This window comes from Solanum lycopersicum, chromosome 7 (assembly GCF_036512215.1).
Source record: "Solanum lycopersicum chromosome 7, SLM_r2.1".
Lineage (NCBI taxonomy): Eukaryota > Viridiplantae > Streptophyta > Magnoliopsida > Solanales > Solanaceae > Solanum > Solanum lycopersicum.
In genome coordinates this window covers 65,455,623-65,516,315 of record NC_090806.1, presented here as the reverse complement: position 1 = coordinate 65,516,315, position 60,693 = coordinate 65,455,623, and the positions used below count along the sequence as shown (strand labels likewise).

At 30.1% G+C, this 60,693-nt stretch overlaps 10 protein-coding genes across 13 annotated transcripts in view; 7 read left to right on the top strand and 3 right to left on the bottom strand.

Moving 5' to 3' along the window:
• The window catches only part of LOC101252410 (uncharacterized GPI-anchored protein At4g28100), a 1,633-nt gene extending 827 nt beyond the window's left edge, over positions 1-806 (bottom strand). The window contains exon 1 of the mRNA XM_004243255.5: positions 1-806. This exon is cut by the window's left edge and continues 185 nt beyond it. Within this exon, the coding sequence (XP_004243303.1) occupies positions 1-430 (430 nt within the window). The 5' untranslated portion in view covers positions 431-806.
• Positions 807-12,406: 11,600 nt separating this feature from the next.
• LOC101252700 (transcription factor MYB41-like) lies at positions 12,407-13,967 on the bottom strand. Its single transcript, XM_004243256.5, has 3 exons — positions 13,723-13,967; positions 13,486-13,615; positions 12,407-13,373 (listed from the first exon to the last, which is right to left on the bottom strand). Exons 1-3 carry the CDS (start codon positions 13,853-13,855, stop codon positions 12,635-12,637), a joined length of 1,002 nt encoding a protein of 333 aa, XP_004243304.1. The 5' UTR covers positions 13,856-13,967; the 3' UTR covers positions 12,407-12,634.
• An 8,115-nt stretch (positions 13,968-22,082) lies between these two features.
• Positions 22,083-32,954, top strand: DGK1 (diacylglycerol kinase). 3 transcript variants are annotated; one of them, NM_001247547.2, is made up of 14 exons: positions 22,114-22,488; positions 22,932-23,153; positions 23,318-23,440; positions 23,554-23,682; positions 23,986-24,071; positions 25,178-25,301; positions 26,362-26,410; positions 26,786-26,868; positions 28,119-28,186; positions 29,029-29,103; positions 29,323-29,410; positions 29,503-29,619; positions 29,960-30,256; positions 32,427-32,954. In NM_001247547.2, the coding sequence occupies exons 2-14, from the start codon at positions 22,947-22,949 to the stop codon at positions 32,514-32,516; spliced, it is 1,536 nt and encodes a 511-aa protein (NP_001234476.2). In that variant the 5' UTR covers positions 22,114-22,488; positions 22,932-22,946; the 3' UTR covers positions 32,517-32,954. The 3 variants fall into 3 exon arrangements, with proteins under 3 accessions (XP_025887602.1, NP_001234476.2, NP_001304033.1); XM_026031817.2 differs by lacking the exon at positions 32,427-32,954 and having other exon boundaries at positions 22,083-22,488; positions 22,938-23,153; positions 29,960-30,619; NM_001317104.1 differs by lacking the exon at positions 32,427-32,954 and having other exon boundaries at positions 29,960-30,600.
• Positions 31,054-37,926, bottom strand: LOC101253003 (protein THYLAKOID FORMATION1, chloroplastic). Its single transcript, XM_004243257.5, has 5 exons — positions 37,553-37,926; positions 36,433-36,700; positions 34,494-34,710; positions 31,857-31,972; positions 31,054-31,512 (listed from the first exon to the last, which is right to left on the bottom strand). Exons 1-5 carry the CDS (start codon positions 37,740-37,742, stop codon positions 31,422-31,424), a joined length of 882 nt encoding a protein of 293 aa, XP_004243305.1. The 5' UTR covers positions 37,743-37,926; the 3' UTR covers positions 31,054-31,421.
• Positions 37,927-44,834: 6,908 nt separating this feature from the next.
• Positions 44,835-45,322, top strand: LOC101253915 (uncharacterized). Its single transcript, XM_004243259.5, has one exon. The coding sequence runs from the start codon at positions 44,909-44,911 to the stop codon at positions 45,158-45,160; it is 252 nt and encodes an 83-aa protein (XP_004243307.1). The 5' UTR covers positions 44,835-44,908; the 3' UTR covers positions 45,161-45,322.
• Positions 45,323-46,284: 962 nt separating this feature from the next.
• On the top strand, positions 46,285-48,602 carry LOC101253603 (uncharacterized). The gene has a single exon (XM_069287093.1). The coding sequence runs from the start codon at positions 46,437-46,439 to the stop codon at positions 46,707-46,709; it is 273 nt and encodes a 90-aa protein (XP_069143194.1). The 5' UTR covers positions 46,285-46,436; the 3' UTR covers positions 46,710-48,602.
• LOC544070 (uncharacterized) lies at positions 48,270-48,602 on the top strand. The gene has a single exon (XM_004243260.4). It carries the CDS (start codon positions 48,270-48,272, stop codon positions 48,519-48,521), a length of 252 nt encoding a protein of 83 aa, XP_004243308.1. The 3' UTR covers positions 48,522-48,602.
• A 545-nt stretch (positions 48,603-49,147) lies between these two features.
• On the top strand, positions 49,148-50,246 carry LOC101254505 (uncharacterized). Its single transcript, XM_010325407.4, has one exon. It carries the CDS (start codon positions 49,733-49,735, stop codon positions 50,096-50,098), a length of 366 nt encoding a protein of 121 aa, XP_010323709.2. The 5' UTR covers positions 49,148-49,732; the 3' UTR covers positions 50,099-50,246.
• A 2,393-nt stretch (positions 50,247-52,639) lies between these two features.
• On the top strand, positions 52,640-53,157 carry LOC101254813 (uncharacterized). The gene has a single exon (XM_004243262.5). The coding sequence runs from the start codon at positions 52,756-52,758 to the stop codon at positions 53,005-53,007; it is 252 nt and encodes an 83-aa protein (XP_004243310.1). The 5' UTR covers positions 52,640-52,755; the 3' UTR covers positions 53,008-53,157.
• A 1,276-nt stretch (positions 53,158-54,433) lies between these two features.
• Positions 54,434-59,031, top strand: LOC104648383 (uncharacterized). Of its 2 annotated transcripts, none has more exons than XM_069287092.1 (2): positions 54,434-56,894; positions 58,658-59,031. In XM_069287092.1, exon 1 carries the CDS (start codon positions 54,568-54,570, stop codon positions 54,826-54,828), a length of 261 nt encoding a protein of 86 aa, XP_069143193.1. In that variant the 5' UTR covers positions 54,434-54,567; the 3' UTR covers positions 54,829-56,894; positions 58,658-59,031. The 2 variants fall into 2 exon arrangements, 1 of the variants encoding a protein (XP_069143193.1); XR_002028276.3 differs by having other exon boundaries at positions 55,400-56,894; positions 58,649-59,031.
• The last annotated feature ends 1,662 nt before the right edge of the window (positions 59,032-60,693 follow it).

The following is a 60,693-nucleotide window of genomic DNA, read 5'->3' as shown; positions in this document are numbered from 1 at the left end:
ATGTACCATTAGGTTGGGGGAGATGGATATTACGGCTCTGAAGAGAATTCTGAAGCGTATTAACGCATTTCTGCGAGTCATCCGGCATCATCGGCAAATCGGAACTTGCAGGTGCAGCCGACCCTGAAACTTGCAAAGCTGAACGCGCGTGAGCCGCGAATAACCAAGCCGCCAGTACAGGACAGCAACGGCTTCGGTCCAGGTTCTGACCGCACGCCGCGCTAACTCCACCAAATAACTCGTCGGACAAATCCAACCGGCATATCTGTGACTCAGTCTGAACCGGAAAAGCTGGAACAGTGTTAGAACCGTAATCACCCGGCTTCAATGGCTGCGCCGGTTCTGCAAGTAACCCAGCAAACGAACTTTTACACATACAAAGCAGCGTCAAAAGTAACGTAAAAAGTCTGATTTTCAACTCGACTCTCATTTTCTCTGTAGAAAAAAGAAAAACGAAGGCAAAATGATTTGGAAGTTGAAGCGAACTTTTGTTTACTTTTTTCCCCCCTTTTTCTCAGTGTTTTGCTTTTTAAACCAAAAAAGGGAGAGTTTCAGGAGATGCGAATAAAGAAGTAGTAGAGTGGGTTCTTACATGAAAGAGATGAACAAAAAGAGTGTCACTGTGCAAATAGGGAGTGGGAGTGAAAGAGAAATAGAAGTGGGTGGTAACAACTCACAACATTGTTTTTTTTATATAAATGGATCACATAATTTAAACATGGGTTAGTATCAAATATGTGATCTAATTCGGCTCGAATTTGAATCTGATTAAGGATGAAATAGTATTATATTTGATGTTGTTGATTGATTATCTCCCCTAGCGGATTGGAATTATTCATTTTTTTTTAGGAATAATATTATTATTTTAATATTAAAATTTATTATTTGATATAAACTTTTAATTAAATTGGGACTTCAATTTAAGTTGGAGAAAAAATTGATTGTTTAATGGTATTATATTTCTAAATTTCAAATAATGTACTATTTTACGAGAAATATAATTAAACCTACTTATTAAATAACTCTAACATCGTCCATTTTGAATAAAAGTTAAAAACATATTTGAAATCTAAATAATCTAATAGCAAATACAAAAAGGTCGATCGAGTTAAACTCAATATTTATTCGATTATTATGATATTAGAGTAGATCATATCTCAATTAGTACATTACTTGATATTGCCAGTAACAAAGGTAGCGATCGCGAATTTCTCTTATCGTCAAAAGAAAAAAGATATTGACCACTAATAAATCTACATATTCGTAATTTATGTCAAAATTAAGAAGGTTTTCACTTAATAATATGGTGTAATGAATGAGATTGTTTCTTTTTAAATTTAAATTTTGAATAGAGAACATAAAAAGACTTGTAGTGTTTTTTCTCTCAGTGAAATTTTATGTTACGTGAATTCAAAATAATTAAATATCAATAAAAAATATCATATACTTCCTCTGTACGGAATTGTTTGTCATGTTCTGCTTATCGAAAGTCAATTTAATTAATTTTCAAAGGTAAATTAGATCACATTAATTTTTAAATAAAAAAATTAGATATTCTAAAACTACATGAAAAATAAAAATTATAATTCCTTACATATTATGAAAAAATACATCTTAAAATATTAATCAAAATTTAAATAGTTTCACTCTAAAAATAAAAATCATGACAAATAATTTCGAACGAAACGACTATATCTGCGTATTAACCCAAAAAATGAAAGAAGGTGAAAGGGGGTGGTGGGGTCCTTAGTCACACAGATTCGTTGGGTTTTTGGAGAAAAAAGGGAGAGTGGAAAGGCTGTCTAGGGATTTGGCTTCTTCTGCTGTCCTTTTCCTTTTCATTCTTCTTTTTCTTTTATTATTATTATTATCACTATCTCTATGTTTGTCTCCCTCTTGTATTGTGAAATTTGATTCTTTTCTGCCTTTTCAGTATTATCTTTTTTTATAAATATAAAAATAATGTAAATATATCCATTATTGATGAATATTGGTTGGTTTTTGTATCAAAAGATATAACAACATTTATAATCCCTTACATAAAAAATTTACCTATTTTGAATTTGATGACTTTTGAAATAATACTTAAAACTCGAAAGTCATATTTTAAAAATCTTACATCCAATCAAATAGTAAGGGGTAAGGGGAGGAGTACTATGTACTTTGACTCAATTTCTTTATTCAAATATTATTTTTTAAAAAATAAATTGTTATAAATTCATTGAATGAGTGGATAGTCCATAAGGTTGGTACATAAACAACCATTCATATTTACATGAACCTTTTTGGATAAGAATGTATCTATTTATTATGATACTTAATATGGTGACCTTTGGAGTGATTTCTCACTCTATAAATAGGGTTGTTCATTCACTATTGTAATATATACATATGAGATTTATATACACTTGAATAAGAAGAAAGTCTTCTCTTCCATCTTACTTCTCTTGTTTTCATCTCTTTATATTTATATTGCCATGAGCTTGACTTTATAACATAAATGAATAAAAAATGTTTTTCGGATCATATATGATATTGAGTAAATGGGCTGTGACTGATTGGCATTGCCACAAATTGAATTGTTTATTTTGAAGACATGGAGTGGTTAGATCAGAAATGTGATCTTTGGAGATTTATAAATATTTTGAGGGAATGTTTAATTGGTTATGTTCCATCCATAAGTTTTTTATTATAATCAAATATATGTCCAAACATCTAGATAAAATTTGGTAGAACGAATTAATTTTCAAGAAAAAAATTTAGGGTCAAGACAACAAGATATCAATTGAGATGTTAATCCTAGGTAAACACTAATCAATCATATATAAAACCCGAAGAAACAAAAATATTTTATTGGTAAACTAATATGAGTATATTCTATATATGTCTTTTGATTTTTTTCTTATAAGATTTGAGAATCGTGCCATATTTTTTAATTAGAATAATTTGAACTTGATTTTCATAATCTGAGAGCCGTTAAAATAATTTGAATTCATGAATTTGAGAAATATTTTGAGTTTTTAATTTCTTTATAAATATTTTATAAATTTATGGTAAAATTTTCATCATAATTTCAAATTACTTAAAAAGAATATATGTAAAATATTCGTACAATCAAATTGTAGGGATCATAAATAAAATTTCTAATTTTGCAATAAGAATTATTGATACATAAAATTTCTAATCTAAAAGTTCGACTCCTATCCTAAGACACATCAAATTGTATTTGAAGCATAGAAATCCAAACAAATCTTACTCTCTAATTCTTTTATTTTTGATTATACTCATTCAATCTCTAATTATTTATCTACTTTGAAATTAACATATTTATTAAAAAAGATAATTATTGATATAATGTGTTTATCATTTTATCCTTTTAATTATAAAATAAATGCATTAAAAATTTAAATTTCTCAAAAAGTTTTACCTTTTTTTAAAATAAATAATTGATGGTGTGACATGTAAAAAATTGTCCTTTCTTAATTTGTCAGAATAAACAAATAATAAGGGACAAAAAAAAGTGAACAAATAATTAAAAATAAAAATTATTTCTTTTAAAATATCTGGACCAAAATAGAAGAACGTATTCGTGGATTAATAAGAAATAAAATGAAACTAAGAAAGAATGAAGTTTAGTTGCAGAATTTTGAACTAATGTTCAAACCTGAGTTCGCCAACAAACTCGAGATGGAACTTGGAAGTACATTTTACTTTTAGGGAAGGTGAGTTTTTTTTTTCTTCAAAAAAATAAAAATAAACGCTCTAACTTTAATTTATATTGAAATTTAACTAAATATATGTGTTATTAAAAATCTTATATTGAAAAATATAATATTTTTAACAAAGATAATTCCATTTTATATTAATGCAAAAAAATAAAAATAAATTAACTCAAATTTAAAATATCGAATTAAAGATTTTAAAAATATTTAACGAGTCTTTAATTTTTGATGTAATGCTGTTAGCAGCATCTAAGTGCGTGAATAGGTATCCTTACGTTGGGACAAAAGTCCTGCACTCTTGCTCCACGGCCAGTTAGCACATGCCCTGGCCTTTTTCCCTTTGTACATAAACTTAAAAGATTGTTATTTAATTACTTTAATTATACCTTAATTATAGATCTTAATTTTCAAATCGAACTCATAGTTTCATCTTTTACTAGTGGTGCAAACCATATTTGCCCATAAGAAATGTATGTATCATATAATACTTCAATTTGAGTTAACGTTTCTTAGTTTTACCATAAAGAGTGAAAATAGAGTATTAGATACGGATATGGATGAACTCAATTATTTTTACTTAAACTCTCTTTTATATCAAAAAAAAATATTATTTTTATATATTTATATTCAATTGCAAATGCAATGACTAAAGTTTGATACGCCTAGTTTGAACTTATAAACACTAAAACTTAATTCCTCATTTGTTTTGTTGAACCTACAACTTTAATGATAATTTCACGTATTTATCATAAATTCTTAATTTGGCTCCGTCTTTGATCCATCATTAGGATATTGTTGATGTTGAGTACTAGATGAGCCTATGTATTATATTAACTAATCATTACAAATTAATCTGTAATTAGCTCAATTAATAATTATAAATTGTTCTTACGAGTCAAATAAACCTTTTTTTTTTAATCATCTCGTGTGGTAATTTCCACACCAGGAAGGAGCACATATCAAGTATTTTCAACATTTAACAAAATTGAAACAATAAAGTTTAGTGTAAAAACAACTTATTCTTCTGACTTTTGATTAGAGAGAAAAAAAAAAGAGTAGGTAAAAGTGCTGAAAAGGCATACAATTAGCTTGAGATTTGTGTACTTTTTTAGTGTCAAGGCAGCTACTACACAGAATTATTTCAATAAAAAGGCTCTTTACATAAAGCTAAGTAGCCCCAACTCTTGTTCCCCAGTTTCCACTCTGAAGAAAACAAAGAGAAAAGAAACAAAAAGACAATTCCACTTTTATTTTTCTACTTTCTATGTCATCACCCTTCTCTTTTGGGTATTTGTATTTTGGTTACCGTTTTCTTAACGTTAGTGTATTGACTTGAGCTTTTGCGTTTTCTTCACTCACAGACAATATATCAACGTGAATAATAGGTCTCAAGTCTCAATATTCATGCCATCATCGTTACGAATAAGGTCTATTTTCTATTCGTAATTGAAATTTTGTTGGGCTCTACAACATGTATTCAATTTGAATTGAAATTTTAAAAGGTGTGTTCAGTTTTAATAAGAATATCTGGACTTTGGAGGTAGCTCAATCCTAGACTCTATTTCATGTCTATATAAAGATTACTAAATTCCATTAGAAGACATTTCGAAAATTTCATAAAGAGATTGAAGTCTCGATATATTCCACACAAGTCATGGAATATTCATATAGAGGTTAATTCTTAATCATCCTAATTCTAGAAATAAGTCACTAATAGCTCTCGAATCGTAGATAAATTTTATGAGAGAGACAATCAAGGGAGAATATTATTTGTACGCGCTATCTTGATGAATAAAATTATATTTCTTCAAATTTTATTTGAGTAATTAACTTATTTTCCACGTATTTAATTGCAATCAGTGTCATTATTTCACGAATAGATTTGACAATTATGCAAAATTATTTTTCCAAAATCAAATGGGGCAAATTTAATTAATTTGAAATTAAACCTGGCTCATTAACACTATATCCCAAATTCCCAATCCATCCTAACCCATATTTCATTTGTTTTTTCTTTTAGGAGAGATGTTGACATCATAGATAAAAGATTAAAAGGACAAATTTCAAATATTTTATCTAGTTACTTAGGACGTTTTCTTAATGATGAAACTTTAGAAATCGACTAAAAAATAAAAGAAAAGATGAAATGACTTAAAGAAGCAGCATTGGTAATTGAGCACGAAAAGAATAGTGGCAACTATAGTATATAACAAAAATAAGTAATGATGGTGTCGTAAATCCCTCTTTCTGTCTCTTCTATTTTTTTTAAAAAAAAAAATTATAATATTGGAAACTCATATTAAAACTTAATTAACTTTAAAATTAAAAAAATCTCATATTTGAATTAAACCACTCCTTATATGTTACATAAGTTTGATATAAGGTTTTGTGATCTTAATAAATTTGGGTATATATTTGATAGACTATAGTTGTCAATGTCAACAGAAACATACCATTGTATAGTTGTACACCCAAATACTTAGAAGGGAAAAAATGTTAGGTAAAGGCGGATGTAATATTTGAATCTTAAGAGTTTATTTTTGAAAACTTACTAATCATCATATTAAATGCTACGATATCGTATATGAAGTGCAAAAAAAATATTATTTTAATATGATAATTTGAAATTTAACAACGTATACTCACTGTTATGTTGAATAAAAGTGAATTTTAACAAAATAAAAGTGTGAACTAATTTAGTGAAAGAGCAATTTACCAAATTCACTTAGACACAACATTTCAACTACTCGAATTTAATCTCAAGTCATTGAAATCATCAAATGTAACGCTAATGATGATTTTCAAGAACAAATAAAAAAATGGAACTCAAAGCAAAACAACATTATATTGGAAGAGTTAGGTTTATTAAAATATGGACCACATAATAGTCAAGGCAAAAAATTATTTGAAAATGATCCAAAAGGAAGAGTGGGTAAGAAAGTTGAACATGATTGATCAATGTCCCTTTAATATTCTAAAGTTTTTTTGCTATATAACAAGTTCCAAAACAGAAAAAGGCAAATATACTTCTGTAGATATTGATATATCAAAGTCATCTTCCACTTTACATTACATGTGATAAAACATGAAGAAGATTCCACCTTGGAATATCATATATATGTATACTTAGAATGGAGAATGCATTGATTGCTTCAATCATAGGAGTAACTTTGTCCTTTACCATAATTGTTTATTCCAAATTCCAATATACAACATTTTTTCCTTGTATAATTGATATAAAAAATGTAATTAAAAAAAAAAGATACATGTTAGGAGTCTGTTCATTTAAGTGATTTTTTTTCGTGAACAGTTTGATGGTGAAGAGATTACAGTTTGAATTATAATGCTACAAATTCAAATTTTAGATTTGAATTTTTTTTATTTAATCATCTGATTTTCAAAATTTACGGCCATGGGTTCAATTTAGTCTTGGTGATTAAAATACTGGAGTAAGTTTATGTTATTCTCTGCGGACTAATGATTTTTTGTATTGTTCTTTGTTATCAAAGTTAGTTGACAAAATGAATCAATCATATTGTTGAGTTATATAATGGGATGAGCACTACTAAGGTTTTAGTTTCGTGCAAGATATAATTACCTCTTTTAAGAATTTCTTTCTTATTAAACTCCATGTACTTTAGTGTCTCAATCATAATAATAATAATAATAATAAAATATTTAAAGAAACTGTACAAGTAGAATATTAAAAGAGTTGTGTGTACATAGCTATATCGCTATTTTATTAAGATAGAAAGACTGTTTTCAAAATAAAATAATACCTGACATAGGAGTTATGAAATGACAGAATTAAAACTTTAAATTATAAAACGTTGAAGTGGCCTTGGATATGTAGACAACACTTTAGGTTGTACAAAGAATGTTTTTCAAACTAATGAATTCAGTTGGGTCATGGATGGAATGTATTTCACAATATGAGTTGGGCTGATCCATGGATGGAATGTTCTTCAAAATAATGAGTTGGGTTGGGCTGTCTCTTGGAAAATACTATTTTATTTTGGAAAATTGTATATAATAGCAAATTAATAACCTGAAATAAATAGAGTAGTTAGGATTTAATTTAATTGTGCTCCATAGCAAACGTTTGCAAAAAAATTGCCGGACGCCACTCTCCTCCAATCTATCGCTCGCTTCCTCACTTTTTATACAAACACAAGTGTATAAAAATTGTTTCTAATTGTATAAAGAAGAGAAAATTGTACAAATACATATATTTTTGTTCCCCTCTCCAGATCTCACCTCCACTCTCTTTCTCGTTTTATACAATTTTCAAATTGTATTTAATTTCTCTCTTTCTCGTTATACAATTTGATTCAATTGTACATTCCTTGTCAAGTCTCTTTTGTTTTTCTCTCTTTCTCATTTTATACAAATTCAAATTGTATATAATCGTTCTATACACTTATAATAATACAATTCATTTTATACACTTCATTTTTATACAGTTCTCTGCCCAAGTGTCTTTCTCTTTCTTGTTTTATACACTTCGTTTTATACAATTTGCTTCAACTATATATGTATAACGAATTATGCAGTTTCTATATTTGTTACGGAGCGCAATTATGTAAACTTTGCTATAGCATACAAATATAAATTTTTTATTTGCTATATATGAAAGTTTCCCTTTAATTTATGAGCTAAAATTCGAAGTTGAGTTAGAACCAAAATTTATCTCGCCCTCATCCTTATCGACATTGTCTTTACAAAATAATGAGTTGGGTTGGGTTATGGATGAGCTAGACAATACATTGTCAAGATTGCTTAACACGAGGCCCAACTAAAGCAATTACAATATAGTTTTTAGAATAACAGGGAAAATAAGCAAATACCTTATAAAAGTAAAATAATTGCAAATATATATATTCCTTTATATTTATATTCATAAAAAAATAATTACACTATATATTCCTAAACAATTTCCTTAATTACTAAGTCAATATATATATTTAAATGAGGGTATGAGTTGTATTTCAAAAACTACTTTAAATTTAAATATAAACTTATAATTATTTTAAATTTTATGATTTATGTAATTTTTCTAGCAATAATTGGAGTGAATATGTCAATACAAATTTGATTAGTTAGCAAATTGTATTATTGTAACTTGAGTAAGATGTAGGAAAGTTATTTGTCAAATTGGACCAAAATTTCTGAATATCCAAGAATATAATGACAGTTATATAAATCATAATAGAAGAAGTATTCTTTCTAATTCTTCTTTTTTTTTTTGTCCGAAAATTATTCATGAATATTTATTATTATTACATATATAATAATAAAAATTAGTGGTGCAAGATTCCTACTGTAGAAGGAGCAGGTGGAGGCGGATCGATGTTATATAAGAAAATCCGGGCCAAATAATTATTAGCCGCACTGGTCCCGCATATAATTACAAAAATAATACTTTGTCTCTCGTATAATTTATTCTATTATTTAATTTAATACCGGAGATAAAAATTTTACTAAAAAAAATTTAAAAGTTGCACAATAGAAATTTTTTACAGAGGTGAACTTTTTCGTGGACAATGCTTTTATTACGTTAAGAATGTTTAAAATATGTTAGTTAAACATTTTAAATATTATTTTGCTTGTGTATGCATTAATTTTCTCCCCAACGAAGGGTGTATCACGTAGCTCCGCCCGATATAATTTGTATGTGTGTCTGTTGCCTGTTCCCGCATATAATAATAAAAACAATATTCTCTCTATCACAATTTATGTGATACTTCTAAAATTTCAAGATTCTAAAGGAATTTTTTAAATCGTAATTTGTTTATATATTTTTAAAAATATTTTTAATTGCTATGTTATTATAAATTATTTGTACTTTTTAACTAACTTTTAAATATGTGAATATTATTTTTAAAAGTTTAGAAAATTATTTATTCGTGTTTAAAGACAATTAATTTTAACTCTCAAAATCTAAATCGAATATTGTGACGAAACATAACAGTAATATGAATGCAAGCTATTGAAAAATAAACATAAGCATGACGACTATATAAGGTAAGGCACACTGCGGGAGCTACGAAGTAGATTAATAATGATACATAAAACAATACATTTTTGGATTATATTTTCTTTAACTATGATGCCACTTTTCCCACCACCAAATCCATAGACTAGGATATGCTCTTTTATAAGTAAACCAATAAAAATAATCCCTCATTTTTTATTACTATTGAGATATAAAATAATTTTTCATAGACGACGTATTTTACTTAGTATTTTGATCAATACTATTTTAACCGTGATTTAAATACGTAAACTTTATTTCATAAAAATCAATACTAAATTTATTATTTTATTTGTTCTTATTTAGTCGTCTATTTTAGACGTGACACATATATTAATGCATCAATTATATCATAGGTTAGTTATAATTTTATTCTTAACTTTAAAGATTATGTAACGCTCCAAATATAATAAATGTATTTTCTGGTTCCAAAAATATGCATTGCAACTTAATAGTATCAGAAATTTTCTAAAATTAAATAAGGATATATTAGAAAAAGAATTATTATCCTTTCAAGATTTGTTAAAATAGATAAATATATAAAAATAAATATAAAAAAAATATAGACAAATAAATAGAGACAGAAGAAGTAACTTTCGTACTTTTGATGGAGATTGCTCATTAATATTACGTGATTAATGAAATGTGCAATTTAGAGTTAAAGCAAATCCCAAGTTCCAACAATGCAATGTTATGTTATGAATTTTGATTGTGATTTGCGAGGGCGGCTGGAAGATAAGATTATATCAAATGCGCAAATTAGAGTTCAATTTGATATGTTAAAATAGATTAAGTCAATAAATAATGGATTAAAAGTATTTGGTGAAATAAATTATGTTGAAATTAGCTAAAATTTGATTAATTAATAAATTTTTTTCTCATTATATATAACAAAATTAAACCAAAAAAAAATTCTTTTAAAAATCTTTAAAATAGAATCTCTTGTGTAACACTTTACGCCATGTACATAATTATTAGTATTTAAATTTAAATAATTTAGATAAATCATAATTTTACGAACGAATTTTTTTTAATTCCATTAAAACTTTAAAACATGCAAAATATGACTATAATTACCCACCTATATATCCTAGAGAGTTCCCTCTACCACTACGCGTTTAAAAGCAAAATTTATCAGTTTGTAAAAACATTCCACGTTTTTGTAAAAGTTTTTGTTGTTAGTCAAGAAAACACATGTAACTTGTAATATTAATTAATTAATGGATCATCTGAATTATTTGGAAACATTCAAAAGTGATATTTGACCATTTTCTTGTATAATAAAAATAATTATAATATTCGAGCATTCAATTATGCAAAAGAGAATCTCAATAATTCTCAATATACCACCTAATTACCAATCATTGAATAGAAAACATTATGAACCGCAGAAACTATATTGAATGTGTGTGGACACTAATTATCAAAGATGAAAAATGATTCACAGTACTACATATTAATTTCTTTGTAACAAATTGAGTCAATATTAGCGTCTTTTTGCACAAAAATGGTGTAAGAATTTGAGCCATATAAAGCGCAATTTTTACTCGTTTTCTTCTTATCACATGCTTCTTGAAGAATTTTTTTTTTTAAAAGTGTATGTTGAGACAAAAATGCACTTTTAAGGTATGTTCAAACTATAGAAGAATATTATTATTATTTTTGAATTTTAGTCCTAACTTATGAGGAGTGAAGTGGTCCTTTACGTAAGTTAAACGGGAGCTATGCGACAAGCATAGGCGTAGAGATGTAGCTAATTAATATAACAAATTTTAAACGTGTCACATGGCTTGTCCAATAAAATTAAATCTACATATGATGATATGAAATTGTTTACGACAAATATTAGAAGTGATAAAGAAAATATAAAATTAGAATGTGATGTAACAAAGATTTTAGTATGAATATTTGTTAGTGTAACGTCTTGATTCTTTTTTATCACTCAATTTTCTTCATGATTCGAAGATTGCTAGTGACATATTTCTTGAACGTAGAATGAAGTGATATATGATTGTTATGAACGTCGGATAGTGGCTTTAAGCCATTGACAAAAATAATATTTGATACCTTAATTTCTTTACAAATATTCTAAAAGTTAGTGGACTTTTGAGACGTAATGAATATTCCTTATTTATCCTTATGAGTATTATCTATAGTCATTTTTAATAGATTTTTCAAAGCATTAGATTATATTTAAAAATTAATATAATAAAATTATCATTTTATTTATAATTTTTTAAAATATGATCAATTTATTATCGAACAAGTAAAGATGAACTAAATGGGTATTAGTCTTTCAATATTAGAGTACCACAGGATTTATTCAAAACTAAGTTTCCTCAAATTGTATTTATCTTTTTTTTTAAAAAAAATAAAAAAAGGGTAGAAAACACTCATTAACATATCGTACTTCCATGTAACACAGCAAATCATAAAATAATAATCAAGTCATTATAGTTGGTTATCTAGATACATAATTTTGATTTCAAATCTTTTAAGATACAATACACAAGAAAATGAATGAATAAAGAAACTTACTTAAGCAATATTAGAAGGGAAAAAAAATCCTCAAACTTATTTTATATGCATATAATCCACCGGCTACATTGAAAATAAATGAATGAAACTATATAATAAGACAACAAACAAATTATTATACACAACTGGTATGTATAGATAAAAAAGATAAAATTCTAAAACAAAAGCCACCTAACATTACAAACTTATAGAATTTGGATGCACCAAATACTAAAAAAAAAACAAAAAAAACGTAACAACGGTTCCATCCAAATGTCCCTAGTAAACAAATAAAACAATAACAACAAAAAACACGAAAAAAAAAAAAGAAACACACATTTTGGACAATGTGGTTCGATATTTACATAAAATCATCAAAATTTAAGCTCTCTGGGATTTCGAACTTCATCAAATTACTGCAATAGCTCTCTTTTTCGTCTTCCGTGGGTGTCGATAACACTGAATCTAAGCTTATATTCTGATTGCTGCTGTTGTTGTTGAGTGACTGGAAATTTGAATTATCAGAAGCATCAGAATTACAATAACCATAGTTTTGTGGAGGTAGCATTTGGCCATTCATCAAATAAGATTCCTCCACGTGTCCCAATTGCATTGGCCGTGACAATGAAGATGAACAAGGAACATTTTGTGTGGTGAAATTTGGTGTTTCTTGAATTTGATTTTGGAATTGGAAAAATTGAGTCTGATTTTGCAATTGGGAATTCAATATTTGATTTTGTTGAAGTTTTTGTAACAACAATTCAGACCCTTCTTGGTTTTGTAGTTGAGAGTTGAACATTTGATTATTTTCTTGATATTTTTGTAGTAACACTTCTGGGGTAATTTCATTTTGTGATGCCAAAAGAGTAGCTGCAAGACTAAAGACTTCAGGGTTTATAAGTGCTTGTAGCCCAAGTAAGCTCGATAGGTTGAATTGGGTCGAATTTAGAAGGGACGATAAGTCTAATAAATCAAGACGAGGACTATGAGTCACTGGATCAATACCATTTCTTAGAAGCCTTTTTCTAATGTGAGTGTTCCAATAATTCTTGATTTCGTTGTCTGTTCTCCCTGGTAGACGAGCCGCTATAGCTGACCACCTAAGACAAACATAAGACACACATATAAGTTTTGAGAAGTCAATACTCAAGAAAACTAAAAATACGTGTTCTGTCTAACAACTTAAACTATATATATATATATATTGCTTACTTGTTGCCAAGAACACTATGAAGTTGGATAATAGTTTCTTCTTCATCAAATGAGAATCTTCCTCTTTTAATATCAGGTCTCAAGTAATTAGTCCAACGAAGACGACAACTCTTTCCACACCTTTGAAGTCCTACAAATGAACATTTCATTAGTACTATATATACACAATATACACTCATAATATACACTTAGAACAATAGAAAAACTATCGATAATCTCGATGGATAAAATAATTACCAGCATTCTTAGGAAGTGTTCGCCAATTTCCAGGACCATGAAGTTGAATATACTGGATGAGTTTATTATCTTCTTCTGGAGTCCATGGACCTTTTTTGAGTCCATTTTTATCACAACATGGTGATCTTCCCATTGCTTCTTTGTTTTGTTTTTTTGTTCCTTGTAGATGTTATTAAAAAGTTGCTAAGTGTTTTAAAGAACTTTTAAGAGAACAAAAGTGAACTTGTAGGACCTTGAGAGGATGAAGACCAATATTTATAGATGGGAAAAATAGATTGAAGTCAATAGTATTTGGCGCCGGCCTCGTTGTATGTCAATGCCTCAAATCACTTTCTACGCTGTCTCTTGAGAGTGAAATGTACAAAAGTTACTTAAGGTGATCGAATATTGAAAATAATGTATCATTTTTACTTATTTAATATTTTCTTAGCATATTTCTCAAAGTACAATAAATAGATTGATAATTTAACTATATCACTCTTTAAATATAAAAAATTCTACTCCCCTGTTCCTAATTAGTTGTTCACTTTTGCATTAACATAGCTATTAAGAAAACAATGATTAACATAGTGAGTTTATCATTTTACTCATAATAATTATGAAGTGGATTAATTAAAATTTTAAGATTCTCAAAAAGGTCTATCTTTTTTTAAGTAATTAATTGAGGATATAATAGGTAAAAAAAAATATCCTTTCATAATTTGTCAAAATGGACAAATAATTAGGAACAATTTAAAAAGAAATATCCTTCATTAATTTGTCATTTATTTTTAGGAATAATTAAAAAAGAAAAAGTAAACAAGTTAATAGAGACAGAAGAATTATTATTTTTATATAGTCGGTGATCCAAGTGGACGAAAAAATAATAATATATTTTTTTAAAAATAATTATGAATCTGAATTATTTGATCAACCAATTTACTTTATAAGATATGTACAGTTTATAATGTACGTACATATATACAAATTCATTATGTAAGTAATATATGCTTCTATTGTATTGATAAATTAGTTGATCAAAGGATATTACTCCTAACTATTCCTTCTTTTTTTTTTTCAACTGTAAAAGTGTTTAGACTTTATCTGAACAGTAATAAAAATGTGGAAATTTTGGATGAATGAGATGAGACAGGTGGCAAGTAACTAATGGTTTTGACCTTTACATCAAAGTCTACAAACCAAGAATTATTAGTCGGTACGGTAGTTAGATTTCCCCTACCAATTAAAATGTCAAGGTTTTAACTTGTTTCAGTGTTTTTCTTCACAATATTATCAGAATTTTATAAATAAATAAATAATAACATAATTCAAACTCTAGATACGTATAGTCCACAAAATATTTCAAAAATTACGTTGGCTATCGTCAGCGTATCTGTTTCAGTCCAGTTAGTCCTCTTCGTGTCACTTTTTAGAAGCTTAATTAGGACCTAATCTTAGAGACAAAATTTTGATAATTAATAAAATGAAATAAAATATATTACAGTCATTTGTAATCTTTGACATGCATGCATCCTTGGAGGAAGCCAGTGTGTAAGTTCTGATATAATATTAATAGTATAGAAATAGAAATAATTAATGTGAATTGAAGGATGTACGGATAAGAAAACATATAGATAATCCAACAAAAGATGTAAATTAGATAAATATAGAATATATGACGCAATTTAATTAATTAGAATAGAAAGTTAATAGATAGCTAGCCGAATGTTTTTGTATTTTAAGCTAAGGAAATAGGGGATTAGTCGTTAGCCTCCTCTCCTTATTAGTAATATTATTTAGTGTTCGGATATATAGTCTCTTGATGTATTTTGTCATGTGTTGCCGATGTATTTGCTTTGTACCTTCCTAATTTGTCATCGTATTATTTATGCAATTTTTTTTTTTAAAAAATCATTTTAAATTAGAGTTTATTAAAGTAACTTTTCTAATCCATAAAACTAAGAACGAAGTCTAGGTATATCCTATCTTTTCTCGATTCTTTATTGAAATCATCATATAATCTGTTAATAAAGCATGTAATATTCAATATTGCTATTCGAGTTAATGATTTTCTAAATTTCTTCTTAATCGTCAGTGGGAAAGCATTTCTTTTTTGTATCCTCTATAGTTTATATATTTCATTTTGAAATTTAGAATGTCCAAAATGTGGAGATCTCATGGTTGTAAAATATAAAATAGAAGGATTGAAAAAAATATTTTGAGAGCAAAAAGGTCAACTATGATATTGAGGAATAAAATCACTAACAGAGAAAAGGGTATATAACAGACCCCAGAAAAATGGAAAAGAAAGCTATATACATATGTTAGTAGAAAAAGTTATACAGTATTACATAAAAATATAAAATAATGACAAAACCCCCTTTTTGCTCTTTTAATTTTCAAATAAGTTTATATAAAATAATGATACACTTTTTAAAGCTGAAAATAATTAGTTTATACTTTTATTCCGTCTAACTAATGAGAAAGTTTTATAATCTTATAAAGGTATTGTAATATGCTATAGATTATTTTTAATTCCACACTAATTCAAAACTAGCTAGGAAGCACAATTTTCAGAAGGAACATATTTCCATTAGTCGGTTTTAAACAACAAAAACAGTGAACTTTATGAGTAATTTTAATTTACAGGAAATATGAAATTGGAGTGTTTACGTAAAAGACGCTAACTTAATTTAATTTGTATTTTGAGGACGTGTCCTGAGGTCAGGCCAATCCAAACCGTACATGTATCCTAGGGACAAGTGTCCCCATATAAATATAAAAAAATCACTATTTTCTCGTACAAAAATATTTTATATTAAATTAATAACAATTAAAATTTATATTAGATGTTGATATATTTTTTAATGAATCGATTCAATAAGGAAAACAAACTGAAAAAAATCATATTTTTATAATATAAATTTCGACCAAAAACTGATCTGCTCTTTTTATGTGGTCCCAGTACTGTACCGATGCTGATTAATCAGATTATTTTTTTTTTAAAAAAAAACAGCTGCTTATACAAATCATAACCACAGATTACAGGTGGCCCCCATCGTGGACATTTTTAGTTATTGAAAAATATTGAGGATATGCCATATACACCAATATCAATTTTGAAATCTCACTTGCTTCACAACACACGTTTTCCTTTTCAAGTCATATTGATTATTGCATAAGTAAGATTCATCAAGACTCTAATACCGTAACATGGTAAGCTTAATTTAATCTCAAAAATTTGTTAAAGAGAAAGAAATCGTCTAAGATCATAAATAAGTATATAAATTATTATTTCACTCAGCAATGCGGTATACTTCATTGCTCTTACTGATTTTATTTGTCTAGTTTTACTTTTTTTTTAAAAAAAAAAACACTTTCAAATTTGATGAATTAAATTTGAAATATGTAGCATGAGTTGATATGTCATTTAATGTTATTATTATAAACATATTAACTAAATCGTTGAAACTAAAATATGATCAAAAGAAGAAAAAAAGACATTTTTCTTCGAAAGATACAAGCAAATTTAAATCCGGCAGCACAATTTTTATAGTGAGAAAAGAAGAATAAGAAAACAAGAAAAAGTTAAAATGCAATAATTGCTCAATTTAAAGCTATATGGTCAAACAAAAAATAAATGGAAAAAGCCGAAAAGTGCTAGCTTGTATTGTATAGGCTCTTGTATTGTATAGGCTAATGTGATAGAGTGATATAGTTGTTCGATCTTAGAGCTTGTTTGGCTCAGCTTAAAAGGTGGTCAAACTGACTTAAAAGCTTGTTTTTGACTTATTTAGCTGTTTGACAATATTCAAAACAGCTTATTTTTAAGTTAAAAAAAAATTATTTTAAGCCAAAAGTTAAAAGCTGGGGTAGGAGTGTTTTTTTTTTAGCTTATAAGCTATTTTAAGTTGACCACATTTTTATCTTTTTGTGCTTAATATTTTTATACAATCTCCAAATTACCCATATAACCCTAACATTTCTTTCTTCCTAAGCCCATCCAAACGAGCCCTTAATTAGAGATTTTGACTTTTAATTTGAATACGAAAAAAGTATATCTAAAGGATATAATCCTTATAATTAAGCCTATAAAATTCAAATGTGAATATCGAATGAGAAAATATAAACTAAAATAGAACATAACTTCGTAAAAAAAAAGTGAATTTTTTCCACTGTAGCAGTCCAAAAGGTAATGTTTTGGGCTCACTCCTAAATTAAAGCAACCTATAATTCAAAGCCGCTGAGTTTCTGGTATTTCTTTCATCAAACTTTTAGCTAACGAAACATTTTCGTCAAATATTACTTCCTTCTCATACTCATACAAGCATTTCAGCAAATGAAAAAAAAAATAATAATCAAAACCTTCCACCCACCACACACACATCTGGAGGCTTTGCTTGCTTAATTGCCTTGTCTACCTCTTCACTTCATTCATTAAGTATAAAGTAATAATAATAATCATTTGTTCTAGAAGAAAACATAAAAGTGATAAAGAACATTGATATTGACATTAACTCAATCTCAATAATAAAATTTATCGTCAGGATTATCGAAGATTATATCAAGATATCAAATGACATTTTTTAATGAAAAACTCGTTAAGACTGGATATCAAAAGCATGAATACATGATACTCTTAAAAAAGGAAATAAGTAGGAGATTTTATCAATTTACCCTTTGAGAAACTTTACAAACTTGTCTATTTTTTTAAAAAAAATTATAGAAAGGGTAAATGATAAATATTAATTAAGTCTATCTTAATTTCGTAACTTAATAAGTAATTTGAAACTGCTATTTGTAATAAGGTCGACAACTAACAAGATGATTCTAATATCATTACTAGATTTGGACTTTGAGCCTAATTAACAATCTCAAAAGCTAATTTATAAAGCAGAATTATTTAAAGTTATATAAAGAAGTGAGCCTCAACAAAAACTGCTTAATTTTATCTCCATTTTCCTACTATACTATTTAGTTGTATATTTCGAAATCTTATTAATGCATAAAAGAAAATATACGTAAGTAGTACATGCAAATTATTTATTTATATTGAGATGATAGTAATCTTCATCTTGTGTTCCCTATTTGGTGTCTACGAGACAACTCAATCTCATAAACTGCTAATTAAAAATTACTAATGAAATCTTAGAGAAAATCACATTACTAACAAGATGATGTCGATTGTCTTGATCAAATTCTCTTGCCACCTGTCTCTATTAACTTTGACTAATCAATTTTTTTAAATTGCAATTTCAAAGCAAAATCGTAATTTTAGTCTGCTAAGCGGCCGTCGTATGTTCGCTAATCTTTGTTTAAGAAGAAAATTAAGATTATTAATGCGTCAACATAGAGAAAAAAAAGATTTTACTTCGTCATCATATGGCAAACAATCTAAAGATTTAATTACTTTTTTTTAAAAAAAATTAAATAGTTAATTAATTACTTGTCGAAAATTTAGGGTTTGCTTGTGGAGGAACTTGCCCTAAATAGCTACCACGTCATGAGAGTTGACCTTTTTACCCCACCCCCCTCCCTTCCACAAATAGAAACTAACAATTTATTTATAATTTGTTAAGTGAATGTCGTTATATTATTGTTGAGAGGTGTTCAATGTCTCTCAACAAACTTTGAATTATAATGTTTATTTTTTTCTTCTTCATTATCTCCAACACCAATTATTTTTTTAATTAGAGGAGTGTTCATATTGTTTTAATATGTATAGTGTGAAACATATACGAAATTAAGTGTATGTGGACGCTAATTAAGTTTATGTTATCATGCATATATTTATTTAAGTGCCATGTATATTATCCATGCAACTCGTTATGACGCACAAAAATTAATTAGTAAATTACATTTCATGTTTAATTATTAGGATGATCAATATTTTAATTTTAAAAAAAAGTGGGCTGATGATGTCTTAATTTTAAGATTAAAAAATGGGAGGAAATTAATTAGTGAAAATTTTAGATACGTGGTTAAGTCTAATACAAACTCGTGTATAGTTGCAGTGTGATATCATAGGCATTGTCATTCAGTCAATATAATCCAGATGTTTCTCTGTAGCAATCTATGTTTTGTCCCCTTCAATTTTTTTGTTTTTTTAATTTTCTTTTGACCACATCATTTTGTCGTATTTTTCGTTTTTTTTCTCTTAATTTCATGAGGGGCTACTTAGTTTTTTCTTTTTCCAATTTCTTATTCGATATTTTATACTTATATTAAAATTTGATAGTTTAAATTTGCAGAAGTAGGATTCTATTCAAAGAGAAATATTTTCTATTTGGAATTTTTTTATTATCTAAAATTTAAATTTAAAATATTTAATTAAAAAAAACAGTTTATATATTTTAAGATATGTATTTTTTCTCTTGAAATATTTACTCTATTTTATACTTTACAATTGGGGTGCCTTTATCAGTGCATGTTATATCAATGCACGCATGTATTATCTATTTGCTACAAATCCAAAATGCAGCTACGTTTCATATTTTTTGAAATTGTAATTATGTATCATAAATATTAGTATCTAAATGTTTGTGACGTTGCATAATTTTACCTAAATGAATTGTGATTTGTGAGCTATATTCTGGGCTGACCATGAAGATGTCTGGGCCCGACTTTCGGCCCATTTATACTTTCACTACTGTGTATTATGTGCCGTTTGAGGGCCCATATAAGTCTTCTCATGGATTTGAAATTGAATCCAACGTCTCTCTCCTCAACAAGTATCTATGAACTAAGAAGTCCAATTAAGTCTTATGTTTATATAAGACCAACGACAAAAATGGAAATTTTACACCAATCACATAGTTAAATTACAAAAATTCCTTAAAGTTGATGGAATTTGTAAACATTCTAAAACGACCTAGCACATCGTGTCCCTGTTTTGAAAACACCGCTCAGTGTCCGCTACATTGCATCTCGATTTTGGATACATCACTCAACATTTTAATACATCCCGTAAAGTGACGTATTAGACTAGCACATCACACAAAGTGATGTATCGATAGATACGTCGCGTAAAGTGATGTATTAGATCAATACGCGTAAAGTGAAAGTATCCAAGAATAGGAGAGACTATGGATTTTTATATTTTTTTCAAATTGTAGGAAATTTTAGAGAATATGGTAAAATAAGTTGTGTATTTAGGCAATTTTCCATAAAAATAAACACATTTGAATGGTCACAAATTTTGAAATTTCTAACACATTTTAGCTACGCCATATATAAGCAAATGAACATGTAAATTCAGCTGATAGTTGAGCATGAAATTATTCTAAGTTGCTGAAATCATAATGTAACTGCAGTGTCAAATATGATCATTAACTCATTAGATCAATCCGACTCCTTTCTTCTCGTTCTTCTTAAAGATCAAATATGTCAAGAAAAAAAAACTTGACCGACTAGATTTAATTAGAAAATCTAACTCCTTCTTCTCCTTCTCATTTGCCTTCTCTCCTTCTTCTTCTTTAGAAGTGTAATTTTATTAATATCGATCTAGTTTTACCGTCTGATATAATTTTTGGTGTTCTAATTTATGAAATTTGACAAAATTTTGTTGTTGTCTCTTGTTAAAAAAAAAATTCTTACAATTTTTGTTATTTATTAAATCTAATGACTCTATTTTCTTAAAAATTTTATAGACACAAAATATAAAGATATGTGATTAATATATCAATACCTTTTTTGTGAGTCATGATTTGATTTATTCTTTTAGTAAAATTCTATAAGAATTTGGAATTTTATTTTATATTTTTCAAAAATTATGAAATTTTATGTTTACAAAAAATAAATAACTTAAAAAATCTAAGCTACATGTCCAAAGAAAATATTAACCTCAAATAGACATGATTATCATAAACTATAAAAGGCTTAAGTATTACAAAACCAAATATGAGGGAAGATTTATGTACCTTTTGACTTTTTCTATTTTGGTTGTGATGACTTTTTTGGAAAATAGTTTAGTACCAAATAAATAGGGATAAAGTTACTTTAGTGGATAAGTTGTTATAATCGAGCGATAATATAAGTTATTCACGAGTGATAATATAAATTATATATATTTTTAATTTAATATTATCACTAGAATATAATAATTAACACGCAATTTTATCATAACTTAATCTATTAATCATATTAAATTAATATGAGTTCAATTAAATATCACCACCTCATAAATTTTTACGATAAAAAATAGTATGATTTAAAGTAAATATCACGATCAATAACAAGAGTAGGTAAGGTGTGATGTGAGGTAACTTTAGAGGGACCGATTACTCTGTGTTGTCTAAAAAAGACGTTTTGAAGATTCTGATTTGTCTCAAAATTCCACTACGCCCTTTTTTTCTTGGCGCCTCCGGAACAAGAATAATTCTGAATAAAACAACTAATCAGAGCATTACCATTAGTGAATATAAGGAAACAAAAAAGGGGAAATTTCAAAATAAAGCCAATAACTAACTTGCAAAAAGGAAAACACCCTTACAGTTTCCTCATGATTTTCAATTTTTGATTCCATTTACTTAACTTCATTAAGTTTTTAAAACTGTTAGTAAGTATATGTTAGGCCAATGTGATCATTAAGATAATTCAACGAATCAGTCAAATTCACTCGCACACGGCGCCATCACGCGTCTTCATCCTTCTTCCTTCCGTCTCCTTTATAGATCCGAATTTCGCCCAAAAGTCCTTTACTGTTGACGCACGCAGCACGCTTAATTTCTGATTCTTCCGAATATCGCTCTGCATACGTAGCATAATTCATATACTTTTCTTTCTCAGGTAAATCTTCTGTTTCTGCTTTTTCTCATTCGAAATTCCAGTTTGATTCATGAAGCAACGTTTAATTTGATCGAATTTGCACGAAGTCAATCGCTTTCAATTCCTTGTTGATCGTTGTTTCCTATCTGAATTGCGTGTAGAAATTTATGTGAATTTTGGTTTTTAGAAGTTGAACTGAACGTCAGACGACTGATTATGTGCTGAATGTAAATTTACGAAGAAGTTTGACTTAAGTCGATATGAGGAATCAGTATTTTCCGCAGGATACATGTTTGTTGAAATTTCTCTCACGGCCTTTGAACAGAGTAATTTCCATGATTTGAGTGTATTTAAAGTAATTCATTGCTGAAAAATGTGATAACACCAGTTATTAATTTCAATGGAACTTCATTTTACCTTATTTGTGTTTTGCTTATTTATGAGCAATTTGTTTGTTAATGTAGCTGCAGCTGGAGTTAATGGCAGATTCTGAGTCCGAGCACAATAACATCCATAGAGACTTTTATATTCCTACTTATATACTTGCACCGAATGCTTCGAGCAACAGTTTACGTTTACCTGATGTACCAACATGCCCTGTGCTAGTGTTCGTCAACTCTAAAAGTGGAGGTCAACTTGGAGGAGAACTTCTTCGTACATTTCGCCATCTTCTTAACAAATATCAGGTACTTAAGCTGATTCCCTTGATTTACATAGGCCAAAGAAATGACTGCACAAGTAATTAGGTACTTTGCTAGTGTTCATCAACTCTAACTGGACAAGCTGTTCTGTGAACATGGTATATATTATTTCGCTTCTATATAATTCTTTTTGTTACATAACTTTTCAGGTTTTTGATTTGGGAGATGAAGCTCCTGATAGTGTTTTACGTAGACTGTATTTGAATATAGAAAGGCTCAAGGGTAATGGTGATCACTTTGCTGCCGAAATTGAAGAGAGAATGAAAATTATTGTGAGTCGAATTCTTTGAGTTGGTTCATGATTTTAACAGGTTTTCTCATAAGTTGACCAGAGGGCCAGATGATTATTTTCCAGCATAACATATTGACGTTGAATATATATTAGGTTGCAGGTGGAGATGGAACGGCTGGCTGGCTTCTCGGAGTTGTATCTGATCTCAAACTATCTCAGCCACCTCCAATTGCAACAGTACCTTTGGGAACTGGAAATAACCTTCCATTTGCTTTTGGCTGGGTATGGATCTGTAGCAGAAACCGCTGACTCACTAGATTTTGTGAAGTATATTTTCATGTAAATTTTAGCTCTCGATACAGTGGTGCAAAAGCTCTCAATTTGCTTGCCTGGTGTCTCGCTATGTTTGTTTTCTTGTTTTTATTATACTATGTCGAAAATATCTATAAAGTATAAACAATCTGTAATCCGCGTATACAAAAAAATTGCTCATAAAAGTCTTTTGTTTCCTATAATACATTAGTTAGTGGGTCTTTAGCATTGAGAAAGATACTTTATGTGATGTGTAGTTTCGGTAATTGACAGGGAAAGAAGAATCCAGGGACCGACCTTAACTCTGTCATCTCCTTTTTGAAGCAAGTAATGAATGCAAAGGAAATGAAGATGGACAGGTTATTTTGTTAGTTCATATGTAATATTGTGGATTTTCTTAATTTTCTTTTTTGATCCCTTGATGATCAAGTTTTAATTCTTTATTTAAACTTCTTGGCAGTGATACAAGCTGAATGCATTGTCTAGGTTAAATTGAATATTGTTGTTTTATACGTTAAAGAGATTAGAGCTTGTGATGTATAGTTAATTGAAGTGCAGACATCAGGGGTCTCATTTATTATATACTGTTATTGTTTTTCTTGACTCAAAAGTAAAGAAATAAAATATAACAACAAATGCAAAGATGACACTGATGTAATATATATTTTTGTGTAATAATATGTGGATCCTCCTTAAAGATCTATCTTTCATGGAAATTGGCCAATATTTATATGGTCTCTAGCTGAGTCAAGGAATATTATAGTTTGGGTTGATGAAGTTGTGAAAGCTCTAGCTTCCATGAAAAGAGAGTTGGAACAGCATAACATGCTCTTAAGCCGCGGTCTCTCCATTTTCTACTGGTTCATAATCTAAACAGTAGTTGAGAAAAGATTGCTATATACACCATTGTTTTGTGCTTGTCATCTAATATTGGTAAGGATCAACAGATTTCTGTGTATGCTATTTCTTGTGATAATTGACCAATCTTAAGTTCTTAACATGAAGAATTCTTTTTTGTTGATTTAAGTGCCTTGTTTTTGTTGTACACAACCATAATAAACTCTTCGAAAGTAACTGGAAGCTCAAGTTTTTGGGAAATTTTCTATTGTTGTTATATCCTATACTCTAGGGCTCGTTTGGTACGATGGGATAACTAATCCGGGGATTAATTTAGGATGAGTTCATCCCATGTTTGGTTGTTATATATTCGTGGGATAACTTATCACATGATTAGTTATCCCGGACTTGTTGTGTTGTTTTTATCCCAAATTGAGGGTGAGATAACAATCATGTGATAACTTGTTCCCCAACCAAACGAGCTCTTAGTATGGTATATATATTATGATTGCAGACTTTTCTTGAAGTATTCTAGGATTAGGAGTAATATAATTTCATGGTATAAAAAATGGTGCATCATGACTGCTCATTCTCAATCAACCGGTGTTAAAAAAATTTCTTTATGCAGTTGGCACATTCTTATGAGGATGAGGGCACCAAAAGTTGGTTCTTGTGATCCTGTTGCACTGCTTGAATTGCCTCATTCTTTGCATGCCTTTCACCGGGTTTCTCCATCTGATGAACTGAACGTGGTAAGACATCGTTATTTGTTAGTGCATTTGTCTTATAAAGAAATTATCTACTCTAACATGAAAAGCACACACTTTCATACAGTTTATTTGTATCTCCATAAGATCTTGGTCACTAGTATTCATTTTTTCTTTCTTTTTTGGTTGTATTATGTCTTTGCTGATAGTATATTAAACCTGGTTCTGCTTCTGTAGAGTCTTGCTCCACAGTAAAATAAATAAATCTAGGTGTCACCTTTAAGTCTTCTGTTAATCTAATGGCTAATAACATCCAATAGAGTCACCTACTGTACGAGTACACAATCACTGCAAGTAATTTATTTCATTATTTTTATGATACTCTTGGCTTTCAGCAATAGTGTTGATTATAAGGAATATTCTACAACATGAATTTTCTTGCTTTGAGAGAAAAGATGAACCAAAAAATCACTGTAATTGTAAAAAGGTTCTTGAATAGTGTCGCAGAAACAGTGAATAGCCATTGGAGTTGATATGATATTTGTTCTTCAGCATTTCACACATAAAAAGGTAAATGAGTCTTCAAAAATTGGCTAAACTGATATGGTTGAATGGAGATACCACTATTGCTAATGGCTTGGAGTACATATAATTTAATTGCATTAAGTTGTTCAAGCCTAATCTTCTATGAAAAAGGAAAACTGCAAGTATTCACCATTATGTTTTGACTGCGATTTGAAAGAGTAAATCGTATGTAAAAGAATCAGTATCTTTTACAATTATCAGCTTCTGCATTCAGTAAATTTTACTGCCTTACAAAGGAATTTCCTTGTGTATTTACTTGTAGTTGGGTAATCATATGAAGCCCAGGGTGGGGCATATTCGGATAAGGTTCCTATTTTGACATACCAATTTCAAATGTATTGACATTGATTGAGATTGAAAAGTGAACATATGGTTATGTCAATCAATATGCATGCATAAATATATCTATCAGTGTGAATGCGTACTTTCTGGCTTTTGCAAGTTACAATATTCTTAGCTTGGTCTGTTTCAAAGTGTTAGCCCATGACTTCTTTCCTCTTTTTAACCTAATAACATGCAGGAAGGTTTCCATACATTCCGTGGAGGTTTCTGGAATTACTTCAGCATGGGTAAGTGCATGTTCTTTTGCTTAGGAATTAAATTCTATACAGCCATTTAACTTCTTATGTTTTGTCAGGCCAATTAATAATATCGATTAGTTATTGGACATACAAGTATGAGGATGGGCATAGGGCTTATCTTGTTCAATACCTATAAGAAATGATTATCTTTCCATCAACTAGAGAAGTAACCAAAATAAGACGAGGTAGACCTAAAATTATATGAAGGAAAGTTGTTTCTGAAGATCTACAATCTCTTGATAGCAGAAATAACTTATTGCATAAGACAATGCCTTAACCTACAGAGACTATGATCTGAAGTTATTTCTTTGCTTCTTCTGTCAGTCATCTAGTACTACATTAACACGAATTATCTGTTATCAGGGATGGATGCACAAGTATCTTATGCATTTCACTCAGAGAGGAAAATGAACCCTGACAAATTCAAAAACCAACTTGTCAATCAGGTAGTTTAGTGGATGGCGGAAATTAACATAATACAGCTTTTCTTTGATTTTTTCCCTCTGAGTCTTTGCAAATCAATTTGAAGTTAATTGTTCCAAGTCTTGTGCTCTGGACCTTTTGTTTTGTTCCATCTTGGAGAAAAGAAAATTACTCTCAATTTAATGACTGCTGTGACAAAACAAATAAGTTGAAGATGTGGGATTGGACTCTTGATAGCAGGAGTCAAGATTTTTGGTATTCTGTATTATCTTGTGATGAGTCTTAATATGTTCTGTTTTATCACAAAGAAGGCCAAAAGTAAAATGACTACTGTGTTAACTTTTAGGTATCAGCTTATGGAAATTTGATTAATGAGACTCTCTAGCTTTACTTCCCCGACTGTTGAGACAGATGAAAACATAAGATCGATCAAAGAAAAATACATGTGCAGCTTTTGTCTTGATTAGTCTGCCATAGACCTCCTATAAAACCTAGTTTATCATATCCTTGTGGAAACCCAGTAATCTAAAGTTGTTGACTAGGCTAATGTTTAGATAAATACATTAGTATGGTTGGCTCTGAAGTCATTGCTAGAAATATAGGTGATTTGAAGAAGAAACGGTTAAGAAACTGATCAAGGTCCATACTAGTTGGTTTTATTTTCCTTTTCTTAAATACGTTGACAGAGGGGAAGTAGATGATATTATGCTTAATAAGATATAGGATCATCTGTGAAAGAATAAGATATATGGTGCTTTTACCTACTGGTAGTAATGCTGTTTTTTTCACTATTTTGCATTTTCCTTCTTATATTGCTTATGCCTCTAGTAACTATTCGTAAAACAATTTGCAATGACTGGTACTCAAGATAAATGAGGGTTAGCCCCAGCCTCCAACTGTAAAATTGGATATCAAGTCAGCAGCAAAGCAAAGTGAGAAATGCCATACTTAGGCTCTCCCGCTCAGGGGTGTTAAGCTCATAATTAGGAGTGGAGTTTATATTTCTATCGACGAATTAAAGATTATTAATGCAACAAGTTATATAACTGCCATATAATACCATGCTAATTTACTTCGCATTTAGTAACTAAGTGGAATTCACAGTATCTCTATCCTAGCTCAAATGAAGTTATTTGCATCGTTTTTTCTTGAGGTAGGGTTCTAGCATCTTTTAACATTCTGTAAATGATTCAAATTACCTGAAATCATCGATTGCTTCAGAGTAAATAATATTTGAAAGGAATGCCTAAAGCGATTTTTTCTTGCTCCACAGAGTTCATATTTAAAGCTAGGATGTACACAAGGATGGTTTTTTGCTCCTCTCATTCATCCTTCTTCAAAGTGAGTCTTCAATGTAGTTTTGTAACACAACTTCTTCCAAATCTTTTGCAGCTCAACAGCACTATATTTTCTTTTGTGGAAGCTTGACCTTCTTGAAGGTCTGATATAAGCTGCAACTTATTATTTTTTCAACAGATAAATCACAATTGGAATAGTCACATAGTTTTAGACTCCTGAGATGATCATATTCAGTTCTAGAATCTGCTTGAACTTTTACTTATCTGTTTCATCAGTAATATGATACCTTGCTTTTACGTGCTAACTTTAAATAGCCATGTAAATTTGTTTTGATCTTCTTGCCGGAAACATGAAAATGTGAACTTGATGATAGCTCTTGGTAACTTAGTGAGACACTTTTTTTTCTAATTTAAAGGTTTTTTCTTTTTAGTTCATCCTAAAATAGTGTTATCTCTTTGAAAGTTCTCAGTTTTATTTAAACTTAGTAGAGTAGTTTGTCAGCATCATAATTAGCCAATATATTAGCAACTTCTACACTAAATTTACAAAAGTTGATTGTTCCTGCATACTGCATACATGACTGTGAGAATAGATGAACTATTGCATTACTTGCCGGGTAAACCATGAGAATAACTTGACATAGAAAGATATAATTACAAATTATGTAACTATCATTATTTTCCAACCAGCATTTTTCCTGTTCATAATTTGTGCCAAGTTGCGAGTATAAACTTGAACAAGAATTTCAAGGAAAAATCAGAATTTTTCTTGTCATAAAACGGTTTAATTACGTATTGATTGACTATTTTACCATCATCTCTTATGAGGGTATACCTTATGAGAATTTTCTGGTTTCTGGTGGCAGCTAATTTAATTTAATGCAGGAACATAGCTCAACTGACTAAGGTTAAGATAATGAAAAAGCAGGGTGGATGGCAAGACCTTCACATCCCACCCAGGTAATATTAGTTACTTCTAGTATAGGAACTTTAGATGATGACTTGATAATTTTACTTTTCTGTATCATTCTTCAAATACAACATTTTTGCTGTTTTCCTGTAACCTGTTTCTGGTTGCATTACTGCATCTATCTTTATGCTTGATGAAGCTGGTTCCTGTAGAACAACCTATGAATTACATGTAACTATTCTTTTTTTGTTGTCCAATTGTACATGCAGTGTCAGGTCAATTGTATGCCTCAACTTGCCTAGCTTTTCCGGTGGACTAAATCCCTGGGGAACACCAAATAGCAACAAACGTCGATATGTATGCATTCGGAACAACCTTCTTCCCAAATCCGAATCAATTTTTATTCTGTTGTAGTTACACTGACGTGCTTATATTTCTTTAATGGACAGAGGGACTTGACTCCTCCATTTGTAGACGATGGCCTTCTTGAGGTTGTTGGATTCAGAGATGCTTGGCATGGATTGGTCCTCCTTGCTCCAAAAGGACATGGGACACGTCTTGCCCAGGTTAGGAACAAATTGCGGTTTTAATACAAATATTTGTGTGTGTATGTATGTCAACCGATAAGAAATTCTGTTTCTACTAGTGATCAACTGTCTTTTGTATTGCAACTTGCAAGAAAGGATAAAAACATTGAACCGATAGAGTTATCCAGTAAAAAGATAAATTGAACAGATAGAATATAGGACCCATAAACTTTTGCTTTGTTAAAGCAAAATGTAGTAGCAGAATCTGTCTAAATTATTGCTTGTGGCCCTGATAAAATAGTTATCCACCATGACCAGTTTCTTTGCAGAGGTCATTTTGTCAGAAGATTGAGTTTCCTTATGGTTTTCGTACTTGTAGGCGCATGGAATCCGGTTTGAGTTTCAGAAAGGAGCAGCTGATCATACATTCATGAGGATTGATGGGGAACCCTGGAAGCAGCCTCTACCTGAAAATGATGACACCGTTGTGGTAGAAATTTCTCATCTAGGCCAAGTCAAGATGCTTGCTACCCACGACTGCAGAGCCAAAAGTATACATGATCCCTCAAGTCAATTCAGTCATGACGCTGATGAGGTCGATAGTGATGAAGAAAATTCGGTCAATGAAGAACGGAGGAAATTCGGGGCAGCAGACACTTTCAAAATTCCAGATGAGGTTGATGTTTCTAGTCTCAGTTAATTCCATAATTCTTCTTTGTTCTGCTACCTCTATAGTACATTTGCTGTATAGTAGGCATAACAAGGCTCCATGTCGAATTTATAAGACATGGATATTTTAGAGGTTTTGCATAGAGAATTTCGTGAACATTTGGTGTATAGGAGGAAGTTTGCTGACTTGGTGTATGATAAAGGAGATGCTAGAAGTCACCATTATAACCTTTAACAGGCTAGATTTTATTTAGCCAGAACATTATTTGGCTTTTAAAGTTGTATTCTCTACTAAAAGTGACCAGATATATTTTTCATTATTTTTGTATGCTTACGTTTACTCAATCTAAAGCCTGAGTTTAATTGAGAACTCTGAGATAGTTCCTGACTTGTAGCATATGACCACATATTTTAGTGGCAGATCAGTGGTGGGATATGTCTATAATCACTAGAAATGGAGAGTGTATAAAATGTTTCCTTTTGAAGTAGCCGTGTCTAACATTTCAAGATTTAAGAAAATTGTGCATAACTTTAGCAACTAAAAAAACTAACTCCTAGTGCACCAATCTAAGCTTTAACTTGATTAAGTATGTGCTTTGAGAAAAACACAGAACTTCAAAAAATCCTCAATCAAATGACTGATGAAGTACTTTGAAGTAAGACTTAAAAGGCCCTAATCTTCGAGGATACGGTGGGAGATCTAATTGCATTTTTACTTTCACGAACTTCCTGTGAGGAGGAATACTCACCACCACTTGAAGAGCTATCTCTACATAGTGAATTGTTACAGCAGAATTCAACAGATTTTATCAGTACTCTGGTAAGAATAAGATAGTCGTAAAGCAATGTTTACACAGCTTGAAACAAAACCAGAACTAAAGAAAATGAGAGAACATGACAGCTGAGTAACTCTTTGATTTTTGTCACTACAGAGGGGCTTTATCTACAAACAATTTAGAGAGAGTTGCAACAATAAAGCTATTCTGTTTAAGCAGGAAATAATGAACATTGCGATATATCTCAATTACTGTAATAACAAAACATTCAACTTAACTTTGATCTTCTAATATAACTTGCCTGATCTTTGGAGACTGAGCTCTATTGTACATGGAATGTTCCGCTAGTGGAACAAGTCAATGAGGTCCAGGCAGGAGTACAAAATGATGACTCCCTTACCTCCCAGCATATTGGTAGTCTCCCAAGCATTTTGTCACAGTCTCATTGGCCTTCTGAGTTTCCCTTTCGCCTCTCTTTTTCTTCTCCCTAAACAACACACACATTATAAAATTGAGATAAAATGGTAAAAGTATTTTCACCAGACAAAGTCTTGATTGACTGTATTTGCACTATACCAAAATACATGTGAAGAATGTAAAAGAAGGAGAGGAAGGGAAACAAGGGGCATAAACAAGAGTGTTTTCCTGGGGTGGGGAATGAGGTGGATAAGTAGAGGTAGGGAAGAGAAAAGTCATGGATTTCTGGTAGATTATGTGGAACAGAATCTTGTTAGAGCTTATCAATGCTAGAGAAAAATGCAGCTGAATAGTTTTAGAAAATAGTTGAGAGAAAGGATATCGAAGAGTATTGAACCAAGAAAAAGCTCTAACCTTTCCACGTATTCCTTCAACAGCTCTTTAGCCTGAACCAGCTTGGACAGCAAATTGCGATAAACGTCAAGGTCCCGGTCCACACTTTTCTTATTTACATTGAGTGCGGCACAAAGCTGTCATGTTTTACCCCACAAGTCAACAATGATATTCTCGTCTAAGTGCATTGGAATTTATATGAGCATAAACATGGGGGTTTCACCTATACATGAACACATTCAGGAAACCTGCTACACTAGCTACTCTGATTATAAGCAGGACCATTGTTATTTTACCAAACAAGTGACATTTTTTATGGCAAGTGAACTCAAGACCATCTTAAGTTTAAATTGTGTTCTTCTTTTTGCTAGACAAATTCTTGAAAACTAACCTAGTCACCAAAGACCTCATTCGAAGAGTACAACGAGGAACTCTAACTAAAGGAGAGTCTTCATATTAGCCTTCTTGCTGTACAGAATTTTCATGAAAGACAAAAGAGTGTTGTTCTATAATAACAAAGACAGGGCAATTTAATTCTCTTCATACAAATTACATAGAGGGTTCACAGAAACCTTTTACTTTCTTGTGCAGGTTAAGAGACAAAATAGGTCTCATGGGAGGAAGCCTAGACTATGGGCGCTATTAAGGAATTTGCTCGCCTTTCGTTTAGAGAGACATTGAATTTCATCCTAATGGAGTTGATATGTTGTATATGAGAAGAATGGTTTGAACTTTTTCTTCGTTCCCCCGTTTCCCTCTTTTGTGATGGATGTAACTGTTTGTGAAGATCATCATTTAGCAATCACACATCAGTGCAATTAAGAAATGCTAGCATTGGTCGCTGACTTAAAGTGACAGAGAGACATAGTAGAACTCCTGATATTTCTGGTACAATTCCAGAGATATCATGGGCAGGTTAAATGCATTCAAGAAACTTGCACAGACAATAACAGAAAGAGTTCCTTTGGCTATTAATCCATGTGTGTTTACTTGTTATAGGATGAGTGCCATCAATTATCTTTCTCACAGATTTTCTGAGGACGGATACCTTTGACTTCAGTATTAACACTTCCCCGCATAACCATGTTTTATGGAATAAAGATTTCAATGTTCTTGAAAGTTAAATTTGTACAGTTACGGACAACGAAGTGTAGTTTTAGTCCATACAATGCACAGGTCTGAGTTTTACCTTATATCATAAAACAACCATGTAAGATTTTACACACTTTTATTTTAAGAATCTATTGCTTCATATCTACTTCTAGTGTGATCTAGCACTCATGGATGTTCATTTTTTTTACAAAAAAAAAAAAGAATATGTCAAGATTCAAGAAGAAAAAGAAACAGTAACAATGGGCAAGGTAACTGAAAGGAATATTTTAAATGTGAATTAGTTAAAAAGTGCCAAAAGTACAGGTGAATTCTCTTTCATTAAGCCAAAATAACCAAGTCAACCCCCTCCAATAGTATACTGCAATTCTGAGATCTCAGTCCAGCTTCAATGCCTTTATGTATAAAATAATCCCATTAAAATCAATTTAGTTCATCACCAAAGTATTCATGCCAACTAGGCCAAAACCATAACCAACTATATAGAGCAAAACCTCAAATTTTAAGTGATCTACGTGCTGAAAGTGAGTCTTCTGCTCTTTTAAGAAACTTCACTTTGAACAGGAAAAAGTCCAGAAGACCGGAGTGTTCTATGGTGCACTTTTCTGGCATCAAACAGTGGGAATTGGCTTTAGGCTTCATGCTAAGAAAAAAGAAGAAGCTTGCCACTGAACTTTCACAGAAGGGCGCAAAAAGAAGACTAGATATGGAGGCTTTAGCAGCAAATGGTCCTATAGGGAAATGCTGTTGCTAATGGCTGGGAATTACCTGAAGTAAATAGTAATGAAAGAATATATCTGCTGATTCTTTTGCAACAGACATTATTAGCAAATCTATTAATACTCATGAGCAGGAAACAGGAGTGTGAATCTTCTTGATAAAGCAGAGCAGGAAATTGGTCCCCAAATGTCAGAAAAATAAGTGAAAATCACTAAATCGACGGCCTGATCATGTCTAATTCCAGGCAACAAGGGGAATGACCCTTCTCTCTGAAATTACTCTCTAATTCTCTGAATGGTTTTCGTCCATTCACTTTGCTGTTTTGACATCAGCCAGAATGATACGGTAGGTTTTCCATTTCTGGCGGTAATAAAGTATAGAGGCTAGCACAGAAACATGAGTGAATATCTAGCCTCAACTTAAGAAGCTCTAAAGGAAAATGTGTCATCAGTATTATGACTTGAACCAGGTTCCCAATTTTTAGAGTTCTATTTGAGATGAATTCTTGAAAGTTTATATGTTCTTGTTCTTGTTCATATTTTGTTCCATTTTTTAAAATGCACCGGGTAATTAGTTATGCAAAGGGAAATTGAAACTATATGTTTCTAACCCGGATATGGGCTTACAACTCCTGATCATGAGTAGCCTTTTCTCTGACACTAAATTACTTGACACGTTTATCATAATTATTCCCGAAGTGTTACAAGTTTACACAAACCATAGAGCTTGTGGTGTTTCTAGATGATTTAAGTAATCCAAGTAAACATAAACGAGCAGGAAGTTCTTGTAATATATAAAATATACTATGAAGAATGTTATGATATATACCTTTTCTAAGATGGTTGGATCAGTTACATTTGCCAACTCAAGTAGGCGAAAGAGACCAACCGCAAATAATCGACTGTAACAGAAGCCGTCCTTGGTTCCAGCTCGCTGTGCAATATCCTTGAAAATGTTTTCAATTTCTCCATCTTTGGATGAAAAGTCAACTAGTGTATTGGCATTTTGAGTACGAGCCCATTCTTCTAATTTTTGTGCATCAGCTCTATAAACATACTGGGAAAGTTAGAATCTCTAGAAAGGAAAAGATTCATGGGCATACATCATAATAAAAGGTCACTACACTCCTGATAAATCTACTCAATGTTAGACAAAAGATTATAACAACTACAACAGTAACATCAACAGCATCTATGCCTAAACCCCAAACTATTGGCACTCAGCTATATGAATCATCAATATCCATTTTGCTCATTTCATTTCTACTCCAGACAAACGAATGTGATAAATAAAAATAAGAACATCCACAAAAACTTCTAACCTTCTTACATTGGATGGCCATGAATCTTGATATTTAAAAGGTGATGCACAGGAAATATCTAAAAGAAGATTGAAGATCTTCCCATATTATTAAGTTTCAAATAAATGGAGCATGGTTTCGGCATTTTCTTGGTTGGTTCATTTTTAGCTAAAATATAGCCACCTCAAATTACAATCTACCTTTTTAACAAAGAATTCTAAGGCTTGAGCTTTTGTGGCAAGCTTCTTTTTTTTTTTTGTAACTATAAAAAGAAAAGAAAAAAAGCCACAAAAACTGTGGCACAGTTCAGTATAATAAAATCAGATAGTCTCTGTTTGAATGGAAATCAACACCTTAACCTCTAGTCACTAAAGATTAAGGTCCTTGGATTTTTTCTGCTCCCAGCATTATATTTCTGTGTTTGTTTCTTCAAGGCATAAGAGACATAATCTACTTCAATTCATAGGCCACATGGTTTTAGTCTTAAACAATTACCTCTTACAGTTGAACATCTTCTTCATTCCTAAGGCAAAGATTTGCATTTACACTAGATAAGTCTTCTTTAGTGAAATAGGAGACGCCTATTTCTATATCACTAACCTAACCTTTTGATGGAGTACATAGAGCAAACTCTAGAACAATATTAGAATTATCTTAACAAGATAAAGATTGACACTTTTGGCTACCGCGAGAAAGGCTCTCCCTGGTATTCTATCTAGTATATAAAGATGTACTTATGATTCAACTCTTTTCATCAATCTAATTTCTTATTCTAGCATTTTGGGTGAATCATGATTGAGAATTTTCCATACTATGTTCAGAACTTGAGAGTAGTTGCACTATATTTGGGTTTTGCTAAGCATGTACGAAGTTTGGTTATGAAACCTACTCTATAAGTTGAGATTGTTTTGAGAGGCATGGGTTACGTTAGTCAGGTCAGAACATACCAGGTGTCAGTCGTGGCTCTAAAATGGTCTCATGACACTCTACAAGTGGAAAATGTATAATTTGCTCGATCAATCTCATCCAATGTAATCTCTTGGTTAAAAAACTTATAATAGACATATCCACTTCAGAATGGGGTTACTTTATTCAGTTTAATCATGGGTTCCTCTTCGTAAGCCCAGGAAGATACTGTTAGATTAAGGATAACAGTGAGCTACCTCTTAGTAAATAAAAGTTGATCAAGGGGTTCTACAGCTAATTCTGAATAGCACTTCCATTCATTGAGAAATCATACACCTGCATTTCTCAAACTCCATAATACGGCTAAGCCTGTTCATCTTGGGTTTTGGTTCCATTCTCCAAGAAAATCTTAATGATAATTAAACTTATATTTTATCTAAAACTACCTTACTGGAAAGCTCAATGCAAGCATCCCGTCACTTATAAAAAATTATTTGTGTGCCTATAAACAAAAAAGGAGTAAAAAGCAACAAAAAGTGGCAAGAGATGGATTAAGCATGCCTGTATTGCTCAGGATCCTCCTTTAGCGCCTCTACATATGCTTTGAAGATAGCATTACGATCCTCTTCACTGGGGTAGCCCTCCATAAGTTGATCATACACAGTAACAAAACCTAGGGCGAACACAGGATCATATTGGTAGGATTTCTTGTACCTTGTCAAATGTTGTTGCACGATTAGCTCTTGTAACACTGTGTTGTAGACAGTTGGAATTGGTCGCTTGTAAGCGGTCAAAAACTTCATTTTAGTGTCAGCAACAGTTGGCAAATCTGGAAACAGTTCAATATAACACGCTGCATTATTACCTCATAACATAAACACTTGAAAAATCACTAAGATAGAACTGAATAAATAACGAGAAAGAAATTAGACGAAAAATGTGAATGCAGAAAACGCGGGCAGCTGCATGAATGTAGACAGAAATATTAAACAGGAGAAAACTTTACTTTATCTGTTAGTTCAATATCCATGTTTTCCCCCTTAACAAGTTAATTCAACTTTCATTAGCAATAAATAGTACTCCCTCCAATCCATTTTATACAATGTTATTAGTATGAACATGGAGTCTAATATGTTAATTTGACTAGTATATGTACTTGATAATTCTTTTTGAAGAAGTAAGGTCATTTAATTTACACTGCATTACAAAAGTAATATCATGAATGAATCATCCTGTAAGCTAATTAGGGAGCTAACAAATATTTAAGCAATGGTCAAGAACTTATATGATCAAAAAAATCTCACACCAAAGTTAATAACAGGAATAGGTTAATGCATTTAAATTCGTGAAAGTTCTAAAAGTTGTACAAAAATGGAACAGTGTAAAACATCTATATAAGGCAGAATGTAGAGAGTATATAACTGTAAAATATTCTCAATACTTCAAATAACATATAAGCAATTCCAACGAGAAAACATCCGCATACACTATATCTAGATCCAAATTCAACCTTTATGCATTTCATATAACAAATAGTAACTAGTTAAGCAATTGTAACATTACACATACAGAATCATGCAATTAGCTGAGAAATTAAACTAAAACAGAAATTAGATGAAAAAAAGTTACTGTATAGTTTAATTTTTCCTAATTCAAATTCGAAGCAATAAAGAGAACTTGCCTGCAGCTGAACTGGACGTGCAATGAACGACAAAGCGAGAGGTGGAATTGGAAGATCGAACATTGACGGAATCAAAGGAGAAGTTGGAACGGAACCTAAATGTATCAATAGAACGAGACGAAGAAACGGAGGATTTCCTTTCCGCCGATTGAGTAATCGCCGAGAAAGATACTGAAGTAACAGCCGCCATATTTCTACCGGTGAAGAAGAAGAGGAAGAAGAAGAAACTGTTGGTTGCTTTAGAGAATAGAGTTGTATTCCATTTCAATTTTTTCTGTGAAAAATGGAGAAAGGAGAAATGGAGTGTGAGGTTTGGATTTGAGGGCTTATCCGATGGCTTTTAGGATATTTCATTTTCATATTTAATGTTTATCAATAGACGAATAATATCACAACACGTGTACTGATTGAATCCGTTGTGTACTACTCCTTTTTGTGGTTACGAACGATTATTGTAACTTGTAAGCTAGATGCCAAGTGGTGGTGTAGTTTGGTATCTTAATAGACTTATCAATCAAATTCAAAGAATAGTAGCTATAAATTTGAACATGATAGTCAGGTCAGATAAATACGATAAAAAATTAAGTTTTTAATTATGATTAAATTAATTTTTCAATTAAAAATAATAAAGTTTTAGATTGAATGTGAGAAATATCGATTTAAATGGTGAGAAACCAATTCATAGTAAATCAGACATTACTAATTATTTAAACGAATTTACATTTATAATTTTAAAATAATTATCATCACAACAAAAAGTAATTTACTCCCATAATAGTTTCGCAATTTACTACTGAAAATTGATTTATGTCTAAGAAAAGAAATAGAAGTCCCAGAGAATCACCAAGTTAGTAACTGGAGATAGCCAGAAAGGTCATTTTGACATGCTGTTATATTGATACTTTTTTTTATTTCATATGGATGAGGATTCAAATTTTTAAAATGATACTTAATGGGAAAATTGTCTTCTAAAATTTAATCACACCTTAAATAAAAGAGAGAACAATGAATGTATGATGTATTAATTCTTTATTTAATTTGAAAAGCATTATATTTTGGGAAAATGCATTGCTTTAAGGAAAATATAAAAGGAACTTGTTTGAGTGGCTCTGAGTCCTTTTAGCAAACTCTGCTTGAAGCCTCACTTGTTTATTTTTCCATCTATTCATAGTATTTAAAACGTAAATATTCTATTCTTTTCAGATTTTACTAATGAAATATACTATATGGATATATGGATATAGAATTTTACATTAATGACAAAATACAAAATTAACTCATATTCAACTCTAACTATATACATTGAAATTATAATTTGGGGTTACGCGTTGAGCCCCTAAGCACACCCGTGCCAAAATGCTCATACAGCAGGCCCAGAATCAAAAACTTTCGTCACATTGCTGATTGATGCAACTGTGATCATACTCCATTTTTTCAGTCCATGGCCCATATGGGACTATATTTTCAGACCATGAGAATATAAAATTTTAATAATAATTGAACCATACAACTTTATTGTTAAGATTAATTTCCACAAGCATATATGCTATAATACCTTTTCCAAAACATTTGCCAAAATAATGCATGTAGGAAAATGCCAACATGATGTGAACTCGAGCAGCAAAGGGCCTATTAATTAATTCATAATTAAACTATATTATCCCAAAACCTAACTTCTTTATTTTATTTTTTATATATTCCAAACTATAACTTAGTTGTGGAAATTGCTATGATCAACTTTCGAGCTATAGGATGCCTAGACGTTATAAAGCAAAGAGTAAAGTGCTTCTACGGTATTTATAAGATACAAAAAATTTTACCGCTTTCATTTCATTTTACTTCGTCATATTAATTTGACGAAAAAAATTTAATCTTTTACTAGAGAAATATTGTTAATAATTAGCTTTATTAATGATATTTTAAAACTTTAAATTTAATCATAATTTATAACTCGAAATACTCACAATTTGCAGAAACATTAGTACAGTGAATCGATGAATTACTAGGCTACAAGATTCGAGGGTGTTTAGATTGACTTTTAATTTATGACTTACTTTATTTGTGATTACTTTAATTCGATATGAAATTGAAGTTTAAAAAAAAACTTTTAAAATTTATAGTCTAAAATAAATGAAAGATATTTGTATAACTATAAATCGTATCATTAAAAATAGAATGAATACTTAAAATTAAATTATTATAGAAACGTGTTATCCTTTTTAAAATTGACTAAAAAAATAAAATAAATCATATAAAAATATAAACCAAAAAGTCATAAATTAAAATTTCTAATTTATTAGTTTCTTAAGCTAAGACATCTTTATTTTCTAAAAGTTTCTCAAATTTTCTAATAATGAAAAAAAAAAGATATGGCGTCATAGTAATTCCATAGTCTAAAACAAAAAAAAATAAAGAGAAGGATAACATTAGACTACTAACTTTTAATTTATTTAAACTAGCCATTGTTATAGTACAATAAACTTCTAGATCTCTATATATACATACATACTCTCCTACAGATTTGACTGATTCAGATTAAAACTTCCACTTAAAGATAATTAAAACTAAGAAATTTATAAAATTAGTACTAATATTATGAAAATTAGAATGGACTATTTGGGCCCCCACAAGATAAGGTGCATAATTTTCTCAGCCTTTTCAGCATCCCTAACCCTGCGCTTCTGATCATCCATGAATGCTTTCTTCCCTGAATCTCCGGCGCCGGAAAACCATCTCGGCCACCATTGGTTGCCGGATTCTGATGAGGAACTCGCCGGAGAAGACTTGATTCCCGCCACCATCATTTTTTCCCCTTGTAATGTAATTAATAGTCTAATTTAGTTTCTCTTTTAAGTAGAGAAAAATAATTACTAATCTAAAAAGTGGAAGATTAAAGATTTTGGAAATTGATTTGCTTGTGCTAAACCAAAGTGGAAATGCACATGGTTTGGTGGCTTTAAATAGAAGCATGGAGAGATTTAGAGCCTGTTTGGCTCAGCTTAAAAGCTGGTCAAACTAACTTAAAAGCTAGTTTTTGACTTATTTAGCTGTTTGACAATACTCAAAACAGCTTATTTTAAGTTAAAAAAAACTTATTTTAAAAGCTGGGGTAGGGGTGTTTTTTTTTTCCAGCTTATAAGCTGTTTTAAGTTGACCACATTTTTACCTTTTTGCCCTTAATATTTTTATACTATCTCCAAATTACCCACATAACCCTAACATCTCTTTCTTCTATTTTTTCCTTTTCACGTGTTGATGATAGACAATTACTATTACTAATGAATGAAAATAAAATAAATCTTAAATCTTTCAAGTGATCTATTCAAATTATATATTATTAAAATGTAAAATAAGTTGCACATATAACTTAAATAAAAATTTATATTCCTCTTATAAATAATTTGTGATAATAAAGAAATATGTGAATGATAGACAATTATTATTACCCATGGATGAAACTAAAATAAAATCTTAAATCGTTCTTTAATCTATTCAAATTATATATCTTTAAAATCTATAATAAGTTTATATTCCTCTTATAAATAATTTGTGATGAGAAAGAAATATGTGAATGATAGCAATATATAATTATTTATGACCGTAAAATATAAATTAATTAACTTTTATTATGTTACAGCTTTTAAGGGTATTTCAGACATTTTGATTTAAAAAGCTGTTTATCAGCACTTATTTGTCAAACACATCAACAACTTTTTTTTTAACTTCAGCACTTTTTACCCAAACGCATAACTGCTTATTTTAAAAATAAGTTTCAACACTTTCAAAAGTACTTTTTTAAAGCTGCTTTTAATAAGCCCATCCAAACAGGCCCTTAACACGTGTGAACTTTTGGAACTTGTTTTTAATTTTATTATGAAAAAACCACTGGCTTTGGTCCCCCAGATTCGTTTAAATCATTTTTTCTCCAAGAATCATGACTTTATGTAATACTTTAATGTATTTAGTAATATATATATTTAACTTTTACGTTTAGAGGCATAAATTTAAAAATATTTTACTATATTTAATTATAAAATTGAAAATAGTATTTATTTTTTTAAAATTTTGTGTTAAAGTTAAATTAGATACGTTTTTTCTTAAAACGGAGGAAGTAATATATTAATGGGATAGTCGAGAACTTTTATTAATTATTTATAGTCGCCTATGGCATTTTGTATTGGATTTGTTATGTAGGGTTAATTTCAAGAATACAACTAATTAAAAGGATATTTAGTTGCCTAATGATACTTTGGCCAAAAGAATGAGCGATTCCTTAAGCTTGTTATCTTTAGTTTGTTTGGCACCTTTTTGTTCAAGACTTCTGTTTCTTATTTTATGATAAATAAAATGGCTCAGAATGCCATAATCATTTTTTATTTTATTTTTAAAAAAATAAAGAGATTCCTTAAGCTTGCTCAATACTTTTATTTTTTTTATGTAGTTAATTAATTTTAGTATTAGCATTCATCTCTTGTACCTCAAATAGTATATCATGATTTCTAAAAATAATCAAGATAAAATTATCTTGTTTTTTCTCATTATATTCTTGATACTTTCTCCATTTCAATTCATGCGATATATTAAATATTATTTTTTAAAAAAAAAATACGTGATTATTTTTATAATATTTTAAAATTATCCTTAAAACGGTAATGCTTTTATGAACCTTTCATAATCTCTAGGTGATTTGATGATCCCAGTTATTGTAAGGCAAATCTAGTCCACAATACATGAATTTACGTCTTATGTCATCTTTTTTTTTATCAAAAACTTATAAATTGCAAAATCTGAGTCCAAAATTGGATAATGGAGGACATTTATTAGGGGAAGAAAACAAGAGTTTGAAATCAAAACGATGATTTTTTTCTCCGAAATACATAAATGACCACTCAATTTTATTTTATTTTCAATACCAAAAGAAATAATTCGCCGGTAAAGAAACGAATTCTCTTTTTCTTTGTAATTATTATTTTTAATAAACAGCTTGGTGACTGTGTCCCAACACATATTTTGATAGATGATAAATATGTGGACCAACTAATAGCATGACTATTGACTATTATCACTTGTTAGATACACCATACCAAACTATATTTTGTTTAGATGTTCATGTTTAATTGGAACTATTTTCTACCATGTATATATCTTTCAATTCTCCACCACCACATCCTTCATGAATTATGGTTCTGCACTAGCCCCACCCCATTGAAACATAATATTATATATAGTTAAGTAAGTAATAATAGTAAGAAATGTGTGGTCACAAAATTCAACTACCAGATTATATAGACAGAAATCTTGAGTTTAATTTTTATAAACGATTTCTTTTTATATGGTTGATTCAAGAAATGAAAAAGAAAGAATATTCAGGGTCGTATATATCTCAGTGAATAGTGAGTGTTATTTTATTTTTACTTTTATTGCAAAGCCATTCTATTCATTTTTAAGAAATTAGTTTTTCTTATTTGAATTTTTTTTCCTCGTTTAAAAAAAACTTTTTTTTCTAAAAAAGATAATAATATTTTGATCAATTAAATAGAAAGTGATTAAACGTTTTTCTCCTCCCTACCAAACACACATCCTAGATGGGAATCATCTTAGCTTTTATAGTCATTTTGAAGTTCTCCAAGTACTCAATTTATCGCAGGGAATGCAGCGATGTATCGGGACAAAAAAAATTAAAATGAGAAACTAGCAGGCTGGGTAACGAGAAAAAAGTTTTTTTTTTCGCTGTTAAAATTATAATATATTTCACCTTCTAGTAAATTTTTTCTTAAAATAAAAATTGAGTGATCGTTTATACATTCTAAAGAGAAAAAAGTAGCTTTTTTTTTTACTGCGAACTCAAGAAAACAAGGGAATAGCCGGACAGGCAACAAGACAAAAGAGAAATGGGTTTAGGAGAAGATGGGTTGGGTGCGGTATGGTAGAGGTCACCTTTTTTCTAGATTATCTTTTTCTTATTTACTTGTCGATTTGTTTTTCTTCTGATATCTAATACATGTATTTAAGTTCAATTAATTTAAACGTATGCGCATAAAATTACATTCAGAAAAAAACTAGTTAGGGGTTCAGAAAACTAACTGAACTGCACTTCAAGAAATCAATTGGAAAGATGGTTAGCCAGTTAGGATCTTAAAAGTATATTAGTTAAAAGATCAAGGAGAATAAAATAAGAGTTGATCAGTGTATTATATATACTTCACAAATGTCTACACGTAACATAGAATTTTCTAGCCAATTTTGCTTTTTTTAACCAACATGATTGTTGTTTTTCTAGCCAATACTTTTGAATTTTTTAACCAATATGGAGTGCTTCACTCTTAATCAAAGATTTTGAACTTGAATACGATTCAAATTTAATCAGAGCTTTAATATGAGTTTTCAGATATTCGATGAAAGAAAACATAATTTTTTTCTAGGATATATTATATATAATAACAAACTAATAAATTAAATTAAATGCTATAACTATACTTTAATTTAGTTGTACCATATAACAAACTATTTGTCATTCACCTCTCTTCCTCAAGCTCTCGCTCGCTCCCTCCCTCTAACTTTTATACAAACACAATTTTAAAAAATGTATTTATGTTTGTATAAAGCGAGAAAAAATTGTATATACATATATTTTCGTTCTCCTCTCTCCCCTCTCCCTAATCGTGCTCGCCATTCTTTCAAATCTTGCTCGCCACCTCGCCTATGTCGCTTATACAAACAGAAACTAAATGTATAAATTATGTTTCTATTTGTATAAAGTGAGAGAAAATTGTATATACATTTGTAAATACAAATATCTTCGTCCTATATACTTATACAATACAAATATTCCTCTGCCCAATTTTATTTTGTCTTTATCTCTTTCTCATTTTATATATAGCGAATTATACAGTTGATTTGTATACAACTGCGTTCTTTTATATATATATACCAAATAGAAATTAACATAGTCACACAAAATATTTCAAAATTGTTATTCTTATTCGACCATCAAATTTCTGGAGTGTTTCAATTAAAATGTTAAAACTTTGATTAAAATCTTAAAACTTTTAAAAGTTAAGGAATACTAAAGTTACTGAGGGACTCGAATAAAAAACCAGCTGCTATGGTCCAAGTATCAATGCATTCGAATCAGTGACTAAATACATACGGAAAAAATAACTTGAATTTAAATTATTAAAAAAATAATAATAAAACCACTAGCTCTAGCTGCCTGCAATACAAAGAGCACACAGTTAGACTCATAAGGTGCATTATAAATTCAGCTCCCAAGCATCATTTTCAAAATCATCAAAATACCAAAGAACCAATTCATCATAAAAAAAACTACAAAAGAGGGGAAAAAAATAAATCAGAATGAGTTCAAGCAGGAGAGCCTGGATTGTAGCAGCCAGTGTTGGAGCAGTGGAAGCTTTAAAAGATCAAGTTGGATTGTGCAGATGGGATTATCCATTGAAGTGTTTGGCACAACACACAAAGAATAACATGAGATCTTACTCTCAAGCTAAAAAACTTTCATCTTCACTAATTGCAAAGAGTGAAAATGCAGAGCAATCTGAAGAGTCTTTGAGGAAAGTTATGTACTTGAGCTGTTGGGGTCCAAATTAACTAATCTTTGTTAGATAGAAACTTCTATGTCATTTTTGCAGACATGAAGATTTTCTAGAGCATAGAAAGAACTGAAAGGGAAAAAAAGTTGTATGATATTTTAGTACTGTTGATATTTTGATGAAATGATAACATGACATGACAGATAGATTAGTATTTCTATGATCATTTTGACATGCTTGCAAATGATTCGTTCAACTTTATTATTTTTTATTTGGTGGTCTTGATTTGAAAAAACCGACAAAGAAGAAGAACATATTAAGAGATCCAAGTGTGTGAACAAATTGTGTGAACACAAATTACACGCATCGATCGGTATTCTCAAAAAGGATCAGAAATAAGAATTTTGCCCGTTTGACTATAAATTTTCGAAGTGATATTTTAAAATTTATTGAATTTAAAAATATAACACAATTTCATAATGATATAAATCAATAACTCGAATATAATTAAAATAATTTTTAAATATATATAATGAATATCAAATTCCTTCGAACTATTTCATATCTCTATTTTTTTAACTCCCTCCGGTAGCCCATTTGTCTAGTTTCTCCAATGGGATGTTAATTTTACTACATGTGTTGGTTCAGATATTTGATAAAACCAATCATTTAAGCACAGTCAAACATTAAATTCCTTTTTATTATTTGCTTCATATGGAGTATAATAATTACTGTGTCATAGAAGTAACGACACTATTTATCAATGGTAAGATTTTTTTTACAATTAACGTAACTTCAAATATTTCAGTGGTTTTATTTTCAAGATTTTTTCCCATGGTTTTGGCGCAACTGAATTTTCTTTAATCCAAGCCAAACCATATGCCAATTTTCATCTGCATATTATTATTATTATTTGCATTAGACACATCAGCACAAGTCACTCTACGTGTCTCCAATCTTGCAGCTATATCAAACAAGAAGCTACAAATTCTGTGTGCTCTTTTCTTGCCCACCCCATCCACATAATTGTGATGATGAAAATAATAATAATTGAAAATACCACTTATATCCTCCTCAATACTGATCATTAAGAGATAATGCCCAAGGGCAGAAATGTACTTACAGTCCCAGAAAACCATGCTCCAAAACCACAGGAAACACAACCAAAAGCCTCTAGTTTTTTTTATTTCTTCCAACCAGCGCAGTATATATGTTATTGGCATAGAGAGATAGATATCTCAAAAACCAACAAGTTATTCAAGTATTTCAGCAAGAAATTAAACTCTCTCACAAATATAAATATTCAAGAGTTTTGAAGAATTAAAGATTAGAAAATGAGTTCAACAAGCAGAGCATGGGTTACAGCAGTAAGTTTAGGAGTAGTCGAAGCACTAAAAGATCAAGGAGTTTGTAGGTGGAATTACACAATTAGAGCCATAAATCAGCACGCAAAGAACAACCTACGCTCATATTCACAGGCCAAGAAGCTCTCTTCTCAATCTTCTTCTTCTTTGGTTTCTGCAAATGAATTAGAATTGAAAAAGTTGAAGCAGTCTGAGGAATCACTGAGAAAAGTCATGTATTTGAGCTGTTGGGGTCCTAATTGATCAATCCTAATAGCAGTTAGATTCAATTAGTGTCATTTTGTGTAGTATTTTGACAATATTGTAAAGGATTTTAATAGCTTAAAGCTAAATTGTTAAATTGCCCAATCAACTCTTGTGGAAAACAAATAATTTGACATGGCTAGTGTTGTTTCAAATTCCAAATCAAAATTACTAACTTTTCTCTATACACAACTGAATCGTGGAACATGAACCAATTATGTAGGCTTAAATATTAAGGGATAGTTTTTTTCTCACACACATTAAAGAAGTAGTAAAATCCACCAAAGTTCTTTTAGAAAAATAAAAAAGAAAAAATTATGCGAATATCACACATTTAAATGATATTAATAATATATAGTCACTATTTTAGAAAATTGGGATCTCAATGGTTTTCTTAAATTTCGTGCTATTTGTTTAATTCGCCAAAATTGTATATATTTTTTTTAATTTTGCATCATTTTGTTTTTAATGATATAAATTCAAAATTTAAATATGTTTATCCATGTGATTTATGAAAATTTTACTATAAATTATCCTATTTATATATTTGACGAATAAAATATATAAATAAAATTTTGAAAAAGAAATTCAAAATACATAAGCTTACTTTGCGAGTGAAGTATACAAACACATAAAAATATACACATTACAGTCTCTATCACGGTCACTATAACAAATGAAATGATAATTATGAAGCACAATTATCAAATTTATAATTATGAAATTTTCTTAAAGATGTTATTTCCGAATTTTTTTCAATAAAAAATCTCTCAATTTTACATAAATGCCAAATAAATTTAATAGAAAACAAATGCGTCATTCTTAGACCCATTCAAGTTTTCGATTCTCCTAATTTTACTTACTTCCTTTATTTTTATACATCCATTTAAATTTTCTATATTTTTATGTATTACTTGTTTTATAAAGAACTATTTATTTTAATTTGGTATAGAAGTTAAAAAATAAATATAATCATGCAGTCTTAAATTAAAATTATGTAAAAATATATAAAATTATTTTTTAATTTTATGAACTTAAATATGCAATGTGAAAAATTGTTACAACAAAAAAGTCATTCTTTTTTAAGACAGACTAAAAAATAAAGGAGATTTCTTTTTTAAATTAAGGGAATAATAATTATTAATTTAAAAAATAAATAATTAATGTGAAAAAGTACTAATTATTTTCTGTACATTAAGCATAATAAGTAAAATAATATTTTTAAAAAAAGTAAACAGATAAAAATAAATAATACTAGTAGTAAATTAAGAGTCGGGCAATTAAACAAATGGAGTAAGGACAAAGAATGCCGCGCTTCAACTCTCTGTCTTTTTCTAAGAAATCACAGTGAATGAAACGTCTTGAAAACCACTGGCTGTAAAGCCCACAGTTACCCAAAAACCAGCGGCTTATCACTTTCTAGCTAATCTCTTTATCCAATTTACTCTTTCACTGCCTATATATTCAGCCCTTATTTTAGCTCTGAATTTCAATCATCACCACAATCAGAGAAGCAAAGAAGAAAAACAGAGATAAATTTTAGAAGGAAAATAAATCAGAATGAGTTCAAGCAGAAGAGCGTGGATAGTAGCAGCCAGTGTTGGAGCAGTAGAGGCCTTAAAAGATCAAGTTGGATTGTGTAGATGGAATTACCCATTGAGGTCTTTGGCACAACACACAAAGAATAACGTGAGATCTTATTCTCAAGCTAAGAAACTTTCTTCTTCAATAACTACAAAGAGTGAGAAGATGGAGAAATCTGAAGAATCATTGAGAAAAGTTATGTATTTGAGCTGTTGGGGTCCAAATTGATTGTAATTAAATAGGATTACTCTGTATTTCGAAAATTATATCAGAAAACTGCAATACATTGTGTTGATATATTTCGATGAACTTGTTCCTCTTATGACAAATTACATCACATCCACCATGCTTTTAGGAAATAAATCTAAATCTGAAAATATTATATTCCATGAATTAAAGTAAAAGTCGCTCCTATTGATTTTGATGTAAAAAATTAAGATCGAACCGCATCTCATAAGATCACAATGGCGAAGATCGAGTGAAGGATGAAAAAGTTAACTATGATTTATCCTATACCCAAGCAAAAATCTTAAGTGTATATCAAAAAAGAATTGAAAAATCAATTAGAAAGATACGATATCACGTAAATTTAACGAAAAACTATATTGAATCGATACTCTTTAGTAAATAATCACTCATACTTATATAAAATAAGTGTATTAAAATGTGATTAATATATTAATAAAATTTATATTATATTTAAATAATAGATTTTTAAAAAATATATATTAAAATTATATTATAAATATATTAAAAGTTTCCCTAAATTTAACTTCGTGAAAGATATATTTTAAATAGTTAGAATGATAAGAAGACTGTGGATGAAATTAGTAAATTCATTAAGTTTTCTCTTGTCTTTGTTTTTTTGGGTAAAATTAAGCTTACTTGGAGTTTGAAAGATGTTTGTCATAGTATAATTTCTACATACAGTTACTTTGTGTTTATTATATTTTAATTCTCAACGTACTTTATTATCGTTATTAAATTTTTTTCTTTTTTAAAATTGTCATGTACAGTTTCCTTCTTAATCGAAACACTTTTTCACTATTTTATATATATAGAGAGAGAGAATATTTTAAGGTTGTTGATTTGAGTGGATAACTTTTTGAAATCAGTGATAAAAATAAAGCAAAATGTGTGATGTTCATTGAATATCCTTTCCCATGGTTTGGGCGCTGGTGGATTTTCTTTAATCTTGCCAATCCGTGTGCATTCTTATAAAAGAAATTTTATTTTAGCCTCATGTATACCACAACACGTGTCACTCAAAAAAACAGTGTGCTCTCCAAATATAGTACACGTAGTAATAATTGATGAAGTGCGGGGTAGAAATGTACATTCATCAACACACACCTAACTAAACCATGTTCCAAAACCACTGGAAATAGCGCACAGCCAAAACCCACTAGTTTTATTCAGCAATACTTATATATATATATATGTATAATATAATCCCAAGTAATTCAATTCAACAAACATCAAAATCAAAATCATTGAAAAAACACTCACTAAAATACCAAAGCCGAAAATTGAAGATGAGTTCAACAAGCAGAGCATGGGTTACAGCAGTGAGTTTGGGTGTAGTAGAGGCACTAAAAGATCAAGGATTTTGTAGGTGGAATTACACAATTAGAGCCATAAATCAGCACGCAAAGAACAATCTACGCTCGTATTCACAAGCCAAAAGAATCTCTCCTCGGTCTTCTTCTTTGATTTCTCCAAAAAGTGAAATGAAGGAGAAAGCCAAGCAGTCTGAGGAGTCTTTTAGGAAAGTTATGTACTTGACCTGTTGGGGTCCATATTGAATTCCAACAGTTAAATTTTTTGCTATTATTATGTACAAATATATATATTTCCTTGAGAATTTAGGATAAATGTTGATGAAGTTATTTTATAGCTTAAGGCTCAATTGCCTTGTCAAATATTAATAGAAAAACTTTTTTTTCTAGTCCATATTGATCTTGCCTCAGTTCTATAATGAATGAACTATGTGAATCTTGTAGTTTTGACACTTCCCATATATTTACCACATGGTTAAAAGGTTCAAAGGTGAATAAATAGAATAAATTTATCAAATATTAACATTTAAGAGTATTTCCCCAATAATATGTTACTTTTCACAATCAATTACGTATAACAGTGGAGTTAGTTTTTTTTTTTTTTATATATATAAAAGTTCAAAACACAATTAAATATAAAAGAAAAAGATTTAATATATTAAAATACTTTATATTTCCGAAAAGAGAATAATAATCAACCTATTGTGGCTTTTGCTCTTGCATATGACTGTTTAAGTATCTGAATCTCCATGAAATTTGAATAGCCGAACACATTTAGTCCGGTAGAGGCTTAGGGCCCGTTTGGCCATAAATTCCCCAAAGTAAAATTTGGGGAAAAACTTGACAAATTTTGTTTTTTCATACATTATTTTATTATTTAGCAAATTTTCCAAATTCCCAAATACTAGAAAAAACTAGTATTTGGGCCAAATTTCATTATTTGGAAAGTTTTAGAAATTCAATTTTTACCCTTAACTTTTTATTTTACAAAAATTATATATTTATTGACACCAACCAATTCAATTAGCTCCCTTCTACATGCATTCTTTTGATTTCATACATTCCTTTGTTACAGTTAGTCTTAATGAACTAGCTACTAAATAAAACATGAATTGCATTTATTTTATTTTGATAGATAAATATTATGTTGTTGATGTTGGTCTATGGAACACAAGAGGATTTTTAGCTTCATTCATTGGAATGCGCTATCATTTGCAGGACTACCGATGAAGTGAAAGAGAGTCTAAGAATGGAAAAGAGCTATTTAACTATAGACATTCTTCTCTGTGCAATGTAATTGAAAGAACTTTTGGTGCGTGGAAAAGTAGATTCAGAATACTAAGACAAGGCATGAACAACTATGAATGTGACATGCAAGTGAAAATAGTAATTGCTTGCGCTATATTGCATAATTTTTTACGTGAACACCAAAGTAGTGATGGAATATTCAATGAATATGAAAATGATGATATGGTTGTTGATGAAAGTGACGAACTACTGGCTTAGGGTGACAACATCGCTTCATCTTCTCGATCGTCTGATTCGAAAATGCAAGCTCATCGAGAAGAGATTGTTCATAAAATGTGAGAAGATTATATTAAATAATAGGTTGAACTCTTTCAGATAAGAAAGTATAGGTTCTTTAGTGATTGCAATATTTATTTCCTTTTGTTTTCTTCTCTTTTTTTCCCCCGAATTTATATTAGTTGTATTTTCATTATCATGATTTGTACCAAGACCTTTTCACTATACGAATATTTACTGTAATGATTCTTATTGATTTGTTGCGGAAGTCATAAATCTTGTTACGTGAGATTTCTATTGTGCTATGTAATACAAATTTATGGTTAGTTTGATAGTTTTAAAAACTTATGGGTGTAAATCATATTTGTTAAAAAAATGAAATATGTTTCCCAAATTCTATGGCCAAACACATGGTAAAATTTCACCCAAATTTTCATCCAAATAATATTTGCCAAAAATATTTGAATATCTATGGCCAAACACTAGCTTAATATTCTAAAATTCATAAACTCACTTGGTAATTATGCAATTTCAATAGGAGATCAAATAAATGTTATTTTTAAATTGAAAAATACTCAGCAAAAAAATATAATGTGTAATTTATTCAAATATTTTTATTTATTAATAAATATTTCTTTAAAATTATATTACTAAAATATAAGTAAAAAATATATATTTTTATATTTAACTTTATGTGATGCTTTCCCTTTTTTGAGAATCAATTTCATGGAAAATTTTAATTTTTTTTTTTAAAAGTAGCATAAAGTATAATTTTTAAATTGTATCTAATTTTTTTTTTCGTTTTATACAATTTGATTCAATTGTATATTTTTTGTCAAGTCTTTTTGTCTTTCTCATTTTATACAAATTCAAATTGTATATAATCATTCTATACACTTATAATAATACAATTTGTTTTATATATACCTCGTTTTTATATACTTTTCTACCTAAGTATCTTTATCTTTCTTGTTTTATACAATTTGCTTCAACTATATACTTATAGTGAATTATACAATTTTTATTTTTACTATGAAGTATAATTATGCAAATGTTGCTATAACATACAAATATCCATTAAAAAAAAAGAGAAGAGTGTGAGTGGTCCAACTCGTGTCTTCCTCTCAGCAAATCAATAACAAAACCATTGGCTTTATAGCCCACAGTTAGCCTAAAAAACTAGTGGTTTTATTAGTCTCTAGATTCTTCTAACCTTTGCTTCTTTCCATCAGTAGTGTGCCTATATATATATTTAGCATTAGCCCCAAACATTCAAATCATCAAACCAACTATTCAGCAATCTAAATACCAGAGTACCAATTCATCATCACAAAAAAAGACAAACATAGTTTTTAGAAGTAAGAAGAAATTAAATAAAAATGAGTTCAAGCAGGAGAGCATGGATAGTAGCAGCCAGTGTTGGAGCAGTAGAAGCTTTAAAAGATCAGGTTGGATTGTGCAGATGGGATTATCCATTGAAGTGTTTGGCACAGCACACAAAGAATAACATGAGATGTTACTCTCAAGCTAAAAAACTTTCATCTTCACTTATTGCAAAGTGTGAAAAGACAGAGCAATCTGAAGAATCTCTGAGAAAAGTTATGTATTTGAGCTGTTGGGGTCCAAATTGAACATTTTAGCATAGTGGTAAATGAGACAGAAAAAGAAAAGTGTAAATAGGACAAAGATTGTACTAGTTGAAGGGCATGCCATTTTAAAGATAAGCATGTATCTGTAATCTTATGTGATACTATATGAATAGAGTTGTTATTTTGGTGAAATTGATACATTAATAGATCAACTAATTGCATCACTTCCAGCATGTTTAATTAGAAGTATTATTAATATGCAACAAGGCGGAGTTGTTCCGATGGAAATTACTCCTCTCCTGGGAATATTAATTATAATAACTAATTCAATATCAAAAAATTTAAAAATAGCTTAAACTCATTGCCAAGAAAATAATTCAAACCAATTAATATTTCTTGAACTCTATCATATACGGAGTAGTAAAATTGAAGAAAAAGATTGAATAATTAAGTTAATTTAAATATACAAATATTTTAATAATTTAATTATTTTGAAACGAAAGAAATAGTAAATTATAAATACACATATGATTTCAAAATTTGTAGATAGTTTATTAATTATTCTTGATCTGCATCAGAAATCTGACATAATTTGATAAATCAGTGGTGGTTGTAGTTAAGTATGAGTGACCCAATTTAATGGCAAGATCTATCATTTAGACGGATAGCGAAGACTATCACAGAAAGATAGGAGAATTTAAAATTTTAAAGATATTTTTTTCGATGTGCATCAGATCTTATTACATATCGAGAGAGAGAAATTCAAACAATTCGAAATAAATTAGAATTTTGAGCGGAGTCAAGCTCAAGACGAGCCTAATACTAAGTTCATGCTAAAGTTTAGATTATTTTTTTACCTAGTAAGTATTTATTTTATAAATAGGTCGAATTCATAAATAAATTTCTAAATTTATTGAGTTTTTTTTCTTTAGGTCCTCAATTATATTATTTTCCTATTGAATCATTAAATTATTCATAATTTTTTTTTAAAACATAATTATTCTCATTTATTTTATAATGTATCCAAATGACTAGAAGTAAAAAATATAATTATTGACGAACAATTTCAGTTTCAGTTGGATTGATGAATTTTGGAATAGTATATGTATCTTCTATTAATATATCGTACAAAATATATGATTTCATATTAATCAATATTATTTGAAAGAAATAAATTATGATTGATTCAATGATTTAATACGAAAATAACATAGTTAAATAACAACAACAAATTAAGGCATTTATTTATGTATTTGGTCTTATAGGTTTAGTCTGTAGTGGGTTTTCATTTATCTACCCAATCCGTGTGCATACATCTCAAGTACTCATTGTTTTATGTATGCATTTTGGCGTTATATGCACATCATTCTGCGATTTCTGCTAAGAGCAGAACTGTACATTCTTATCCATATTCTGTAACTGTAATTTTGGAAAACCATGCTCCAAAACCACGTGAAAGTTAAAAGCAACTAATTTTAATTTTATTGAGACGCATTTGCCTATATATTGAGAAGAAGAATCAAATCCCTGAAAATTCAACAAACACAGTATTCAAGTCTTTGGAAAAAGCAAATCAAACCTTCACAATCTTGTATTAGAAAAATGAGTTCAACAAGCAGAGCATGGGTTGCAGCAGTAAGCGTAGGAGTGGTAGAGGCACTAAAAGATCAAGGAGTTTGTAGGTGGAATTACACAATCAGAGCCATAAATCAGCACGCTAAGAACAATCTACGCTCATATTTACAGGCCAAAAAAATGTCTTCTCAATCTTCTTCTTCTTTGGTTTCTGATAACAGTAAAGTGAAGCAATCTGAAGAGTCGCTGAGAAAAGTCATGTATTTGACCTGCTGGGGTCCATATTGATCAATCATCTTTCTGTACATAATTTTTTGACAATATTGTAAATTGTTGAGAGCTTGGCCTAAATTGCCCAATCAATGGAAAAAAAAAAATTCTGCAATACAAAATATCTGGAAATTATACTTTTTAAAATTAATATTTGACTACTGTAATTCTTTTTGTTTGACATTTAATTTTGGCTTAATATTTTTAAAATTTGTAATTTTAAAGTTTTATTTATTTAATAGCTTAAAATAATTTTTTTTAATATAGTTTAAGAAAATTTATAGATAATTATCTTCATTTATCATAATTTAAGATTTTTGTTAGTTATTTTTTTAAAATTACATTTCACATGTCATTAGTTACGTTCATTATATTATTTTAAAATTTAATTTTATTTGTTAATATTTATGTAAATTTAGCACAGTCCAAAATTTAGTCAAATACAAAAATAACTTTTAGAAATTCTATTTCAATAAATTTGGACCACAATACTAAAACCATAACTTAGGTCCATAAATTTTTTTGATAAAAATGATATTTTGAGACTAGATCATGAAAACTTTTAAAAACTGCGAGAACCCTAAACTCTATCCACTCTTCCTCTCCAGCCGCCTCTCTCTCTCCTCTCACCTTTCTCCTTTCTCCCTTCTCTCTCCTCTTCCTCTCCAGCTGCCTCTCTCTCCTCTCCCTCTCCCTTCTCTCTCCCCTAACCGGCGAAGCTCCAGCACCAGCAACAACCCTTATTTCTTCGTCAAAACGACCCCAAACCAGCAGCAGCTGAAACCATCAGCTCAATACCCATTTTCCGGCGACCTCCAACAACTCCAAACCCGCCTCCACAACTACCACTCCCCTCCAAACACCCCCTACCACCTCATCAGATCGGGTCTTCAATTTCGCTGCCGGACCCGCCACTCTCCCGAAAAATGTCATCCAACCCCCTCTGTGTAGTAGTTCTCGGAAAGAAAGAGAGAGAAGCGGCTAGAGAGGAAGAGGAAGAGTGATTTAAGTTTTCATCTCCTGGTATTATGGACTAAGTTATGGACTTAGTATTGTGATTTAAAATTATTATAATAGAATTTTTAAAAATATTTTTTGTATTTGACTAAATTTTATTCTGTGCTAAATTCACATAAATATTAACAAATTTAATAAGTAAATGAAATTTTAAAATAATATAATCATCATAACTAATAATATGTAAAATGCAATTTAAAATAATTTTGGTTCACGATATTAAGTCCATATCTAAGCTCATAACTATTTTGGTATGAATAATATTTTGTGGCCACGGGATGAAATTTTTTTTGGAGAGAACCCTAAAACGCTGTTCTTCACCCCTCATTTGAGCGGCATCTCTCTCTTCTCCGAAGGAATCCGCCGCCCTCTCTCTGCTCACCACTTTATGGTGAAGGCCGCCAAAGGCGGCGACGTCTCCTCTCTCCCCTAACCGCCTCTCCTCCCTCCTCCCTTCTTTCTCCACTCACCTTTCCTTCCCCTTCATCTCTCCATTTTTTTCCGGCGAGACAGCCGCCCCCTTTCCTCTCTCCTCTCTTTCCGTTGCCCCTCTCCCGTCGTCCCCCTCCTCCCTCTTCTCTTCTCCCTTCCCTCTCCTTGCAGCCCCTTCTCTGCCTTCCTTTTATCCTTTCTCTCCTCCCCTCGCCTCTTATCCTCTCTCCAACCAAACAGCCACCACACCTCCCTTTTCCTCCATAAAAAAACCAACAAAACAGACCCCAACAACCACCGTTTCTCCACCAAAAAAACCTCTATACCACCCAACACCACCAGAACTATAGATTTCTGCCTCATTAGATAGACCAAGAAACAACCACCATAACCCCTTCCTTTTACTCCCTTTTCCCGGTGAAAAGTTCACTAAAAACAGCCCCATCCCCCTTCCCCTTTCACGTTTTTCTTCCCTCTCTTTTACAGGTGTTTTAGCTCGACGGTGAACGACAACCAGTCCCGAGCTTCAACGAAACCCAAATCTAACTAGAAGCTCTCGAAATCTGGGAAGGCTCTCACACCGCCGGTGCAATCCGCTAACAAGATGAGCTTCACGCTCCGGCCGAAACCTCATTGTATGTCTCCTTAACTTTTTTTTTTTATATTATTTTGATTATTTATCATTATTGTATTCATCATTTTTTATTACTATTATTTTAGTATTTTTATAGTTGTTGCTTGTGTTTAAAGTTTATTCGTCTGAGGTTTCTTTTTTACATAGTTGTATAGATATGGCTTAATTTTTATATATTTTACCCTTTGTTTTGCTAAGATTTCCTTTTGACTATGGTATTAATGATCAGATCATTTATTTGACCTTTTTGGTTAATAATTTCTATAAGTATATGTATAGATATTCATTATATTTAGAGATGTTTATGTGAATGTATGTAGTGACTCATCTATTTGGGTTAATTAATTTTGTATGTGACTGTTTTGTTTTCCTTCTATATATTTATTACTGATTTGGTTTTTGATTGCATTTTATATTATATGTTGCTGCTTGAATTTGGTCACATGTGGTCAGTCTTAATTATTAAAATTGATCCTAATGCATTTTCTAAAGATTTCTAGTGAGTCGTATTATTATGACTTTATTTATCATTTGTTTGTTTTATTTTGGATATTGTAGTTATATTATACATTACTTTGTCTTCTTTCGACTAGTGTTGATGTTACAGAGTTTAAAATTGTTTAATGAAAAATTTATTCGTCGGGTTTAGAGGCTTTTTTCATTTTAAAAGATGAAAATTTTTAGTTTAAGTTCATATAAATTATTTGTTAAAATTGTTATTATGACCAATGAAAAATCAATCCGTCAAATTTAGAAGCCTTCCCATTTTAATAAGACGGAATTTTAATTTAAGCTTATATATTTTATATGTTGAAATGGCCAATGAAAAACTCTCCGTCGATTTTGGAGGCCTACCCAATATTAATAGACGGAAATTTTTAGTTTAAGTTTATATAAATTGTTTGTTAAAATTGTTAAAATGACCAATGAAAAATCTATCCGTCGGGTTAAGAGGCCTTTTCCATTTTAAAAGACGAAAATCTAATTTAAGTTCATATATGTTTATTTGTTGAATTGGCCGATAAAGAAATTGCCGTCGATTTTCAAGGCTTCCCATTTTTAAGTTATTATTTGAGTTATTCAATTTTTATTTATATTTATTTGGTACTAACTCTTTTACAAAGTGTCTTTACATGTATATGAAGGTGGTTCTCCTAGAAATTATTCGAATATAGTTTTAATCATACTTTTATTTTATTATTTTGTATATATTAACGTTAGGTAAAATTTAGGCAGTCTCTTGTATTTTTTTATTTTATTATTTGTGAATATTGAATGTTGATTATACTTGTATATTATTTTATATTCTTCCTCAATTTGAAATAAAAAATGAATTCAGCCGAGAACCATAATTGTGGATTTCGAAGGGGTCCTAAACCATTTCTTTCGGAATAACTTGGACCCCTTACCTAGAATCATATTGGTTTCGTAGACATTTCTTTTAAATTAATTTATTAATTGATTTCCTAGTTTTTCCTAAAATTAGGTGGCGACTCCCTTTTCTCTTTTAATATCTTTTTACACGTTTTTAAATTCTTCTAACTTAATTTTATTTATTTTGAGTCATCGTAAAGTTTCGCCCTAATTTAACAGAGTAGGGATGTAAAGACTTTTTATATTCAATTTTGTGGATATATAGTTTTTATATTAAGCAAATCACATAGATTAATATGCTCTGCTTTAAATAATATGAAAACATCCAAAAATATATACACTTGAGAAGAGTTATGACATGCCTCTCATTCCCTACACAAGCCCCCGCAGGTACATCCAATTATAAAATTGGAACGTTCCGCGCAAGTCAGTCATTTCTACCGGCTCCGGCTAACTTCCTTTAGGAAGGAAAGCAAGTCCCATCAATTGAGCCCTTGATAGAATAAGGGTTGCTTTCAAACCTGAAAGAGGTCCAGATCTGATTTGAGAAGTGCTAATTCGGTTCGAATAGACTTCATTCAAGAATGCCACCGCCCTGGGAATCAATAAGAAAACAAGTGCTAAGTATTAGGGGTGCGATCGTCGACCTTTGACCGGCCTCTGACCTGCTTTTAATTACTAAAAAATAAGTTTGTATTGAATTATTTTTGGTTACGATTTAAAAAAAAAAATTAAACTAACGCAAGGTAATCAGGTTGAAAATATACACATTTCAAAGGTAGCATTTCTCATCTGAATTCAAAATACCTTAAACATAATCTATCAGAAATCATTTAGCTATTAATTATGACAAGCTAGTTAAAAGAGTTTGGGGGATTTACCGTTTTAACAAGATGAAGGCTTAAATTTATTTTCTTAGAACTGAATTTCTGTCATAGTCCAATCCATAATTTTACATTGTATGTAAGTTGGGGCGAGCAGATAATAATGAGTGACTTGCCATACCATATAAATCGAAACCAAATGAAAAATATTGGATCATATCGATCGATTCAGTATGATAATAATATAGGCCATAATTTTACACTACATATATAAATAAATTATAATTGCTTACTTACAATACTGTATAAAATAAAACGAAAGCTACCAGATCACATATATATCGAATAAATGCAATATCATAATAGTAAATATTATTTTTAAGAATTAAAATTTAAAATTATCTGGATTTTTCAAAGTGTACCATATGGTACGATGAATACCCCTAGTAGTTTGTGGGTCTGCCGTTCATCTTACTGTATTTATTACGGCGTTACGTCATTCTGCTCCTCCCATGATAACCCAAAACAAGATTGCAACTTTACTTTGCTATTTGTTTAGTTTTCCATCCGATATTTACAGTCTATTTAGGAGTTTCGATCAAATTCAAATCGCACTTTATAAAATCTATTTGAAGATGGTGCTTCCAACAAGATTTTCTCTATATCCAGAGCTATAATTAGAGACCTCTGATTAAGGATGAAACACTCTCACCCACCAGTACACTACAATCTACGTTGGTACTTCAATCAACATTAACTCTCAAATAGCTCGCGATACTTGAAATACTGACTAGACCCTCAAAATTTTCATTTTAAAATAAATATGCGTAAGGGAAGAAGAAATGTACATTAACAATCACAAGCTTAACTGAAATTTTAGAAAACCATGCTCCGAAGCCACCAGAATGAAAAATTACGCGGAGGAGCAAAAATGTACATCTACAACCATAATAGTAACTGAAATTATAGAAAACTGTGCTCCAAAGCCACAAGTTATGCAGAAGGGTAGAAATGCACATTCAAACAGTGGTTGAGCTAGAGTTTCGACTAATAGATATTATAATATAAAAAAATAAAATTACATAAAAGTTAAAAGGTGTTTGTGAATATAATTTTCTGATCAAGGATATCCATCAACAAATGCACATTCAAACAGTGGTTGAGCTAGAGTTTCGACTAATAGATATTATAATATAAAAAAATAAAATTACATAAAAGTTAAAAGGTGTTTGTGAATATAATTTTCTGACCAAGGATATCCATCAACACCCCTCAAGTATACGTGACTCTATCACTACATCCAAAACCATGAGTGTAATTTGAAATTTTAGAAAAAACATGCTCCAAAGCCACAAGGAATGGCAGAAATGTAGATATTCCGCAGCCACAATCCTAACTGAATTATAGAAAACCATGCTCCAAAGCCACCAGAATAATGAAAAATTATGCACTAAGGGCAAAAAAGTACATTCTTAGCCACGAATATAACTGTAACTGAAATTCTAGAAAACCATGTTTAAGGCTGTTAGAATTGAGAGCTAAAAGCCACTAGTTTTATTGAGCCGCCACACTTACCTATATATATTGGGAAGCATCAAATCC

What these genes read in the sequence shown, in the direction of transcription:
- LOC544070 (XM_004243260.4), top strand. Translation starts at nt 48,270, where the DNA reads ATGAGTTCAAGCAGAAGAGCGTGGATAGTAGCAGCCAGTGTTGGAGCA.
- LOC101254813 (XM_004243262.5), top strand. Translation starts at nt 52,756, where the DNA reads ATGAGTTCAAGCAGGAGAGCATGGATAGTAGCAGCCAGTGTTGGAGCA.
- LOC101253003 (XM_004243257.5), bottom strand. Translation starts at nt 37,742, where the DNA reads ATGGCGGCTGTTACTTCAGTATCTTTCTCGGCGATTACTCAATCGGCG. An exon ending in GAGGATCCTGAGCAATACAG is followed by an intron (nt 34,711 to 36,432) that starts GCATGCTTAATC and finishes GTATGTTTATAG; the next exon opens with AGCTGATGCACAAAAATTAG. An exon ending in ATCCAACCATCTTAGAAAAG is followed by an intron (nt 31,973 to 34,493) that starts GTATATATCATA and finishes AAAACATGACAG; the next exon opens with CTTTGTGCCGCACTCAATGT.
- LOC101253915 (XM_004243259.5), top strand. Translation starts at nt 44,909, where the DNA reads ATGAGTTCAAGCAGGAGAGCCTGGATTGTAGCAGCCAGTGTTGGAGCA.
- LOC101253603 (XM_069287093.1), top strand. Translation starts at nt 46,437, where the DNA reads ATGAGTTCAACAAGCAGAGCATGGGTTACAGCAGTAAGTTTAGGAGTA.
- DGK1 (NM_001247547.2), top strand. Translation starts at nt 22,947, where the DNA reads ATGGCAGATTCTGAGTCCGAGCACAATAACATCCATAGAGACTTTTAT. An exon ending in CATCTGATGAACTGAACGTG is followed by an intron (nt 25,302 to 26,361) that starts GTAAGACATCGT and finishes AATAACATGCAG; the next exon opens with GAAGGTTTCCATACATTCCG. An exon ending in AAAACCAACTTGTCAATCAG is followed by an intron (nt 26,869 to 28,118) that starts GTAGTTTAGTGG and finishes CTTGCTCCACAG; the next exon opens with AGTTCATATTTAAAGCTAGG.
- LOC101252700 (XM_004243256.5), bottom strand. Translation starts at nt 13,855, where the DNA reads ATGGGAAGATCACCATGTTGTGATAAAAATGGACTCAAAAAAGGTCCA. An exon ending in AACACTTCCTAAGAATGCTG is followed by an intron (nt 13,616 to 13,722) that starts GTAATTATTTTA and finishes GTTCATTTGTAG; the next exon opens with GACTTCAAAGGTGTGGAAAG. An exon ending in CATAGTGTTCTTGGCAACAA is followed by an intron (nt 13,374 to 13,485) that starts GTAAGCAATATA and finishes TGTTTGTCTTAG; the next exon opens with GTGGTCAGCTATAGCGGCTC.
- LOC104648383 (XM_069287092.1), top strand. Translation starts at nt 54,568, where the DNA reads ATGAGTTCAACAAGCAGAGCATGGGTTGCAGCAGTAAGCGTAGGAGTG.
- LOC101254505 (XM_010325407.4), top strand. Translation starts at nt 49,733, where the DNA reads ATGTATAATATAATCCCAAGTAATTCAATTCAACAAACATCAAAATCA.